Source organism: Muscardinus avellanarius (genome assembly GCF_963383645.1).
Source record: "Muscardinus avellanarius genome assembly, chromosome: 18".
NCBI lineage: Eukaryota > Metazoa > Chordata > Mammalia > Rodentia > Gliridae > Muscardinus > Muscardinus avellanarius.
In genome coordinates, this window is record NC_137804.1 from 43,131,225 (window position 1) to 43,203,313 (window position 72,089).

Here is a 72,089-nt window from a genome sequence, read left to right on the forward strand (position 1 = left end):
GAATACTAGCATGTTGGGGAGTTTAACAACAAAGCTAATGATTAAGATAACTGATAAGTAAAATAAAAAATTAAATGCGAGTAAAATAAAAATAATGTGCGTACGGCGGAGTGTGAAAAACACGAGAGAGGTCCGGTACACGTGGCATGTAAAGTTTTAATGGCACGGCTCTCCCGGGGATCAGGGCGAGGCACTGTGGGGCCCGTGCGCCTGTCCGAAGCTAGAGGACGCGGGCTCTCCTTTTCAAGGTATGCATCTCGCGAGAGGAGGGTTTACTCGCGGGAACGCCCAATTCTCGCGGGGGTTTCAGCCCCTCCCTTGCCCTGCAGAGGTCATGTGACAAAAAGTCACATGAGTTAAGGACCCAACTTAACATCCCGGCCTTTTGATGGTAGGGATAATGGATGACGTTGGACCCTCTAGCTTCTTCCTGCTGTCAAGGGGCGTCGTCAGGGGCCCCAGGCCGGGAGGAGTTGGGAGTTCAGTCCCCCAGAAGGGGGATCAGGTGGGTGCATAGCTGCAGTGCGAATTGGAGGTTACCCTGGACAGCTTAGTGATGTGCGCTTGAGGAGGCTTGAACAGGCAAGGGCTATTAAAGAAAAAAACAAATCATGAGATTGAGCAGGCGACCAAAAAGGAGACTGGCTTACTCAGTACCTGGAGAGCTACCCTGAGCTGGCAAAGAGGATGGAGGTTGAGGGATCCAGGAGCCATCAGTCTTCAGCCAGGCTGAGTAGGGCCAGCGGCGGGGCCTGGTCTGGAAAGGTGCTCCCCCTGTGTTGAGGCACCTGGGGCTCACCCTTTTCCAAGGGCACTGTTCCAGTGGCCCTCCTGGCCACACGCCGAGCAGTCTGATTGGTAGGCGTGGCTTTGCCCCACTTGAGGCAGGCTCCTGGAGGTAGTTGTTGTTGCAGTCCTCCACACCTAGGTGGCGCTCCAGGGGGCTGAGCCGCCACCGCCAGCCGAAGGGCAGCTACTAGGGATCTGCTTTTTGGCAAAGTCGGAGTATACGCTCCATCTCTGCCTGTTTCTCTCTGGAATTAAAACTTAGATGCTATGTTAAGGTTCTGTCAGCTGCGACGGACCTATACTCACAAAGAGCACGTCCCGAGACGGGTGTCCAGCAAGAATGGCAACGCGGACTCCGCACGGGCAGACAGAGAGTGTCGCCCCAGCCCCGGCCTGTCGTTTCCCGCAGCACCTAGGGCGCGCCCGAGCGGGCCACCCAGCAAAAGTGCAGTCTGGCGCAGGCCAAGATGGTGACTGTGACATCACCAGGCAGTGACTACGCGCCATCACAAAATGGCAGCTGGCGGGAAAATAAATGGAAGCTGATGGCGGAGAGCATTTGGAGGGATACCAGACCGCTTATAAAAGTTCCTAACTATTCCTGGGCCACCGCAACCTATTTCCCAACTCGTATCAAGGCAGACAGGCTCTCAGGGCATCTGCTAGTATAAAGATTCGACTCCCCATAATTGGTTCGCGGGCGGAAACGAAGAACAGGAAATGGGCGTCCCCGATTTCCCTGCTCAATCGTTCGGAAACAGAGGTTAAGAGATAGGGAAGAACGTCTTCATTCCTTCTCAAAACCGGAGGATGACCTGGTCATCCACAGGGTGGTCCCAGTGGACCGGGGGACAATGGGTCCAACGTCATCCATTATCCCTACCATCAAAAGGCCGGAATGTTAAGTTGGGTCCTGCACTCATGTGACTTTGTGTCACATGACCTCTGCAGGGCAAGGGAGGGGCTGAAACCCCCGCGAGAATTGGGCGTTCCCGCGAGTAAACCCTCCTCTCGCGAGATGCATACCTTGAAAAGGAGAGCCCGCGTCCTCTAGCTTCGGACAGGCGCACGGGCCCCACAGTGCCTCGCCCTGATCCCCGGGAGAGCCGTGCCATTAAAACTTTACATGCCACGTGTACCGGACCTCTCTCGTGTTTTTCACACTCCGCCGTACGCACATTATTTTTATTTTACTCGCATTTAATTTTTTATTTTACTTATCATTTGGTGCCGAACCGGGAGAACTCTTGGGTCCCTCCCCATTTTTTTCCTTTTTTTTTTTTTTTTTTTTTTTTGTTTTCTCTTTTTATTTTTACTCTCTTTTTGAGCCCCGGACTCTCCGACCCGCCAGCAGCTCGACTGTGAGGTCCCACACCAGCGCTCCGCTTGCAGGCGTTGCTCCCACCACTGCCGCCGCTGCCGCCCCATGCCTGCCTGGACCGTAAGCCTTCTTTCCCAGCCCCGTGCTCTCCGGGAGAGCCGGCGGCCTTCTTCCCGCCCCGGGCTCTGCTGAGAGTCCGCAGCCATCTTTCCAGCCCCGAGCTCTGCTGAGAGCTCACGGCCATCTTTCTGGCCCCGCACTCTGCTGAGAGTCCGCGGCCATCTTTCCAGCCCCGAGCTCTGCTGAGAGCTCGCGGCCATCTTTTCGGCCCCGCACTCTGCTGAGAGTCTGCGGCCATCATTCCAGCCCTACGCTCTGCTGAGAGCCAGTGGCCATCTTTTCCTGCCCACGTGCTCTCTTCTGGAGTGCCGATGGCAATCTTCCACTGCCACTGCGGCCGCAGCCACCACCGCCGGGGCGTGCAGGCTCCGCCGGCCGCCAGGCTGCCAGTTCCACCCGCCCGGAGCCAGGCTCCTTGTGTGATGCTGGCACCTGCTCTGCTCCTGCCTGCCGCTTGGACCTCCTAAAACCGCTGTTCCCGCTTGCCCACGCTGCCTGCCGCTGGAATGGGACCGCGCCGCCCGTGGACTGCGCCACACCGCGCGCCTATGTCTTCTCCGCGCCTGGCGTTGCTTAGACCCGCCTGCTGGGGCCGCCTGCCTCCTCCATCTAGGTGGCCGCCACTCTGCTAAACAGCCCCCAGCCCGCCAAGTCCAGCCCGCGCTCCAACTGGTTCCTCCACTCAGACTCGCGCCCTGGCGCCCTTCACCCTGTGCCTGCCCACCCCTGCTGCCTGGGCCTGGCCATTCCGGTAAGCAGCCACATGGATTACTGGGGGGGGGGGGATCGCCAGCTTTGGCCCGCCATCTTGCACACGTGGAATCACTGGGGGGCCGCCATCTTGGCCCCACCATCTTTAACCCCTCCCACCTCATGGCCTCACTGGAGGCCTCGCCATCCTTAACCCCTCCCACCTCATGGCCTCACTGGAGGCCTCGCCATCCTTAACCCCTCCCACCTCATGGCCTCACTGGAGGCCTCGCCATCCTTAACCCCTCCCACCTCATGGCCTCACTGGAGGCCTCGCCATCCTTAACCCCTCCCACCTCATGGCCTCACTGGAGGCCTCGCCATCCTTAACCCCTCCCACCTCATGGCCTCACTGGAGGCCTCGCCATCTTTAACCCCTCCCACCTCGGCCTCACTGGAGGCCTCGCCATCCTTAACCCCTCCCACCTCATGGCCTCACTGGAGGCCTCGCCATCTTTAACCCCTCCCACCTCATGGCCTCACTGGAGGCCTCGCCATCTTTAACCCCTCCCACCTCATGGCCTCACTGGAGGCCTCGCCATCTTTAACCCCTCCCACCTCATGGCCTCACTGGAGGCCTCGCCATCTTTAACCCCTCCCACCTCATGGCCTCACTGGAGGCCTCACAATCTTTAATCCCTCCCACTTTCCACTCCTAACCAATCCTAGGAGTCGGCGGCCATCTTTCTGGCCCGAGCCAGGCAGCTTGGCACTTGCTCTGCCTGCCAACCGCCTGCGCGGGCCAGGACCTCTGCCTGCCGCTTGGACCTCCTAAAGCACCATTCCAGCTTGGTTCTCTGGTCACCGCCGGGACCTCTGGCCGGTTTGCCCCACCCGCCCCGAGCCAGGCTCACTGGCGGTGCTCCTCGGGGCCCAGCCTCAGCGTCTGGCGTGTGCCTGGAAGCCATTTTGTCTCCACACCGCGGGCCCGGCAAGCCATGCCGCCTGTGCACCCCCACTGATCCCACCTGCGCCAGCCGCCAGTGCCGTCCACACCAGCCACCGGCATCTGCGCGCCCTGGCTCCACCGCGCCCCCAGCAGCTTCTCAGCGCTTCTGTCACAGCCAGCGCTGGCCGACATCACTATACTCCGGTAAACTGCCTCCTTCCCTTGGTTAGCGGGTTCCGGACTTGGGTCTTCCGGTCCACTGGGACCTTAAAATCCAAGCGCTTGGTGACCCATTGTCCCATGGTCCACTGGGACCACGCTGCGGATGACCAGGTCATCCTCCGGTTTTGAGAAGGAATGAAGACGTTCTTCCCTATCTCTTAACCTCTGTTTCCGAACGATTGAGCAGGGAAATCGGGGACGCCCATTTCCTGTTCTTCGTTTCCGCCCGCGAACCAATTATGAGGAGTCGAACCTTTATACTAGCAGATGCCCTGAGAGCCTGTCTGCCTTGATACGAGTTGGGAAATAGGTTGCGGTGGCCCAGGAACAGTTAGGAACTTTTCTAAGTGGTCTGGTATCCCTCCAAATGCTCTCCATCAGCTTCCATTTATTTTCCCGCCAGCTGCCATTTTGTGATGGCGCGTAGTCGCTGCCTGGTGATGTCACAGTCGCCATCTTGGCCTGCGCCAGACTGCAATTTTGCTGGGCGGCCCGCGTGGGCGCGCCCTAGGTGCTGTGGGAAACGCCGGGGCTGGGGCGACACCCTCTGCCCGTGGGGAGTATGCGTTGCCATTCTTGCCAGACACCAGCCCCTGGGTGCTCTTTGTGAGTATAGGTCCGTCACAGCTGACAGAACCTTAACATAGCATCTAAGTTTTAATTCCAGAGAGAAACAGGCGGAAATGGAGCATACACTCCGACTTTGCCAAAAAGCAGATCCCTGGTAGCTGCCCTTTGGCTGGCGGTGGCGGCTCAGCCCCCTGGAGCGCCACCTATGTGTGGAGGACTGCAACAACAACTACCTCCAGGAGCCTGCCTCAAGTGGGGCAAAGCCACGCCTACCAATCAGACTGCTCGGCGTGTGGCCAGGAGGGCCACTGGAACAGTGCCCTTGGAAAAGGGTGAGCCCCAGGTGCCTCAACACAGGGGGAGCACCTTTCCAGACCAGGCCCCGCCGCTGGCCCTACTCAGCCTGGCTGAAGACTGATGGCTCCTGGATCCCTCAACCTCCATCCTCTTTGCCAGCTCAGGGTAGCTCTCCAGGTACTGAGTAAGCCAGTCTCCTTTTTGGTCGCCTGCTCAATCTCATGATTTGTTTTTTTCTTTAATAGCCCTTGCCTGTTCAAGCCTCCTCAAGCGCACATCACTAAGCTGTCCAGGGTAACCTCCAATTCGCACTGCAGCTATGCACCCACCTGCACCCCCTTCTGGGGGACTGAACTCCCGACTCCTCCCGGCCTGGGGCCCCTGACGACGCCCCTTGACAGCAGGAAGAAGCTAGAGGGTCCAACGTCATCCATTATCCCTACCATCAAAAGGCCGGAATGTTAAGTTGGGTCCTGCACTCATGTGACTTTGTGTCACATGACCTCTGCAGGGCAAGGGAGGGGCTGAAACCCCCGCGAGAATTGGGCATTCCCGCGAGTAAACCCTCATCTCGCGAGATGCATGCCTTTAAAAGGAGAGCCCGCGTCCTCAAGCTTCGGACAGGCGCGCGGGCCCCACAGTGCCTCGCCCTGATCCCCGGGAGAGCCGTGCCATTAAAACTTTACATGCCACGTGTACCGGACCTCTCTCGTGTTTTTCACACTCCGCCGTACTCACTTATTTTTATTTTACTCGCATTTAATTTTTTATTTTACTTATCAATAACCCCCCCAAGCCGGGCGTGGTGGCGCAAGCTTGTAATCCCAGCATTCGGGAGGCTGAGACTTGGAGGATCGCGGTTCGCGGACAGCCTCAGCTACTTAGTGAGGCCCTCTGCCACCCAGTGAGACCCTGTTTCAAAATAATGAATAAAAAATAGGGCAGGGGGTGTAGCTCGGAGGTCAAATGCCCCTGGGTTCCATCCCCAGACCCGCAAAAAAAAAAGATAACCCCCAAATGAATGGATTTAACCTCAAATTATATTCCAAAAATGCTTATACATTGAACTTCTACAATTGTAAATTCCAACATTAGAAATGTTTCAACATGGCTGGGTTGGTGGCTCACGCTTTTAATCCTAGCATTTGGGATGCTGAAACCTGCGGGATCGCCTTTGTGGCCAGCCTCATCTACTTAATGAGGGCTTTTGCAACTCAGTGAGAGCAGAATTCAAAATAAAGTATAAGGCCGGGCTTGGTGGCTCACACTTGTAATCCCAGCATTTGGGAGGCTGAGACAAAAGGATCATGCTTTGCCGGCAGCCTCAGCTACTTAGTGAGGCTCTCTGCAACTTAATGAGACCCTGTTTGAAAAATAAAAGTATACTTCACAGTGTCAGGTCTGATTTCTAGGTCTTTGATGCATCTTGAGTTGATTCCTGTGCATGGTGAGATGTAGGGGTTTAGTTCCATCTTTCTACAAATGGATAGCAAGTTCTCCCAGCACCATTTGTTGAAAAGGCTGTCTTTTCTCCAGCATATGAGTTTGGCCCCTTCTTCAAAGATTAATTGACTAAAGATGTTTGGATTTATTTCTGTATCTTCTATTCTAATCCACTGATCAGTATATCTGTTATTGTGCCAGGACCATGCTTTTTTTTTTTTTTTTTACTACTATTGCTCAATAGTATAATTTGAAGTCTGGGATTGTGAGGCCTCCTGCATGTTTCTCATTGCTGAGAACTGCTTTGGCTATTCTGGGTCTTTTCTTTGTCCATATAAAGTTCATGATTGCTTTTTCTAGGTCTATAAAGAATGTCGCTGGTATTTTAATGGGAGTTGCATTGAATCTATAAATCATTTTTGGCAGAATTGCCATTTTTTTTTTTGGTGGTACTGGGGTTCCTGGAAGCCCTTCTACCTCCGGGCTACACTCCCAGACCTATTTTTACATTTTTATTTGGAAACAGGGTCTCCTAAGCCAGCGTGTGCGGCTGGCTTCGAACCTGCGCAATCCTCCTGGTCTGCCTCCCAAGCGCGGGGATTACAAGAGTGTGCCACCACGCCCGGCCAGAATGGCCATTTTGATGATATTTATTTTGCCTATTCATGAGCACGGGGGGTGGGGGGAGGAATCTTTCCATCTCTCAAGGTCTTCTTCAATTTCTTTCTTTAGTGTTTTATAGTTTTTGTTGTAGAGGTCTTTTACATCTTGGGTTAGGTTTATTCCTAGGTATTTTATTGGTTTTGAGGTTACAGTGAATGGAATTGTTTTGTTTCTTTCGTTGTGGATTCATTGTTGGCGTAAAGAAAAGCCTCTGCTTTTTTTAGGTTGATTTTGTATCCTGCGACTTTGCTGAATTTGTCAATCAGCTCCAGAAGTCTTTTGGTTGAGTTCTTTGGGTCTTCCAGATAAAGGATCATGTTATCTGCGAATAAGGATAATGTTAATTCCTCTCTTCCTATGTGAATTCCTTTGATTTCCTTCTCTTGTCTTATTGCTGTGGCCAGAGTCTCAAGGACTATATTGAAAAGGAGTGGTGATAGTGGGCATCCTTGTCTTGTTTCTGATTGTAGAGGAAATTCTTGCAGTTATTCCCCATTTAATATAATGTTGGCTTTGATTTACAGTATATTGCCTTAATGATGTTGAAGTAGGTTCCTTCTATCCCAATTTTCTGCAGTGTTTTAACAGAAATGGGTGTTGGATTTTGTTGAATGCTTTTTCAGCATCTATTGCTATGATGAATAGACACTTCACAAAAGAAGAGATACAAAGGGCCAATAGATACATGAAAAGATGTTGTACATCATTGACCATCAGGGAGATGCAAATCAAAACTACACTGAAATTCCATCTAACCCCAGTCAGAGTGGCAAGCCTAAAGAAATCAAATAAGAACAAATGTTTGTGAGGATGTGGGGGAAAAGGAACTCTTACAGTGTTGGTGGGAGTGCAAACTAGTTCAGCCACTATGGAGATCTGTGTGGAGATTCCTAAGAAAGCTGGCAATAGACCCACCATATCTATGATCCAGCTCTACCACTCCTGGGTATTTTTCCGAAGGGGTTGAATTCAGAGAACTACAGCAACATATGCAGACCTATGTTCATAGTAGCACAATTCATACTAGCCAAAATATGGAACCAACCCAGAGCTCCATCAACAGAGGAATGGATAGCAAAACTTTGGGAAATACACACATAGGAATTCTATTCAGTCATAAAGAAGAACAAAATCATATAATTTGCTAGAAGATGGAAAGTACTAGAGAGCATTATATTAAGTGAGATCAACCATGCACAGAAGGAGAAGGTACATATGTTTCCTCTAATATGCCCAAACAAGAGGACATAGAGGATACCTGTGGGACTCCAGATAATGGAGGGGAAATATCAGCAAAGTTTGTATGGAAAGATAGGAGAGGAGGAAGGCTGAACTTGATTAATGAGGGTCTACATCCGAATATGTGTAAAATTATGAATATGGCATGGTTACCCTGGACAATCATTGGTGGGAGGGGGGAAGGGAAAACAGGGGCGGGGGAGAGGGCACCAAGTATAGTTTAAATGTATACCATTTATGTTCAATAAAATATTTGTATTAAACAATAAATAAAGAAATAAATAGCTGGGCGTGATGTTGCACGCTTGTAATCCCAGCATTCGAGAGGCTGAGACCAGAGGATCACGGTTCACAGACAGCCTCAGCTACTTAGTGAGGCCCTTCGCAACTTAGAGAGACCCTGTCTCAAAATAAAGACTAAAAAACAGTGCAGGGGGTATAGCTCAGAGGTAGAATGGCCCTGGGTTCCATCCCCAGACCCACGCACACAAAAATAAATAAATAAATAAAGTAAATGATGGGTTTTAAAAGAAAAAAATTAAGTAACAAAAAAAAGTATAAGCCGGGAGTGGTGGCGCATGCTTATAATCCCCACGGTTGGGAGGCAGAGACAGGAGGATCTTGCAGGTTCGAAGCCATCCTCACTGGCTTAGAAAACCTGTTTCCAAATGAAAATATAAAAAATAGATCTCTGGGAGTGTAGCCTGGAGGTAGAAGGATTTCCAGGCATACCAGTAGCACCAATAAATAAATAAATAAATAAATAATTAAATAAATGTATAAAAATAGGACAGGGGGTGTAGTGTAGAGGTTACATGCACGTAGGTTCCATCCTCAGACGTGCAAAAAAGAAGAAAGGAAGGAAGGAAGGAAGGAAGGAAGGAAGAAGGAATAAAGAATGGGGTTGGGGGTTCAGCTCAGAGGTAGAATCCATCCCCTGTACCACAGGAAAAAAAAAAAGAAAGGAAAACAAAGAAAGAAATGTTTCAACATTAACATTACAACATGGGGAGCACAAATGTGACACCATCAGTTCAGTTTTTCTTATGATTCATATATGTCAGTGTTTGGGAATAAGGTTGTAGATAATAAAGAATTTTTTTTTTGCATGTCTTGAGCTGGAACTCAGGGACATTTGACCTCTGAGCCATACCCCCAGCCCTTCCTTCCTTCTTTATTCTTTATTCTTCTTTATTTTTTATTCTTTATTTTGAAATAGGGTCTCACTGAGTTGTGAAGGGCCTCACTAAGTAGCTGAGTCTGTCCACGAACAGTAATTCTCCAGTCTCCGCTTCCCAGATGCTGGGATTACAAGCGTGCACCACCACGCCCAGTTTATAAAAAAGATTTTGTGTACACAATGGGACACAACTTTGAGGTATCTTATGCCAACAGTTCAATGTCTAACACAGATTTTGTCTCTCATATTGTTAACATGGAGCACTAGAATGTGTTTCAATATGATTTAAATATTCAGTATAATTAAATAGTTAACTGGGAAAAGAATATTATGAAACAGGAGATGAGCCAGCTGTGGTGGCTCAGGCCTATAAGCCCAACTACGTGGAAGGCTTAGGCAGGAGGAATGTGAGTTTTTGGCCAGCCCAGAAACATTAGGGAGAGAGTGTAAAATTAAAGACTAGGAAGGAGGAGAAGGCCTGTACTGGCAGTATTTAGGGGAATGTGACAGAAATCTCAGATGTGAAACCATATTAGCAACTAGTGAGACTAGAGAGACCCTGTTTCAAAGTTTGAGGGACCCTGCATCAAAATAGAAGGGAATGAGCCAGGCGTGGTAGCCAACGCTTGTAATCCCAGTGCTTGGGAGGCTGAGACAGGAGGTTCGCAGCTTTGAAGCCAGCCTCAGCTACATAGTGAGGCTCTTAGCAACTTAGTGAGACCCTGTTTCCAAATAAAGCATAAGTAGGTCTGGTACTATAACCTGGAGGTAGCAAAGTTTCTGGGTTCCACCCCCAGTACAAAAAAGAAAGAAAGAAAGAAAGAAAGAAAGAAAGAAAGAAAGAAAGAAAGAAAGAAAGAAAGAAAGGAGTGCGGCTGTGGTCTGAGAGGTAGAATTCATCTGGGTGTAATCTTCATTTAGAAGGCTTGCTGTGGTGGTCTATTCCTGTTATACAAGTACTTAAGGAGCTAAAGTAGGAAGATTGCAGGTTAGAGGCACTCAGCCAATTAGTGGGACTCTATTTAAAAATAAAAAGTGTTGGGGTATAGCTTGGAGGTACAAAGCCCATGGTTTTGATGCCCAGTAGTTTATTTTTATTTACTTATTTATTTGGTGGTACTGAGGATGGAACAAAGGGGCCTTCTACCTCCAGGATACACTCCCAGACCTATTTTATATTTTCTTTGGAAACAGGGTCTATTAAGGCAGCTGAGGCTGGCTTTGAACCCATGTGATCCTCCTGTCTCAGCCTCCCAAGCACAAGAATTACAGGCGTGTACCACCATGCCTGGCAATGCCCAGTAGTTTATTATTTTTTCTTTTTTCTTTTTTTTTTTTTTTGCGGATCTGGGGATGGAACCCAGGGGCATTTGACCTCCGAATTATAGCCCCAGCCCTGTTTTTTGTTCTTTATTTTGAAACAGAGTCTCACTAAGTTGCAGAGGGCCTCAATAAGTAGCTGAGGCTGCCTGTGAACCGCGATCCTCTGGTCTCAGCCTCTTGAATGCTGGGATTACAAGCGTGCGCCACCACGCCCAGCTAATGCCCAGTGGTCTAAAAGAAAACAAAGAAAAATTAAAAAAATCAAAAGCTATGGAGGGCCGGGTGTGGTGGCACACACTTGTAATCCCCGTGCTTTGGAGGCTGAGACAGGAGGATCGCACAGGTTCGAAGCCAGCCTCAGCTACTTAGTGAGGCTCTCAGGAATTAGTGAGACCTTGTTTCCAAATTAAAATATATAAAAAAATAGGTCTGGGAGCATAGCCTGGAGGTAAAAAGCCTCTGTTTTCCACCCCCAGCACCACAAAAAACAAAATAAATAAATAAATAAATAAATAATAAATAAATGAAAGAAAACAAAAAAAATTTAAAAATCAAAAGTTATGGAGGAGCCGGGTGTGGTGGCGCACACTTGTAATCCCAACATTTGGGAGGCTGAGACCAATTCGCAGACAGCCTCGGCTACTTAGTGAGGCCCTCTGCAACTCAGTGAGACCCTGTTTCAAAATAAAGAATAAAAAATATGGCAGGCGGTGTGGCTAAGAGGTCAAATGCCCCCGGGTTCCATCCCCAGACCCACAAAAAAAAAAAAAAAAGAAAAGAAAAGAAAAGAAAACTCTGCGCTTTGGAGGCGGAGACAGGATCAAGAGGTTCAAAGTCAGCCTCACTGGCTTAAGAGACCCTGTTTCCAATAAAATATAAAAATAGGTCTGGGAGTGTAGCCCAAAAGTAGAAGGGTTCTATCCACAGTACCACCACACAAAAAAAGAAAAGTTATGGATGTAGGTCAGAAGTAGAGAGAGAGAGAAAGACAGACAAAGAAAGAAGAGAGAAAGAGAAAGTGTGTTTCTCTCTCTCTCTCTCTCTCTCTCTCTCTCTCTCTCTCTCTCTCTGTGTGTGTGTGTGTGTGTGTGTGTGTGTGTGTGTATGTATGTGTGTGTGTGTTACTGAGAATTTAACCCAGGGGCTTTCGACTTCTTGGATTCCTCTTCAGTTCTTTCTATTCCTTATTTGGAAAAAAGATCTCTCAAAATAGCTGATGGTGGTTTTGAACCTTTGGTCCATCTGTGTTGGCCTTTTCAAATACTTGGAGTACAAGTATATGCCACCACTCTGGGCAGGAGAACACTTTTGCAGCATGTAAAAGACACTGGGTTCTATCCTCATACCACAAAAGAAATGAAAAGAAAAAGGACTGAATGATTTATCAAAGAGAGAAAGGCTTGATATGGATACTAGTGCTTTGATAATAGCTCCCAGAGGTATTCTGAAGAGCATTTCAGCAAATCATGTTAAAAAATTTCTAGCTGGGCATAGTGGAATGCGCTTGTAATCCCAATATTCAGGAGACTGCAGCCGGAGGGTCATGGTTGGTGGACAGCCTCAGGTACTACTTACTGAGGCCCTATGCAACTTAGTGAGACCCTGTGTCAAAATAAAGAATAAAAAATAGGGCAGGGGTTCTCGTGTGGAGGTCAAATGCACCTGGGTTACATCCTTAAACCAGCAAAAAAAAAATTAATAAAATTTCTAAACTCACATGTCTCATAGAAAATTCTTTAGTTCTTTTTGGTGTTACTATGGGTGGAACCCAGAGTCTTTCTATCTCCAGGCTATATTCCCAGACCTATTTTATACTTTTTATTTGGAAACAGGATCTCACTAAATTGCTCAAAACCTCACTAAGTAGTTGAGGCTGGCTTGGAACCTGTGCGATCCTCCTTTCTCAGCTTCCCAAGCACTGGGATTACAAGTGTGTGCCACCACACCTGGACCTATACAAAATTCTTAATAGTTGGGCATGGTGGCACATGCTTGTAAACCGTGCGCTTGGAAGGCTGAGACAGGAGGATCGCACAGGGTCGAAGCCAGCCTCAGCTACTTAGTGAGGCTCTCAGCAATTTAGTGAAACCCTGTTTCCAAATAAAATAGAAAATTGCTCTGGGACTATAGCCCAGAGGTAGAAAGCCTCTGGGTTCCACCTCCAGTATCACACACACACACACACATACACACAAAAATCTTAATAAACACATCATTACTAATATACTTCTATTTTTATTTTTTTTCAGAAATGAAATGGTAGAGAGATTCTTTGAATATAAACTTGATAGTGACTGTGGAATAATCATTAGCTGCTCTCCAGATCCTATTGCCAAGCAGAAAACTTGTCCTGGAGTCAAACCAGGTGAAAGGCAGATGTGTGGAGATGTTCTCTTTGGTCATTTATCCTTAAATAAGCCCCACAGCGCTCACTCTGGACAGAAACCATGTGTGCCTTTGAAATATGGAGAGAAACCTGATAAATACAAAGAACAGAGGAAGCCTTCAGCTCTCCCAAGAGCTTTCTAAAGAATAAGGGGAATCACAGTGGAGATCAACACCATGAGTGTGAGCAGTGTGGGAAAACCTTCAGCAGTTCCCATTTCGTTAAAATCCATGGAAGAATTCACAGTGGAGAGAAACCTTATGTATGTGAACAGTGTGGGAAAGCCTACTGTGCTATTTTTCTCAGAAGACATGAAAGGAGTCACAATGGAGAGAACCCCTATGTATGTCAGCAATGTGGGAAAGTGTACACTGAATCATCAAATCTCAGAAAGCATGAAAGCAGTCACACTGGAGAAAAACCCTGTGTGTGCAAGCAATGTGAGAAAGACTTTAGATCTTCCACTGACCTTCGGGCACATGAGTGAATTCACACTGGGGAGAAACCCTATGTATGTGAGCAATGTGGGAAAGCCTTTAGATATTCTAGTCGCCTTCAGGTACATGAGCAAATTCATATGGGTAAGAAATGCTTTGTATGTAAGCAATGTGGGAAAGGCTTTGGATGTCACCATCACCTTCAGGCACATGAGCGAATTCATACGTGTGAGAAACCCTATGTATGTAAGCAATGTGGAAAAGCCTTTAGATATTGCACTAACCTTCAGAAACATAAGTGAATTCATACTGGTGAGAAACCCAATGTATGTAAGCAATGTGGGAAAGGCTTTTGTTCTTCAAGTAACCTTCAGGAACATGAGCGAATTCACACTGGGGAGAAACCCTATGCATGTCAGCAATGTGGGAAAGTGTACACTGAATCATCAAATCTCAGAAAGCATGAAAGCAGTCACACTGGGGAAAAACCCTGTGTGTGCAAGCAATGTGGGAAAGGGTTTCGATTTTCCACTGATCTTCAGATACATGAGCGAATTCACACTGGGGAGAAACCCTATGTATGTGAGCAATGTGGGAAAGCCTTTAGATATTCCAGTCACCTTCAGGTACATGAGCGAATTCATACGGATAAGAAATGCTTTGTATGTAAGCAATGTGGGAAAGGCTTTGGGTGTCACCATCACCTTCAGGCACATGAGCGAGTTCATACGTGTGAGAAACCCTATGTATGTAAGCAATGTGGGAAAGCCTTTAGATCTTCCAGTTACCTTCGGGCTCATGAGCAATTTCACACTGGGGAGAAACCCTATGTATGTAAGCAATGTGGAAAATTCTTTAGATATTGCACTAACCTTCAGAAACATAAGTGAATTCATACTGGTGAGAAACCCAATGTATGTAAGCAATGTGGGAAAGGCTTTTGATCTTCAAGTAACCTTCAGAAACATGAGCGAATTCACACTGGGGAGAAACCCTATGCATGTCAGCAATGTGGGAAAGTGTACACTGAATCATCAAATCTCAGAAAGCATGAAAGCAGTCACACTGGGGGAAAACCCTGTGTGTGCAAGCAATGTGGGAAAGGGTTTCGATTTTCCACTGATCTTCAGATACATGAGCGAATTCACACTGGGGAGAAACCCTATGTATGTGAGCAATGTGGGAAAGCCTTTAGATATTCCAGTCACTTTCAGGTACATGAGCGAATTCATACAGATAAGAAATGCTTTGTATGTAAGCAATGTGGGAAAGGCTTTGGATATCACCATCACCTTCAGGCACATGAGCGAATTCATACGTGTGAGAAACCCTATGTATGTAAGCAATGTGGAAAAGCCTTTAGATATTGCACTAACCTTCAGAAACATAAGTGAATTCATACTGGTGAGAAACCCAATGTATGTAAGCAATGTGGGAAAGGCTTTTGATCTTCAGGTAGCCTTCAGGAACATGAGCGAATTCACACTTGGGAGAAACCCTATGCATGTCAGCAATGTGGGAAAGCCTTTAGATCTTCCAGTCAGTTTCAGGCACATGAGCAAGTTCACACTGGGGAGAAACCCTATGTATGTAAGCAATGTGGGAAAGGCTTTACCTGTTCCAGTTACCTTCAGCAACATGAGCGAACTCATACGGGTGAGAAACCCTATGTATGTAAATAATGTGGGAAACCTTTACTAAATCTTATTCTCTTAGACTACATCATAGGAATCACACTGGGGAGAAGCCCTATGTATGTAAGCAATGTGGGAAAGGCTTTAGATTTCGCTATAACCTTCAGAAGCATTACCGAATTCATACAGGTGAGAAACCCTATGTATGTAAGCAATGTGGGAAAGCCTTTAGATCTTCCGCTCACCTTCGGGCACATGAGTGAATTCACATTGAGGAGAAACCCTATGTGTGTAAGCAATGCTGGAAAGTGTTTAAATTTTCCAAAAGTATTAAGAGACACAAAGGACTCACAGTTCAAAGAAACCTTATGTGTGTAACCTATGTGGGAAAGCTTAAGCTGTTCCTCATTCTCAGAAAACATGAAAGGAGTCACATGGGAGAGAAACTGAGCAAGCAATGTGGGACAGCCTTTAGTTCTTCCAGTCATCCTCCAATGCAGGAGCCTTACATATGTAAGCCATGTGGAATGCCTTTGGGATATCTAGTTCCTTGTACAGACATGAAGGAACTCACACAGGAAAGTAATTCCCAGTAGACACCCTAGGCAGGCTTCCCTGTCGTAGACGAATGTGTGGTTGAGAGTACACCTATGTTGCCGGGCATGGTGGTGCACACTTGTAATCCCCGCGCTTGGGAGGCTGAGACAGGAGGATCTCGCAGGTTGGAAGCCAGCCTCAGCTACTTAGTGAGGCTTTCAGCAACTTAGTGAGAACCTGTTTCCAAATAAAATATTAAACAGGTCTGGGAGGATAGCCCAGAGATAAAAGCCTCTGGGTTCCACCCCCAGTACCACACACACACATACAAAAGTGCACCTGTCAATGTGAATCTTGGGGGATGCCCTTAGCAATCTGTACCAATTCACAGATAGGAAAGAGTGCAGTGTGGGGAGAAATTTTTAATTTTTTTGATAGTGTGAGAGTTTATTTTTTATAGTCTTTTATAATTAATCAGCTCATACATTTTTTCCTCAGTTACCTATAACTTGTTGATTCTAAATAAATGGAAATCTGCTTGCAGTGCTCAGTAGACTCAATTTATTTTTTAACAGGTGCTGGGGTGGAACCCAGGGGCCTTCTACCACTATACTCCCAGCCCTATTTTTATACTTTATTTGGAAACAGGGTCTCACTATATTGCTGAGAGCCTCACTAAGTAGCTGAGGCTGGCTTTGGACCTGTGTGATCCTCCTATCTCAGCCTCCCTAACGTGGGATTACAAGTGTGCACCAACAAACCTGGCTCAGTAGACTCAACTTTTATGTAGTTCTTAAATAATTGTGGTCAGCCAGGCATTTTGGCACAAGTTTATAATCCCAGCATTTGGGAGGCTGAGACAGTAGAATCACAGTTTGCAGACAGCCTCAGCTACATAGTGAGGCCCTTTGCAACTCACTGAGATCCCATTTCAATATAAAAGAATAAGCCTGGTGTGTTGCCACAAGCTTGTAATCCCAGCATTTGGGGGGCTTGAACTAGGATGATCATAGGTTCGAAGCCTGACTCAGCTACTAGGTGAGACCCTGATTCCAAATAAACTATAAAATAGGTCTGGAAGTGTAGCACGGAGGTAGAAGGCTCCTGGGTTCCATCTCCAGTACCACAAAAAAAAAAAAAAAAAGAAAAAGAGAGAGCAAGAATTAAAAAATTGAGTTGGGTTGGGTGTGTACCCCAGTTAGGGAATGCCCTGGGATTCCAATCCACACACCAAAAAAAAAAAAAAAAAAGATTGTGGCTAATGAGCCATTGGGAAATGATTTGCAATTAATCACTGGGTTTTTTTCTACTGAGTTCACGTGGCAGGTCCTTATATTTAATATTTGTTTAACAAAACTAAAATTTTTACATGACTTTTATACATAAATCTTGAGGTCCAGGTCCCTCAAGCTGTTTGACAAGGTCCTAGCAAGTGGAGAACGAGGACTTGATTAATAACAAGGTTAATAATCAAGCCAAACGATCTGGGTGGTTTCAGTGAGACCTGCTGTTCTTTGCTTATGAAGATATTACAGGAAAAAGAGTATTAAGAAACCTGGGAATGAATTATTCCCAGGTTTAATTGGGCCAGCCTATATGATCAACGAGCATCCATGGTTGCCCTTTTGGGGGGCCAGAGCTAATCAATACATAGTCCCCCCACCTATATTTCAACCTATTGAACAAGAGATTCATTGATTAAACCCTGTCAATTGGTTTTGTAGCCTTATAAAAGGATTTTGATTATTGCTGTAATGGACTATTTATTTTTTCTATTTTTTTATGGTACTGGGCATTGAACCCAGGGGCATTCTACGTCCAAGCTACATCCCAGCCTTGTTTTATATTTTTATGTTAAAGCAAGGTTTCACTAAGTCTTGGAGTGCCTCCCTAAATAGCTTAGGCCGGCTGCAACCTTGGATCCTTCTGTGTCAGCCTTCCAAGGACTGGAATTACCAGCGTGCACCACCATGTTCCACAGGAGGCTGTCATTCCGACTCTGAATAGGGATTTACCTGAGCTTTTAAGTGATTATTCCTGGAATTTTGATGGGGTGTGTCCAGACAGAGCCTAAGGAGATGCAGCCTTCTTAGGACTGAGCGGCCTACAGCCTAAGGCAAAACTTTAAGTAAAGTGATTCAGCAGAAAAGGGGCAAAGATGGCGCCTGGAGGAAGCTAGGAAGGCGTGGTTTCCCCATTCATTATGGGTGGGGAGACTGAGCGGTTTTTCCCTTTCTACCTTTAAAGGAGCTTTCCGCACACATGAATGGCTCATGTTCCGGCCTGGAATTGGCTGTAAACTACGTGCTAGTGATCTTTATCCCGGATAGGCTAGGCTATTTCTCATGGAAATTCCCCTCGTGGCTTGGTGCTATATATAGGATTGCTTGGAGAGAAATAAATGAGATCTTGCTTGACTTGACTCCCGGCTGGTGGGTTTGTGTTCGAGTGGTCGGTACTCATCTGTTGCCGAAGGGCTCAGTCCTGTGGGGGGCAAGTCCACTCGCGGTCGGAAACCTCAGAAAGATGGGGCAAAAGGCAGGTGAAATTCTGCAGAATCTTATCTGCAGTGGTTCTTTACCCTCTATGAATTCCTTAAGTTTTTAGGTACGACGCTTTGGAAAAGAACCTGAGATGGACAAAGGCTTCTTGAGCCAATGACACTTTATTACAAAAAACCCCAAAATTTATACCCTTCACCAGTAAAGTTAACAATAAGAGAAGAAGGGGGTGGGTGTAATCACTGTGAAATAATAATGAATGACATGTAAACAAAGGTAATAAAACTAGTCCTTCAGCTGGCTGTTGATCTTCGAGAGATTAACTCCCTCCGGATTCTTTCTCAGGTTTTGCAGATAAGCAGTTCCAAACAGGCATGCCCAAGGCTTGGGGGCTTCTCGGGGAATCTTCTTTAACTTTCTTGGAACTTTCCATCTTTTTTGGGCTCAGTTCATATAGCAAGTGTGGGGAGATGTGGTGATTCAGGTGGATGTGATGGAGTTTCTTCAGGTGTTGGCATCTTATCTTCTAAATCTGAAAGCTTAAGCAAACTCACAACACAGTTTTGCAGACAAAATACCACAAACAACACCACAAAGTTCTTGGTTTTAATTGTCAGATGTATTTCCTTAACTGCTGAGCACTCTTCTTTAGACAACAAGCCTATTAAAAGCCTACTCATCTTTAATAATCCATTTCCCTGTCTCCATGAATGCTCATACTGAGGTAAAAGTCAACAATCTTTCTCCTTGAATCTATTGTATTTGGGCAACTAAGTTGTTTATCAACTAAATTGCTTTACGGTCACACACAAGGTTTTTATCTTCTCTGTCTCTAGGCAGGATCTCAAGGGTAAACAGAGTTACCTTAAACTGAGCTACCTTACCGGAGTTAATAGCTTAACCTAAATTAGTGATTGGAATGAGGGTCGGAGGCCATTTGTGATTGCTGCAGCTGGAGTGCTTATCACAGCATCTGAGTTCTGGCCAGTTTTTATTATTATTGAGCAGAGCCAAGGACATTTAGACAAATTATTAGAGAATTTATTTCCTCAGACTCAATTTCTTTCATAGTCCTGTTCTCACATCACCGGAGCAATTCGTGTAGAGAGTTAAAAGAATACTAGAAGAATAATAGTTATGCAAGAATATCTAAAAGTGGAAAGATGCTTTTGGCCAGCGAGCACACCTACTCTCGGGGCTTATTTCTCACATTGAGATTTTGCCTATTTAACTGCGAAAATGCAGATGCCGAGAGAGCGTGGCTTTTGCTGGTATCTGCACTCATCATCTCTCCGAGCCCCGCCAGCTGTTGGGCTGGATTCCCGACAGTCTGGTGCCCCGTGTGAGGCCCCCCTCTTCACCCCCTAACAAAAAAAATCGCTAGCGAGTCAATCGGTCTTCTGGGTGAGTATCCCCCTGTATATTAATATGGGTATTAATATGGGGAAGTTCAGTTCTAAACCTGACCCTGCCCTAGAATCCATTCGACTCGTTCTCAAGAGCCTAGGACTTAATCTCGCTGATAACCAAGCCACCCAGGCCTGGGGGTACCTTCTAAAAACTGCCCCATAGCTCCCTGAAAGTAATCTTTATGATTGGGATACCTGGAATCAAGTTGAGGTGCTGGTTAGGAGAGCCCAGACAGAGAAAGGGGAGATCCCCCCTTGCAGTTCTCCCCACCGTCTCCGCGCTTAAAAGTTGTTTTCCCCCACGACCCCCAGATAAACTCACTGACCATATCCCCAAGCCAGCAAAAAATGGGGCTGCCAAGCATACAACCCCCCGTCTGGTCCTGAAGCCCCTAAAAAAACCTCCTGATCCCTTTGGGAACGCCAAGAACTCCCCACAGCCCCTTTCCCTGGCCAATTCATTGTCTGTACCCTCCCCTCTGCCGCCATATGTGGGCAAAGCAAGAGCCGGAGGAACCCTAGTGGAAGAGTTGGCCCAGCAGGCTGTGCCTCCCAGGCTGCCTCGTGGCTGCACATCCCTGCCAGCGCCAGCCCCAGCCCCGGCCCCAGCTCAGAACAGGGCTGCGTGCCCTGCCGCCACCCTCACTTGGTGGCTGCTGACCCTGGGCTCCGCTTGTTGGCTGTTGTTTCTGGGCTCAGCCCTGCTCCGAGGGCACGAAGAGGCCTCTGTGATTATTTATCCCACTTTCATAAAAGGAATGGATCCTCAGCCCCCCAAAACCATCTTCCAGCCTGTAAAAGGATCCTCCCAATTCAAAGAACCTTTTTCCATAGCCCTAGCCCTGCAAGGATTTTTTTGTCTATAAATTTATTGGCAGATAGTTTATACGTAGTAAATTTGTTACCTACTTTAATAGATGCTTATATTAAATTAGATGCCAACCCCGCCATCCCCTTAACCTATGGCATGATTACTGGGACGGCCGAGCCACACACCACTGGCCTACAACAGGCAGCCTTGCCCCTCCCATATCAGGATCAGGTTAGGGCTGGTGCACTGGCAGCATGGAGAAAATTAGACCCTGGGTCCACTTAGGCCCCTATTGCGGCAATTACTCAAAAGCCTGGTGAGGATCTACCTACATTTATAGAGAGTGTGTATAACAGCCTTGGGAGGAGGTTTCCAGCCAGTCCACTGGGAGACAAGTTTGTCAGAATGCTAGTGTGGGACGGGATGACAGCCGATCATAAGCTGGCCTGTGCAGGTTTAAGGGACATACTTTAGAGAGATGGATTGTGGCCTTTCGGGATCTTGGCTCTATGAGCCACCAACTTCAAGCCATGACAGCTGCAGTAAAGGAAGGGCAATGGGAGGGCCTACAGACTCTGATACAGACAATGCAGCAGTCAAGGGTTGCCCCCCCCACGTGTTTCAGATGCGGAAAGGAGGGCCATTTCTGCCGAAAATGTGTGTCCCAGGCCACGCCTCCTATGGGAGGAGGAAAGAAAGGGGAAACTCCCTGGACGCCCTGCCCCAGATGCCTTAAGGTATTTCACTGGGCCCGGGACTGCCAGTCCAAATTTAACTTAAAAGGGGGAAACTTTAACCTCCCAAGGGAGCTTCCCCCAGCCCCGTTAAAAAAGGTGAACGGTTCCACCGAGATCCATTGGACGATACCTCTGGTGACCGGGTTAAAACCCAAAATGGTGATCACAAATGGAGATAAAAATTGTAAATGTTTAATTGATACTAGAGCCGATCGAAAGGGAGTCGGGTTCAGATCCCCAAGTCCGGAGTCGCAGCGAGGCATCCAATGCGATAACGCGACCGACCCGGGAGAAGCCGTCGGGAGCCCCGGGGAGAGTTCTCTTTTCTTTGTGAAGGGCAGGGAGCCAGGGAATGGGTTCGTCCCAAGAGAAGGGCCTATGCTTTGGAAAGTGTTGAGGTTCCAGTGGCGTCCTGTGAGCTCTCACTGGCCCTTGAAAATCAGGGGAAAAGGGTGTAAATTTTGCACTGAGCCGTAGCAGGTCTCCAACGTAAACAGCCTCTGGCAAGTTGTTAATGCCTGAGGGTTGGGGTGGAAGATGAAAAGTAAGTATGTAAGGATTGAATCGACAGAGGGCATTTCTGACTCTGCTTGGGGACCAGGCAGGCCAGGGCCAGAAGAGAGGAGGCCGATGAGGAAAGCGCTGCAGTTTTGCTGCCTTGTCTGCCTTGGTGTTTCCTTGGGATCTAGGTGAGCCATGTTTCTGGTGTGATGGGCAGTGCGAAATGCCTATCTGTTTAGAAAGAAAAGAGGCTTTGAGGAGTTTGTGAAACCATCTGAATTAGTGACTGCCGATCCCCTTAGTGGTTAAAAGTCCCTATTCTTTCCATATTGCCAAGTGGGATAATAGAATATGATAGACATAATCGGAGTCAGTATATAAAGAGAGGAGTGGTCGGCCACCAGTTCAAAGGCACAAGTTACCGCAAAAAGTTCTGCCTGCTGTTTGGTTGTAGTAGGTGGGAGAGGCTGTGCTACTATTTCTAATAGGGAGATAATAGCATAACCAGCAGAACATTGTCCATCCCTGACAAAGGAGGAGCCATCAGTGAACCACATGCGGGTAGAACTGGGAAGGGTTCACTCATGGATGTGTGACGGGTGTGGAATAATGGCCTCCAAAGTTTCTGTTATGGTTTCTGGACTGTTATGACTTGGGAAACTATCTCTGGGGACCTTCGTTAGGCTCCCCAAGACTATTCCCCTAGAACCGCAGGTTTTGTCCTGAGCTAAGTACAGATATGCCATAGCCCGGACTCATGCTGAAGATTTAAAGGAGTTTATTAAAAAGAGAAAAATACAGAGAATAGTTACAGCCTCATGTTATCCAGGGTGCTTCGAATGAAATCAGCGAAGATTCCTGGGTACAGAGTATCTTATAGTCAGTCCTTACCCAGACCCGTCCTCTCTAGGGCCAGCCCTTTTGATGTGGGGGGACATTCTTTCCTGCCAGTCTTTCCTGTTTTTAGCACTGACACCCTAAATGTGTTACTTGGTCATCAGATTCTGGTCTTTCTTGAAGGCTTCGGGCATCCTCCCATGATTTTCGAAGTCTGGAATCTCCTGAAGATTTATGGCACCCTTCCACTTCCTTGGGAAATCTTATCTTTATAATGGAAAAGGCCATGAAACTATCTCTATTGTCTTGCTAATCTCCCTTGGTCCCTGGAATCCTGCAGCTTCTTTTTCTGAAGCTCCTGGTTTCTTTACTCCAAAAGATATATTTAAAAATTGAAAATCTTTTCCAGTACTGGTACATTGATACATGTTGAAGCCTCTTCCCAAAAGTGGTACAGTTTCCACACAGTCATGAGAAGGAGGTCCACAGAGACCGGGAGCAGCGTGGCTGGGTGTAGGGCAGAACAGGGCTGAAAGGATATAGAAGGGTCATGAAGGAAAGTTAGCAATAGGGAGAGGACACGCCGGGGGGAGGAGTCTGAGGGGCCTTACAGGTGGGTAGTCCCTTAAGTGATGTGGTGTGGAGACAAAAAGTTGTGCACCAAAAGTTAACTGTGTTGCTTTTGGTAGGAGCACACGAGCTGCCACGAGGGCCCAGAGGCAGGTGCCCAGCCCCGGAGAGTTAGGTCCAGCTGTTTGGAAAGGTAGGAGACAGGAGCAAAGATGGAAGCCTCGAACTGTCCCAGGACTCCTAGTGCCAGGCCTGGATGTGTGTGTGTGTGTGTGTGTGTGTGTGTGTGTGTGTGTGTGGTACTGGGGGTGGAACCCAGAGGTGTTCTACCTCTGGACTGCACTCCCAGACCTATTTTATATTTTATTTAGAAACAGGGTCTTACTAATTGCTGAGAGCCATACTAAGTAGCGGAGGCTGGCCTCGAACCTGTGCGATCCTCCTACCTCAGCCTCCCAAGCTCAGGGATTACAAGCATGTGCCACCATGCCCGGCTCCAGGCATAAATTTTCATGAACCGACAGCATGAATGGTTGTTGCAGGTTAGGAAGATGAAGAGCTGGGGCTCAGGTTAACGCCTGTTGTAAGGTTTGGAAGGATGGATGGATGTCATCAGGGGGACCATGTGAACGCCCCTTTGGAGCCTCATATAGGGGTTTTGCTAAGAGTGAAAAATTAGAGATCCATGCTCAAAAATATCTGGCCTCTGTCAAGAAGGAGAGAATTTCGTCTTGGTTTTGGGGCACGGGAGAGTTTTAATAAGGGCTTTGTGGTCTAATGTGATGGCCTTTGATTGATGGGAAATTTGGACTCCCAAATAGAGTACCTGGCTTTGAGCTAACTGCTCCTTGGTGGAGACACCCTGTACCCGGGGATAGACTTCTTTCCTTCTTCAGTTCCCAGTTTGGGAGCCTTGCTGCAGTCACTTAGCATTCCATCTGAAGCCCTGTCACTGAAGAGGTGCCTGGGTGGGGCTTGCATTCTTGGCCAATCAAGAGCGCAAGGGCGGGCTCTCTAGCTATCCAATCAGGAGCGCAGGGCGGGCTCTTCAAGCTTCCAGAACTTCCACTTGGTGCACCACGTGGCTGCCTATCTGTCTTCCTGCAGAGCAGGCACGTTTTTCTGTCCAGCCCTGGGACCTGCAAAGACCCGAGAGTCTTGGGGGACGCGGCCCGTCGGCGCCATGGTGAGTGAGGCGAGTCCGCGGGCGGCGAGGAGGGCGGCTGGCGGCGGCTGCGGCCGCGGCGCTGAGTCCCGGCGCCCTGGGCCTGGGTGGCCCCTGCAGAGCGGGCGGCGGCGGCGGCTTCCCCTGCGGTGCCTGGGCCTCTCTGCAGCCCCGCGCGGCCCGCGGCCCTGACCGCGCGAGGGTCGCGGGGAGACCCGATTAATATTATATTACGAAACAGGGTCTGTCTGAGTTGCTGAGGGTCTCATTAAAGTTCTGGAGTTGGCTTTGAATTTGGAATCCTCCTTTCAGTCTCCCCAGTACCGTCCAGGGCTGCTGTTTGGCGGGGGGAGGGCGTATTGTAGATTGACTCCAATGGCCTCACTAAGTAGCTGAGGCCGTCCCTGAAATGAGATCCTATGTCTCAGCCTCCCAAATGCTGGGATTACAAGCGTGCGCCACCACGCCAGGCTATTTTTAATTTTTGGAAAAGAGTCTTTGTAAGTTGATGAGGGCCTCACTAAACTGCGGAGGCTGACCTTAAACCTGGATCCCATTGTCTCAGACTCCAAGTACTGGGAATACAGGTGCAGGCCAACGTGCCTGGTTGTTTTCTGCCTTCCTGAGAGGGCTGCCCTTCTCTCTCAGAGCCCTGAAATAGGCCTTTCACATTTTAGGGTTGATGCTTGTGTGTGTGGGTTTGTTTGAGTAGTGGAGATTGAACTCAGTGTGGTTCTTCTCCTAGTCACTTAGTTCTTGGGGTGCCACACCTAACTCACTGTCCAACCAGAGGATTCAGGCCCGGTGTAGCTCTCCAGTGAGGTGCACAGGCCGCAGGGCCTGTGACAACACATTTAAGTGGATTTTACTGTTCAAATCCGCCATACTGGGGACTCCTTTCAGCTGCTGAGATCACTGATCGGTGCTTCAGCCTCCTGGGCGCTGTGACAGACTCTGCCACCATAACTGTAGGCAAAATCCCGAGCCACCCAGAAACAGGAAGTGGTGAAATGTGGGGGAGCCATGTTTTGGGTAAGGAGGGACTGATGAGGTGGTGGGGAGTGGCCTCCTGCCAGCCCTGGAGGCTGCCGTGGGTCCCTGGCGTAGGGGTGCAGCTGGGCCATTGGTGGTGCTGGGCAGCCTTTCTGTGCTTGCAGTGACCCAGGCAACCAAGAGCCCTGTGGCATCTGGGCCTGCAGCCCTGGAATCACGGGTTGTGCCCTGGTGGCAGAGCATTGGGTGCCTGTGTGGTAGGAACTAGGGATTGGGTCTCTATCCCTCCTGCCTCACCAGGCTGACCACATTCTCCAAGTTCTCTGCTGTCTGGAAGCATGGCCTCAGTCCCCAGCCTGTACATAAGCCCTGATCTCCTCAGGATGCCAGTAAATCTGTAAATATCCAGAGTCTGTCCCATATCACCAGCTTACCAAGAAGAGGTACACGCACACCTGTGGCTGGGGTGGGAATGGAGGGAGATTGTTGTCCTCTCAAACAGGAAAGAGGAGAAGATGAAAAAGAGAGATAAAAGAATGTGACTTAGAAAGCAACGTGAGAAGAGGGGATAGTCCCAAATGTAAGGTGTGCAGACTTCTCAGTGTGTGGGCAGAGAGGACTTTGCTTTTGGGGTAGCAGCCAGCTGGAGTAGAGAGAAGAAGGAGAAGGAGAGGAGGATGGGGTTTTGACATCAGACCCCAGACTTGAGAAGGCTTTTCCTGGTCCCAGCTTGTTAGCATGACAATAAAGAAGGGTTGTGTGCTGCCTCAGGCTAAAGGTAAGTCAAAGATTAGAGACCTGGAGGAAGGAAAAAAACAGAAAACTTGCTTAAAGTTTTTTTTTTTTTTTGCTGACAGTTAATTATTTTTTAGGACAAAAGTGGGAATTTGAAATGTGCTTGTCTTGCCTAATGACAATAAGATAAAAACAGGACATTCTTGGGCGGCTGAAACAGGAGGATCGCACAGATTCGAAGCTAGCCTCGGCTACTTAGTGAGGCTCTCAGCAACTTAGTGAGACCCTGTTTCCAGATAAAATACAAAATAGGTCTGGGAGTATAGTCTAAAAGTAGAAAGCCTCTGGCTTCCACCCCCAGTACCAACAAAAAAGAAACCAGAAAAACAAAAACAAACAAACAAAAAAAAAACAGGACATCTTGTAAGTATAATAAGGAATGTGTTGCAAAGAGTTGGATGTTTCTCCAGAGCAATAAAGCACTAGATGTGGGAGTCTATTTTTTGGTAGTACTGGGTATGGAACTCAAGGGAAATCCACCTCTGGGCTACATTCTCAGCTCAGTTTTTTAAATATTTTCTTTGGAAACAGGGTCTCCCTAAGTTGCTGAGGCTGGCTTCCATGATGCGGGATCCTCCTGTCTTGGCCTCCAAGGTACTGGGATTGCAATGGTTCATCACCACACCTGACTTTGTGATGTTTAATCACTGCTATTTACTGAGAATTTGAGTGTTTCTTTAGGTGTGTACTATAATAATGATAAAACAATACTAAAATTATTAATAATAATAATCTGCTCTTTGTGCCAGATTCTGGCAGAGAGAGCCTTAAAACCCTTGGGAATTCCAGGACCAGAATGTCTTTGCTTATGAAAAGCCCCTTTTATATAATATCTGAATTATACTAACAGAGTGACTCAAGGTGCTGCCCTTCTATAATTTCTGGATGGGGTCTGGTGACCAGTCAGAGCAAACACACACTTTGGTTCAGCATCTCCAGCAGGGATAATGGGGTCCATCTAAGCCCTGAACTTGTCAGGACTGTAAACTCTGAGTGGTGTCAGCATTGAATGATGGGACACCCAGTTGGTGTTGGAGAATCGGTTGGTGTGCAGCAAACCCCACATGTTGGGAGTCAGAAGGATACCACAGGTCAGAACTTACACCTGACCGTAGGTGAGTGTTTGGGGAGTGTAAGGTTAATAAGGTCCCAGAATTTGGTTTCCTGGCTGCTCAGGTTTCTTTCCCTCCTCGCTGCTCATGACCCACCTGGCTGCAGCTGCACAGTGAGAGTGGTCTGTATCTAAGCTTAGGAAGTTGTGTGACCTTCTGATGTTCTCTTGAGAGATGTGGGTGAGGCTGCAAGCTTCCATTTGGCTTTCATTGTAGAATCTTCTTTTTATAAAATAGCATTTTCCTTCACCATCTAAGAAAAATTTTCAAGATTTGCATGTGTGGGGCATTGTAGTGTACATTTGTAATCCCAGCATTGGAGAGGCTGAGACCAGAGGATTGTGGTTCGCAGACAGCCTCAGCTTCTTAGTGAAGCCCTTTGCAACTTAGTGAGACCCTATTTCAAAATAAAGAATTTTTTTAAAAAAAGGAGAGCCTCGTGTGGTGTGCACGCTTGTAGTTCGGCATTTGGAGGCTCAGACTGAAGAATCGCAGGTCTTGGACAGCCTCAGCTATTTAGTGGAGTTCTCTGCAACTTTGTGAGAACCTGTTTCAAAATAAATAATAAATAATAGGGCAGGAGGTATATCTCGGAGCTTGAATGCCTTTGGGTTCCATCCTCAGACCCACACAAACACACACACACAAAATAGAGCAGGCAATGTAGATCAAAGATAAATCGCCCTGGGTTCTATCTCCATACCCCGAAAAAAAAAATTGCGTTTAAGACGGTGATTTTGTTGCTTGAATCTGGGTGGATAGAATGATGAGTTCTGATGAAGGATTTTTTTTTTTTTTTTTTTTTTGCCATTGGGGATGGAACACAGAGATCGTCTACCATCCTACCTCTGGGTTACAGTCACATACTTTTTATATTTTAATTTGAAACAGAGTCTCACTAAGGTGCTGCTAGCCTCACTAAATAGCTAAGGCTGGCTTCGAACCCATGCGTACTACTGTTCTAGCCTCCCAAGTACTGACATTACAAGCGTGTGTCACCACACCTGGCTCAAAGACATTTCTTGAAATAAGTTATATGCTTAACAGTAAAGTTCCTTGGGTAAGGCGGCGAGCACCTGTAGTCCCGGGACTTGGGAGGCTGAGACGTAGCATCACAGTTTGTTGGCGAGCCTCAGCAACTGAGGGTCTGTACGAATTGTCAATACCTCCTTGGAAGATAAAAAGTGAAAAGTGTTGGAGGTGAACTTTGAAAGTAGAATGGCTCTGGGTTCAATCTCCAATACAAAAAAAAAGAAAAAAGGAAAAATTAAAATGATTTTATTTAAAAAATATTTATATAATCATCTGTGAGTGAATAAATAGACTTGTCTATCTTTTGAATATATGTACGATCCTGAGAATTGATGTAGGAGTATTTCTACCTCTAGTTACCCTGCTCAGCTTGCCTGCCTTTCTTTCTTTCTTTCTTTCTTTCTTTCTTTCTTTCTTTCTTTCTTTCTTTCTTTCTTTCTTTTCTTGTTTGATTGTTTGTTTGTGGGGCTTTGCATTGACCCAGGACATTGTAAGTCCATGCTCCTTCCCCATCTCTTTAGATTTTTGGAAGCAAGTTCTCATTATATCGCTTAGAGTCTGGAAACACATTGATGATGGCTTCAAACCTGCAGTCCTCCTTTTTTAGCCTTCCATGTGCTGGGACCACAGGTTTGTGTCAGCACACTTGGGTTATTTTAGTGGCTTATTTATTTGTTTATGGGGCTGCAGGTTGAAGCCGGGGCATCCTACCACTGAACTGCACACCCAGTCCTATTTTTATTTGGAAAGGGTCTCACTAAGTTGATGGGAGCCTCACTGGGTTGGTGAGGCTGGCTTTCAGTCTGCAGTTCTCCTGTCTCAGCCTCCCAAGTATTAAGCAAACAGACATGTTCCACCACACCTGGCCAACCTCTTGAGTATTTGGTACCATTTTCCTATTACTGCAAAGAACAGGACCACAGCTCTTCCAGTGTGTAGAGGAGCTTACACCATAAGCAGGGACCAGACATCGACCGCCTTCTGTGTCTGCCTTTTCTTGCTCTGGCTTGCCAACCTGCACTCCTGCCTGATGGCCAGCATGAACTCTGATTTCTGCTTGCTGGGTGTCTGGGGTCTCATGCCTTTGCTCCTGTTCATTATTGCCTACTATGTGAATTCCAAGTCACATTGCCATCTTAGAATGGAGACAAGCACATAGGAGTCATTATGTACCAGAAATAGAAACCATGGCTGGGCGTGGAGGCGCACGCTTGTAATCCCCACACTTGGGAGGATTACAGGAGGATCCACATGTTTGAAGCTAGCCTCAGCTACTTAGTGAGACCCTGTTTCCAAATAAAATATAAAATAGGTCTGTGAGTATAGCCCAGAGGTAGTAAGCCCCTGGATTCCACCCTCAGTACTACCAAAAAAAAAAAAAAACAAAAACAAAAAAAACCAGGATCATTTAAGTAACTGAGTTTGGATAGTCCTTGGTTTACAAGTGCATGTCACCACACACAGCTAGAACTTTATTTGAGAGATGCTACAATGCCCAAAGAAAAGTTGAGATGACCCAGAAATATTGTGGGTGTCGGGGTCCTCCCAGGACCATATACCTTCAGCCTCCCATCAGAATTGCTGCAGGACATGATGTGGGAATGGATGGAGAGTAAGAGTGTGATGAGCAAGGCATGGAGGGAACATTTAGGGAACAGAGCATCATGGGAACTTCGTTTGAAGTTAGTATACATCTGCAGTGATCTGAGTCTCTCCCTTCATGCTAGAAATATGTGACATGTTTTAGGCGTTGGTGGCTTTTGAGGATGTGGCTGTGACCTTCACCCTGGAGGAGTGGGCTTTGCTGGATTCCTCCCAAAAGGAGCTCTACCGACACGTGATGCAGGAAACCTTGAGGAACCTGGCCTGCGTAGGTAAGGGTAGTGTCATTCCCTCCATTAGTCAGTCAGAGTGCACAAGGTTTTTTTTTTTTAATCAGTGCTGTGACATGATTTGAATTTTTTAAATTAAAAATAGCATGAGGAGCCAGGCGTGGTGACGCACGCTTGTAATCCCATCATTTGGTAAGCTGGGGCCGGAGGATCATGGTTTGCAGACAGCCTCAACTACTTAGTGAGGCCCTCTGCAACTCACTGGGACCCGGTGTCAAAATAAAGAATTAAAAATAGGGCAGGGACTGTAGCTCGGAGGTTGAATGCCCCTGGGTTCCATCCCCAGACTCGCAAAAACAAACAAACAAAAAAAAGCGTGAGGATGCAGCTCCGAGGTCGAATGCCACTGTGTTCCATCTCCAGACCTGTCAAAAGAAAGAAAAGAATCTTGAAAGGAAACGTTTTGGGAAATATACCAGGCCTCATCACAATGTTTATATCTTGCATTCAGCCTATACTTTAATAATTCTGCTGGGCGTGGTGGCGCACGATTATAATCCCTGCGCTTGGGAGGCGGAGACAGGAGGATCGCGCTGGTTCAGAGCCAGCTGCGCTGCATTAAGAGACCCTGTTTCCAAATAAAAATATAAAATAGGTCTGGAAGTGTAGCCCGGAGGTAGAAGGGCTTCCAGGAACCCCAGTACCACAATAATAATAATAATAATAATAATAATAATAATAATAATAATAATAATTCTGTCCTTATATTGTAATGATTTATAATTCTCTTTCTGTGTCTACACTTTAGGCCAAGATCAGGAGAAGCAGAACAATACTGATGTTTACCAAACTTTCGGGAGATATCCAAGGTAATTTTTCACTCCCAGAAGAAAGCAGTGAGTCAGGTAGGGTGGTGAGCTTGTAATCCCAGCACTTGGGAGGCTGAGACAAAAGAGTCATAGGTTAAAACAAAGTATAAAATAAAATAAAAAAGGCTGGAGATTTAGCTTGAAGGGAGAGAAAGTAAGCAATGAGTCTTAGAAAAGTAGCTCAGACCATATTTTAAAAATACAGCCGGGCGTGGAGGCCCACACTTGTGATCCCCATGATTATGAGTTTGAGACAAGAGGATCAGCCATGTTCAAAGCCAGCCGTGCTGGCTTAGAGACTGTATTTCCAAATAAAAATATAAAAATAGTAGGTCTGGGCATGTAGCCTGGAGGTAGAAGGGTTTCCAGGAACTCCAGTACCACAAAAAAAAATTAATTAATTAATTAATTTTTATTTATTTGTTTGTTTTGTGTGTGTGTGGTACTGAGGATGGTACTCAGAGGCTTTCTACCTCTGGGCTATACTCCCAGACCTATTTTATATTTTATTTGGAAACAGGGTCTCACCAAGTTACTGAGAGCCTCACTAAGTAGCAGAGGGTGGCTTCGAAACTGTGCGATCCTCCTGTCTCAGCCACCCAAGCGCTGGGATTACAAGTGTGCACCATCACGCCCGTGTAATAAATTAATTTTTAAAAAATTCATATACAAAGCCGGGCATGGTGGTGCACGCGTGTAATCCCGGCGCTTGGGATGTGAAACAGGAGGATCGCACAGGTTCGAAGCCAGCCTTAGTTCTCAGCAACATAGTGAGACCTTGTTTCCAAATAAAATATAAAATAGTTCTGAGAGTATAGCCTGGAGGTAGAAAGTTTCTGGGTTACACCCCCAGTACCACCAAAAAAAAAAAAAAATTCATATACATTGAACTTCTACAATAGGATATTCCAACATTTATATTTCATTTGTTAACAGGGTCTCACTAAGTTGCTGAGAGCCTCACTAAGTAGCTGAGGCTGGGTTCGAACCTGTGCAATCTTCCTGTCTCAGCCTCCCAAGTGCTGGGATTACAGGTGTGAGCCACCATGCCTGGCTCTGTAGAAAATTCTTAATTAACACCGAATTACTAATATACTTCTCTCTCTCTCTCTTTTTCAGAAATCTGGTAACGAGATTCTTTGAATATGAACTTGGTAGTGACTGTGGAATAATCTTTAGCTGCTGTCTAGATCCTATTGTCAAGCAGAAAACTCATCCTGGAGTCAAACCAGGTGAAAGGCAGATGTGTGGAGATGTTCTCTTTGGTCATTTATCCTTAAATAAGCCCCACGGCACTCACTCTGGACAGAAACCATGTGTGCCTTTGAAATATGGAGAGAAACCTGGTCAATACAAAGAACAGGAGGCAGCCTTCAGTTCTCCCAAGAGCTTTTGAAGGATAAAGGGAGTCACAGTGGAGATCAACACAATGAATGTGAGCAGTGTGGGCAAACCTTCAGTAGTTCTCATTACCTTAAAATCCATGGAAGAATTCACAGTGGAGAGAAGCCTTATGTATGTGAACAGTGTGGGAAAGCCTTTAGCATTTCTGGGAACCTTAAGAGACATATGCGAGTTCATACGGGTGAGAAACCCTATGTATGTAAGCAATGTGGGAAAGCCTTTAGTTCTTCCAGTCAATTACAGGTACATGAGCGAATTCACACTGGGGAGAAACCCTATGTATGCAAGCAATGTGGCAAAGCCTTTAGATCTTCCAGGTACCTTCGGGCACATGAGCGAATTCACACTGAAGAGAAACCCTATGTATGTAAGCAATGTGGGAAAGCCTTTAGATCTTCCAGTGAATTTTGGAGACATGAGCGAATTCACACTGGGGAGAAACCTTATGTATGTAAGCAATGTGGGAAAGCCTTTAGATCTTCCAGTCACCTTCGGGCACATGAGCGAATTCACACTGGGGAGAAACCCTATGTATGTAAGCAATGTGGGAAAGCCTTTAGATATTCCAGTCAGTTTCAGGTACATGAGCGAATTCACACTGGGGAGAAACCCTATGTATGTAAGCAATGTGGGAAAGCCTTTAGATATTCCAGTTAGTTTCAGGTACATGAGCGAATTCACACTGGGGAGAAACCCTATGTATGTAAGCAATGTGGGAAAGCCTTTAGATCTTCCACTAACCTTCAGATACATGAGCGAATTCACACTGGGGAGAAACCTTACGTATGTAAGCAATGTGGGAAAGCCTTTAAATCTTCCAGTGAGTTACAGGTACATGAGCGAATTCACACTGGGGAGAAACCCTATGTATGTAAGCAATGTGGGAAAGCCTTTAGATCTTCTAGTGAACTTAAGGTACATGAGCGTATTCACACTGGGGAGAAACCCTATGTATGTAAGCAATGTCAGAAAGCCTTTAGATCTTTCAGTCAATTACAGGTACATGGGCGAATTCACACTGGGGAGAAACGTTATGTATGTAAATCTTCTACTGAACTTCGGGGACATGAGCGAATTCACACTGGGGAGAAACCTTTTGTATGTAAGCAATGTGGGAAAGCCTTTAAATCTTCCACTGAACTTCCGGGACATGAGCGAATTCACACTGGGGAGAAACCCTATGTGTGAAAGCAATGTGGGAAAGCCTTTAAATGTTCCCAAAGTATTAAGAGACATGAAAGGACTCACGCTGGAGAGAAACCTTAAGTATGTAATCTATGTGGAAAATCTTACTCTGATCCTCATTCCCTCAGAAACCATGAAAGGATAGCCGGGCGTGGTGGCGCACGCTTGTAATCCCAGCATTCGGGAGGCTGACACAGGAGGATCGCGGTTCGCAAACAGCCTCAGATACCTAGTGAGGATCTTCGCAACTCAGTGAGACCCGGTTTCAAAATAAAGAATAAAAAATAGGGCAGGGGGTGGAGCTCGGAGGTCGAATGCCCCTGGGTTCCACCGCCAGACCTGCAAAAAAAAAATAAATAAATAAAATAAAATAAAAAATAAAAAGAAATCATGAAAGGAGTCACATGGGAGAGAAACTGAGCAAGCAATGTGGGACAGCCTTTAGTTCTTCCAGTCATCCTCCAATGCAGGAGCCTTACATATGTAAGCCATGTGGAATGCCTTCGGGATATCTAGTTCCTTGTACAGGCATGAAGGAACCCACACAGGAGAGTAATTCCCAATATCCACTCTAGGCAGGCTTCCCTGTTGTAGAGGAATGCGTGGTTGAGAGTGCTCCTGTCAATGTGAAGCTTGGGGGATGCCCTTAGCAATCTGTACCAATTCACAGATAGGAAAGAGCATGGTGTGGGGAGAAACTTTGATTAAAGGATATGTGCAGTCTTTAGTTCATCGCTTAGTAGTACATTAAAATAAACCCTTACTAATGTGAAAAGTACAAGTGAGTTGTCCATTGCAAAAAATAGTTTTCAGATTCTTTGAAAATTTGCCATGTTGTATAATCCTCTAATGTGAAGATTTCAATGCAAATAACTTGTTTGGAATACTCCAGAAGACACAAGGGGAAGGAAATGATCTAGAACTTAGGAATGTATTGTTATCACTTTCTCTCAAAGTATATCTCAGGACTATTCAGAGGAAAAGGATAAGTTTTGTTTTGTCCAGGTGACCTGGTGCTCATCAAATCATCTAAAATCTTTATTCCAAAGCCTATTTCAGGTCTCCACAGTACTAATTTCTGGATTCACGTGGTGCAAAATAAACTTAATACATCCCACTTTTGTGTATTTCAGCTTAAGTCAGCAAAACATGGTTTAATTTCTCATTTAAGTGTTATCTTTTGGGTTTCATGGTTAACCTGTATTGAGTATTATCTCATAGGGTTAAAGCTTGCCAACAGACAGAACCTTACAGACATCTATTGAGGCCCTTTGGATCGTCATGGACGCCCACGACATGGACCCATCTGATTCCCCCATGCCAACTACATGCATGAATGTTACCCTAAAGCTGGGCCCCCCCCAACCTTGCCCCTGTTCAGCTCGAATTAGTTTATGAACGACTCGACGTCCCTATTCCTTTGCTGAAGGGTACATTCATGCAATAGAAATAGGGGAAAAATTAAGTGAATTTGAGCTCATGTTAAATGTTTGTAAAATTGTAAATGTTCAAATGTATTTTCTGTACATAACCTTTGGCCTGACAGGTGTCAGAAAGTTACTAGACAGAGGGGGGAATGTACCAGTATTGCAGACAGCCTAGGAAGATTTGGGAAAGCTCTGATTATTAATATATTCCTTTTAATATATTATTAATATATATTATATGTAATATATAATATATATTAATATATTCCAGATAAAGGATCATGTCATCTGCAAATAAGGATAATGTTAATTCCTCTCTTCCTATGTGCATTCCTTTGACTTCCTTCTCTTGTCTTATTGCTGTGGCAAGAGTCTCAAGGACTATATTGAGAAGGAGTGGTGATAGTGGGCATCCTTGTCTTGTTTCTGATTGTAGAGGAAATTCTTGCAGTTATTCCCCATTTAATATAATGTTGGCTTTGGGTTTACAGTATATTGCCTTCATGATATTGAAGTAGGTTCCTTCTATCCCAATTTTCTGCAGTGTTTTTAACAGAAATGGGTGTTGGATTTTGTCGAATGCTTTTTCAGCATCTATTGCTATGATGAATAGACACTTCACAAAAGAAGAGATACAAAGGGCCAATAGATACATGAAAAGATGTTCTACATCATTGGCCATCAGGGAGATGCAAATCAAAACTACACTGAGATTCCATCTAACCCCAGTCAGAGTGGCAAGCCTAAAGAAATCAAATAACAACAAATGCCGGTGAGGATGTGGGGGAAAAGGAACTCTTACTGTGTTGGTGGGAGTACAAACTAGTTCAGCCAATGTGGAGATCTGTGTGGAGATTCCTAAGAAAGCTGGCAATGGACCCACCATATATATGATCCAGCTCTACCACTCCTGGGTATTTTTCCGAAGGGGTTGAATTCAGAGAACTACAGCAACATATGCATACCTATGTTCATAGCAGCACAATTCATAATAGCCAAAATATGGAACCAATCCAGGTCTCCATCAACAGACGAATGGATAGCAAAATTTTGGGAAATACACACATAGGAATTCTATTCAGCCATAACGAAGAACAAAATCATATCATTTGCTAGAAGATGGAAAGTCCTAGAGAGCATTATATTAAGTGAGACCAACCATGCACAGAAGGAGAAGGTACATATGTTTCCTCTAATATGCCCAAACAAGAGAACATAGAGGATACCAGTGGGACTCCAGATAATGGAGGGGAAATGTCAGCAAAGTTTGAATGGAAAGATAGGAGAGGAGGAAGGCTGAACTTGATTAATGAGGGTCTACATCCGAATATGTGTAAAATTATGAATATGGCATGGTTACCCTTGACAATCATTGGTGGGAGGGGGGAAGGGAAAATGGGGGCGGGAGGAGAGGGCACCAAGTATAGTTTAAATGTATACCACTTATGTTCAATAAAATATTTGTATTAAAAATAAATAAATAAATAAATAAATAAATAAATACCTGGGCATGGTGGTGCACGCTTGTAATCCCAGCATTTGAGAGGCTGAGACCAGAGGATCACGGTTCATGGACAGCCTCAGCTACTTAGTGAGGCCCTTCACAACTTAGAGAGACCCTGTCTCAAAATAAAGACTAAAAAACAGTGCAGGGGGTATAGCTCAGAGGTAGAATGCCCCTGGGTTCCATCCCCAGATCCACATGCACACACAAAAATAAATAAACAAAGTAAATGATGAGTTTTAAAAGAAAAAAAATAAAGTAACAAAACAGTATAAGCCGGGAGTGGTGGCGCATGCTTATAATCCCCACGGTTGGGAGGCAGAGACAGGAGGATCTTGCAGGTTCGAAGCCATCCTCACTGGCTTAGGGACACTGTTTCCAAATGAAAATATAAAAAATAGATCTCTGGGAGTGTAGCCTGGAGGTAGAAGGATTTCCAGGCATACAAGTAGCACCAATAAATAAATAAATAATTAAATAAATGTATAAAAATAGGGAAGGGGGTGTAGTGTAGAGGTTACATGTACATAGGTTCCATCCTCAGACCTGCAAAAAAGAAGAAAGAAAGGAAGGAAGGAAGGAAGGAAGGAAGGAAGGAAGGAAGGAAGGAAGGAAAAATAAAGAATGGGGTTAGGGGTGCAGCTCAGAGGTAGAATACATCCCCTGTACTACAGGGGGGAAAAAGAAAGGAAAACAAAGAAAGAAATGTTTCGACTTTAACATTACAACATCAGGAGCACAAATGTGACACCATCAGTTCGGTTTTTCTTATGATTCATATATGTCAGGGTTTGGGAATAAGGTTGTAGATAATAAAAACGATTTTATTTTTGCATGTCTTGAGCTGGAACTCAGGGACATTTGACCTCTGAGCCATACCCCCAGCCCTATTTTTTATTCTTTATTTTGAAATAGGGCCTCACTGAGTTGTAAAGGGCCTCACTAAGTAGCTGAGTCTGTCCACAAACCACAATCCTCCAGTCTTGGCCTCCCAAATGCTGGGATTACAAGTGTGAACCACCATGCCCAGCTTATAAAAAAGATTTTGTGTACACAATGGGACACAACTTTGAGGTATCTTATGGCAACAGTTCAATGTCTAACACAGATTTTGTCTCTAATATTGTTCACATGGAGCACTAGAATGTGTTTCAATATGATTTAAATATTCGGTATAATTAAATAGTTAACTGGGAAAAGAATATAATGAAACGGGAGATGAGCCAGCTGTGGTGGCTCAGGCCTATAAGCCCAACTACGTGGAAGGCTTAGGTAGGAGGAATGTGAGTTTTTGGCCAGCCCAGAAACATTAGGGAGAGAGTGTAAAATTAAAGACTAGGAAGGTGGAGAAGGCCTGTACTGCCAGTATTTAGGGGTGACAGAAATCTCAGATGTGAAACCAGATTAGCAACTAATGAGACTAGAGAGACCCTGGTTCAAAGTTTGAGAGAGACGGTGTCAAAATAGAAGGGAATGAGCCAGGCGTGGTAGTCAACGCTTGTAAACCCAGTGCTTGGGAGATTGAGACAGGAGGTTCGAAGCCAGCCTCAGCTACCTAGTGAGGCTCTCAGCAACTTAGTGAGACCCTGTTTCCAAATAAAGTATAAGTAGGTCTGGGAGTATAACCTGGAGGTAGCAAAGTTTCTGGGTTCCACTCCCAGTAGAAGAAAGAATGAAAGAAAGAAAGAAAGAAAGAAAGAAAGAAAGAAAGAGGGAGGGAGGGAGGGAGGGAGAAAGGAAGGAAGGAAGGAAGGAAGGAAGGAAGGAAGGAAGGAAGGAGTGGGACTGTGGTCTAACTGGGAGGTAGAATTCATCTGGGTGTAATCTTCATTTAGAAGGCTTGCCGTGGTGGTCTATTCCTGTTATACAAGTACTTAAGGAGCTAAAGTAGGAAGATTGCAGGTTAGAGGCACTCAGCCAATTAGTGGGACTCTATTTAAAAATAAAAAGTGTTGGGGTATAGCTTGGAGGTACAAAGCCCATGGTTTTGATGCCCAGTAGTTTATTCCTTTTTATTTATTTTTTTGGTGGTACTGAGGATGGAACAAAGGGGCCTTCTACCTCCAGGATACACTCCCAGACCTATTTTATATTTTCTTTGGAAACAGGGTCTATTAAGTCAGCTGAGGCTGGCTTCGAACCTGCGTGATCCTCCTGTATCAGCCTCCCAAGCACAAGGATTACAAGCGTGCACCACCACGCCTGGAAATGCCCAGTAGTTTATATTTTTTTCTTTTTTTTTTCTTTTTTTTTGCAGATCTGGAGATGGAACCCAGGGGCGTTTGACCTCTGAGCTATAGCCCCTGCCCTATTTTTTATTCTTTATTTTGAAACAGGGTCTCACTAAGTTGCAGAGGGCCTCACTAAGTAGCTGAGGCTGCCTGTGAACCGTGATCCTCTGGTCTCATCCTCCCAAATACTGGGATTACAAGCGTGCACCACCATGCCCAGCTAATGCCCAGTAGTTTAAAAGAAAACAAAAATTTAAAAAATCAAAAGCTATGAAGAGCTGGGTGTGGTGGCACACACTTGTAATCCCCGTGCTTCAGGGGCTGAGACAGGAGGATCACATAGGTCCGAAGCCAGCCTCAGCTACTTAGTGAGGCTCTCAACAATTTAGTGAGACCCTGTTTCCAAATTAAAAAATAGGTCTGGGAGCATAGCCCGGATGTAAAATGCCTCTGGTTTTCATCCCCAGCACCACAAAAAACTAACTAACTAACCAACTAAATAAATAAATGAAAACAAAATAATTTAAAAATCAAAAGCTATGGAGGAGCCGGGTGTGGTGGCGCACACTTGTAATCCCAGCATTCGGGAGGCTGAGACCGGTTCGCGGACAGCCTCAGCTACTTAGTGAGGCCCTCTGCAACTCAGTGAGACCTGGTTTCAAAATAAAGAATAAAAAATAGGGCAGGGGGTGTGGCTCGGAGGTCAAATGCCCCAGGGTTCCATCCCGCAAAAAACAAAAACAAAAACAAAAAAACCAACAACTCTGCGCTTTGGAGGCGGAGACAGGATGACGCAGGTTCAAAGTCAGCCTCACTGGCTTAAGAGACCCTGTTTCCAATAAAATATAAAAATAGGTCTGGGAGTGTAGCCCGAAAGTAGAAGGGGTCTATCCACAGTACCACCCCAAAAGAAAAGAAAAGAAAAGCTATGGATATAGGTCAGAAGTAGAGAGAGAGAGAAAGACAGACAAAGAAAGAAGAGAGAAAGAAAGAGAAAGATAAAGAGAAGGAGAAAGTGTGTTTCTGTGTGTGTGTGTTACTGAGAATTTAACCCAGGGGCGTTCGACTTGGAAAAAAGATCTCTCAAAATAGCTGATGGTGGTTTTGAACCTTTGATCCATCTGTGTTGGCCTTTTCAAATACTTGGAGTACAAGTATATGCCACCACTCTGGGCAGGAGAACACTTTTGCAGTATGTATAAGGCACTGGGTTCTATCCTCATACCACAAAATAAATGAAAAGAAAAAGGACAGAATGATTATCAAAGAGAGAAAGGCTTGATATGGATACTAGTGCTTTGATAATAGCTCCTAGATGTATTCTGAAGAGCATTTCAGCAAATCATGTTAAAAATTTTCTAGCTGGGCATGGTGGAATATGCTTGTAATCCCAGCATTCAGGAGACTGCAGCCGGAGGGTCATGGTTGGTGGACAGCCTCAGGTACTACTTACTGAGGCCCTCTGCAACTTAGTGAGACCCTGTGTCAAAATAAAGAATAAAAAATAGGGCAGGGTTTGTCGTGTGGAGGTCTAGGGGTGGAACCCAGGGTCTTTCTATCTCCAGGCTATATTCCCAGACCATTTTATACTTTTTATTTGGAAACAGGGTCTCACTAAATTGCTCAAAACCTCACTAAGTAGTTGAGGCTGGCTTGGAACCTGTGCGATCCTCCTTTCTCAGCTTCCCGAGCACTAGGATTACAAGTGTATGCCACCACACCTGGACCTATACAAAATTCTTAATAGCCGGGTGTGGTGGCACATGCTTGTAAACCCTGTGCTTGGGAGGCTGAGACAGGAGGATCGCAGGGGTCGAAGCCAGCCTCAGCTACTTAGGCTCTCAGCAATTTAGTGAAACCCTGTTTCCAAATAAAATAAAAAATTGCTCTGGGAGTATAGCCCAGAGGTAGAAAGCCTCTGGGCTCCACCTCCAGTATCACACACACACACACACACACACACACACACACACACACACACAATCTTAATAAACACATCATTACTAATATACTTCTCTTTTTATTTTTTTTTTCAGAAATCAAATGGTAGAGAGATTCTTTGAATATAAACTTGATAGTGATTGTGGAACAATCATTAGATGCTCTCCAGATCCTATTGCCAAGCAGAAAACTTGTTCTGGAGTCAAACCAGGTGAAAGGCAGATGTGTGGAGATGGTCTCTTTGGTCATTTATCCTTAAATAAGCCCCATGGCGCTCACTCTGAACAGAAACCATGTGTGCCTTTGAAATATGGAGAGAAACCTGGTCTATACAAAGAACAGGAGGAAGCCTTCAGTTCTCCCAAGAGCTTTCTGAAGGATAAAGGGAGTCACCGTGGAGACCAGCACCATGAGTGTGAGCAATGTGGGAAAACCTTCAGTAGTTCCCATTACGTTAAAATCCATGGAAGAATTCACAGTGGAGAGAAGCTTTATGTTTGTAAATGATGTGGGAAAGCCTACTATGCTCTTAATTCTCTCAGAAGACATGAGAAGATTCACTCTGGAGAGTATGTAAGGAATGTGGAAAAGCATACACTTCTTTCAAAATGCATGAAAGGAGTCACACTGGGGAGAAACCCTATGTATGTAAGCAATGTGGGAAAGCCTTTAGATCTTCCAGTCACCTTCGGACACATGAACGAATTCACACTGGGGAGAAAGCCTATGTATGTAAGCAATGTGGGAAAGGCTTTAGACTTCACCATCACCTTCAGACACATGAGCGAATTCATATGGGTGAGAAACCCTATATATGTAAGCAATGTGGGAAAGTGTACGCTTATCCTTCTCTTCTCAAAATCCATCAAAGGAGTCACACTGGAGGGAAACCCTATGTATGTAAGTAATGTGAGAAAGCCTTTAATTATTCCAAAAGTATTAAGAGACATGAAAGGACTCATACTAGAGAGAAACCTTAACTGTGTAATCTATGTGGAAAAGCTTACTCTGATCCTCGTTCTCTCAGAAACCATGAAAGGAGTCACATGGGAGGAAACTGAGAAAGCAGTGTGGGACAGCCTTTAGTTCTTCCAGTCATCCTCCAATGCAGGAGCCTTACATATGTAAGCCATGTGGAATGCCTTCGGGATATCTAGTTCCTTGTACAGACATGAAGGAACCCACACAGAAGAGTAATTCCCAATATACACTCCAGACAGCCTTCCCTGCCATAGAGGAATGCGCCATTGAGAGTGCACCTGTCAGTATAAATCTTGGGGGATGCCCTTAGCAATCTGTACCAATTCACAGATGGGAAAGAACACAGTGTGGGGAGAAACCGTGATTAAAGGAGATGTGCAGAGTCTTTAGTTCAACACTTAGTTGCACAGTAGATTAAAACCTTACTACTGTGAAAACTAGAAGTGAGTATTCTGTTGCAACAAATAGTGTTCAAACTCTTTGAAAATTTGCCATGTAGTGTAATCCTCTAAAGACAAGTTATTTGAAGAGTTCAATGCAAATAACTTGTTTGGAATAATCCAGAAAAAAAACAAGGTGGAAGAAATGATCTAAACTTATGACTATATTGTTTATCAGTGTCTCAGCATAAATCTCAGGACTATGCATTTTTTCTACAGTTAACTGACAAAGGACCTAATTTTTTATTTTTCTTTAATAAATTGTGAGTTTAATATGTAGAATCTTTTATAATTAATCAGGTCATAAATTTTATTTTTCTTTTTAATATAACTTGTTGATCTTAAGTAAATTGAGATTTGCTTGCAGTATTTCAGTAGACTCGATTATTATGTAGTTCTTAATTATTGTGGTTAGCCAGGCATGTTGGCACACATTGTAATCCCAGCATTTGGAGGGCTGAGACAGTAGAATTACAGTTTGCAGACAGCCTCAGGTACATAGTGAGGTTCTTTGCAACTCAGTGAGACCATGTTTTAAAATAAAAGAATAAGCTGGGATGGTGGCGCAAGTTTATAATCCCAGCATTTGGATGCTGAGACAGAAGGATCACAGGTTGTTTGTTTGTTTGTTTGTTTGTTTGTTTGTTTGATGGACCTGGTGTTGGAACCCAGAGGCTTTCTAGCTCCGGTCTATACTCCCAGACCTATTTTATATTTTATTTGGAAACAGGGTCTCACCAAGTTGCTGAGAGCCTCACTAATTAGATGAGGCTAGCTTTGAACCTGTGCGATCCTCTTGTGTCAGCCTCCCCAGGGTGAGATTACAGGCATGCACCACCATGCCTGGCTAGATCACAGGTTTAAAGCCAGCCATATTTACTAGGTGAGGCCCTCTGCAACTTAGTGAGACCCTGTTTCCAAATAAAATATAAAATAGGTCTAGGAGTGTAGCCCGGAGATAGAAAGTTCTGGGTTCCATCTCCAGTAACACATGTCCTTCACCATTGATTTATGGTGGTTACACTCCTTTCTTTTTCTTTACTATCAATCTCACTGGTGAAGGATATAAATTTTCTGGGTTCTTGTAATAAAGTGTCAATCGCTCAAGAAGCTTTTGTCCACGTCAGATTCTTTCACCTTTAGCGCAGTGAAGAGGAACTTAAAAGGAATTTATTTCATAAAAGGGAAAGAATCGCTGCAGTTAAGTGGCTGCAGAACTGCACCCGAATCCTTTGCCCATCTTTCTGAGAAAATTGATCTCGAGCATATTTAGTGCTGGATTTATTATTCCCGACTGAGCAAGTCTGTAGCAATGCTCACATTGACCCTGTTTTGTATTTTGTGCTCTAACTGGATTATTAATCAAGCCAAATGATCTGGGTGGTCTCAGTGAGACATATTGTTCTTTGCATATGAAGATGTTATAAGAAAAAGGGTATTAAACCAGGGAATTGCTCAGAAATTCATAAAATCCCAAATGGAAAGAATCTGTCTAGTAGAAATGGAAACAATTACTGTTGTTTATAGATGCCGAGTCCTTTGAGAAAAAACCTCACCTGATGCCTGCAAACTTAATTGGGCCAGCTTATCTGATCAAAGATCATCCATGGTTGCCACTTGAGAGGGGCCTGAGCTAACCAATACATTGCCCCTCTACTACCCTGTATAGGAATGATACAGGACAGAGAATAGATAGAAAGTTTTTTGGGGTGTTGTGTTTTTTATTTTGGTGGTACTGGGGGTGGAACCCAGTGGCTTTCTACCTCTGGAAAGAGGGTGTCACTAATTTGCTTCAGAGCCTCAATAAGTAGCTGAGCCTGGCTTCTAACTTGTGCGATCCTCCTGTCTCAGCCTCCCAAGTGCCCATGCCCAGCTTAAAAGAACTTCTTGAGGAGATAATTAGATAGATCTTAGAAGAAAATAAAATATATACACTATATCTTGAAATATGAAATATAAAAGTAAAATGCTTTCATCCTTTAAATATTTTTTATAATCTTTTGGTTCTTCTTTATGGAAAAGCCCCATGTTTTTCGTACTTTTGGTTACCCTTAGATTTGAATGTGCCTTGCAGAGTCCATTGTGTTCATTGATTGTCTGAGTCTGGGATCTCTTGAAGTCTTATGGCATCCCACCCACATCCCCTGGGAATTTTGCTTGTCTTAGAAATGTTAAAGACCCTAGGCTCCCTCTTTTTTGCTAATCATCCTTGGTGTCTGGAACTCTGCAGGGTCCCTTCCATGTGTGAGTTCCTGCCCTGACTCCAAGCCCTAGCTTTTTCCCCCCTTTTCTACTTTCTTTACCTTCCTTCCTTCCTTCCTTCCTTCCTACCTTCCTTTCTTTCTTTCTTGGTGGTACTGGGGTTCCTGGAAGACCGTCTACCTCCAGGCTACACTCCCAGAACTATTTATATTTTTATTTGGAAACAGGGTCTCCTAAGCCAGCGAGGCTGGCTTTGAAACTGCACGATCCTCCTGTCTCTGCCTCCCAAGTGCGGGGATTACAAGCCTACGCCACCACGCCCGGCCTCTTTTTCTTTCTTTCTTTCTTTCTTTCTTTCTTTCTTTCTTTCTTTCTTTCTTTCTTTCTTTCTTTCTTTCTTTCTTTCTTTTTCGTACCCAGAGACATTCTACCTCAGAGCTACATGCCCAGCTTTATTTTTTATTCTCTATTTTGAAACAAGGTCTCACTGAGTTGAAAATGGTCTCACTAAGTAGCTGAGGCTGTCTGCAAACAGTGATCCTCTTTTCTCAGCCTCCCAAATGCTGAGATAGGAGCATGCACCTCCACACCCGGCTTCAATCTCTAGCTTTCTAATCCCAAACTTATTTTCAAATATATTTTGAAGCCATTTCCCAATACTGGCACATTGATATCAAAGTTTTTTTTTTTATCTTTTTGGTGGTACAGGGGATGGAACCCTTCTACCTCTTGGCTATACTCACAGACCTATTTTTTAAGTTTTTTATTTGGAAACAGGGTCTTTTATGCTAGCAAGGCTGGCTTTCAACCTGCACGATTCTCCTGTCTCCGCCTCCCAAGCGCGGGTATTGTAAGCTGCCCCACATCGCCCATCCAAAGCTATTTTAAAATACATTTGAAGCCCTTTGCCAATACTGGCATATTAGTAATTAGAATAGAATTGGTATTTGTGGCTAGGTAGCCAGAATGAATTGTGTGGCGTTCATTTGGATAATTATGGGTGTGTTTTCAGACCATGCTATTGGGATGTGTGCTCACTGGGTCAAGTTGAATTGTTCCAGATAAAGCACAAAATGTACCCAGGTAATAGAAAATGTTTTGCCACAAGTTAAAGTTGGTTGTGTCCAGGTGTGCTGAGGACATGTTTTACCCAAAGTTGTTGATACCAAATACTTTATGTAAAAGCATATGAAAATAAAGCATTGATTCCAAGTGTCAGAGTCACGACTCTGAAAATGCTCTCATTCTGTTTTAGCCTCCCAAATGCTGGGATTACAAGCATGCGCCACCAAGCCCAGCTCTAAAGTACATTTCTATCTACACAAATTCTTTTTCTTGCAGTGGATATTGAACTGACTTCTCCCAGCCCTAATTTTAAATTTTCATTTTGAAAAGGGATTTCAAAATCCCTTTTGAAATCCCTTTCAAAGGTTGATGAGTCTCAGTACTTGCCAAGGCGCTCCTTGAACCTGTGACCTTCCTTTCTCAGCTTCCCAAGTACAGGAATTGAAGGCAGATGCCAGCAGGCTTGACTTCATTTGCATGATTTTTTTTTTGGTACAAGGAGTGGAACCCAGGATCATTCTACCTCTGAGAGACACACTCAGTCCTATTTTTTATTCTTTATTTTTAAATAGGTTCTCACTGAGTTGCAAATGGCCTAAGTAGCTGAGGCTGTCTGCGAATTGTGATCCTCCTGTCTCAGCTTCCCAAATTTTGGGATTACCAGCATGCACCACCATGCCTGACTTGAGAATTCTTATCACATGTGTCCATTTGCACACGTGTTGTTCTTGTGTTCCACTGTTGTGTGCTGCAAGTGTAAGGCCTCCCTTCTGAACCAATGGTCTGTTGTCCTTGAAGTGGACTCTAGACCTGCTTTACTTGCAATGCATGCTGGTGTGTCACAGTGTCCAGGACAACTATTTCCTATCCCCACTTTCCTTAATCATTTCCTTTTTTCTCTTTTTAATTCTTTTTAATTTTTTAATTTTACTATATTTTATTATTTTAATGACTATATATATATATTTTTTGGGGGGGTAATACTGGGGGTGGAACCCAGAGGCTTTCTACCTCCGGGCTATACTCCCAGACCTATTTTATATTTTATTTAGTAACAGGGTCTCACTAACTTGCTGAGAGCCTCACTAAGTAGCTGAGGCTGTTTTCAAACCTATGTGACCCTCCTGTCTCAGCCTCCCAAGCGTGGGGATTACAAGCGTGTGCCACTACGCCTGGCTTCTTTTTAATTTTTGAAACAAGTTCTCATTGAGTTGCAAAGTGCCGGTGCCAGCTGGCAAAATTACGGGGCATTCAACCTCCAAGCTACAGCCCCTGCCCTATTTTTTATTTATTTTGAAACCGGGTCTCACTGAGTTGCAGAAGGCCTCACTAAATACCTGAGGCTGTCCGCAACCCGTGATCCTCTGGTCTCAGCCCCCCAAATGCTGGTATTACAAGGGTGTGTCTCCACACCCCTCTAAAGCTTTTTAATATTGAAGAACTCTTAGATGAACAAATATCTTTTTTCATTGGCTGAGAAGAGATCTGAAAGGCAGGCATGATGTGGCACACCTGTAATGCCTGTGTGTGGGAGACTGGAGGATTACAGTTTCAAGGCCAGCCACAGCAAATTAGCAAGGCCTTCAACAACTTACACACTGTTTAAAATATAAAGAAAGCTGGGCGTGGGTATAGTTTAGAGGTAGAGCAACCCTGGGTTCCTTCCCCAGTAATGCCAGGAAAAAGGGAACTACAGATATCCAATCCTAATGCTATGGTAATGTTTGAATTTGCCACATTTTTCCTTTGACATCGTGTCATTATTATCACATTCTTACAATTTAAGGTCTTTCCATCCTGCAAATTGTAGTCTTCATGCTTACATTGCTAATAGTTTTGGATGCCATTTCTATTTCACCCAACATAAGAAAGCATACTTTTTGCTAGGGTGTGTTTTCTCATGCCAGAGACCACAAGGACATAGCTTTTGTCCATTGGGAGGAATCAGTGGTAGTAACAAATGCCCACACAGCATAGGTCATTATAGCTCATCAGTAAGACCCTTGCCTGCAGTGGGTCTCCCTCAGGCAGCTTTGGGGTGTCCTCTTCTCCCTCATCTTGTGCTGCTCTGACTCCTACTCCTTTCCCTCTCTGGAGTGAGGAAGCCACTGTTGTTCCATGCATTCCTCCTCCAGCAGATGTCTGGTCTTTTACAGTGCCTGGCAGCTGCTGCTTTGCTTTCAGCTTCTCTTGCGGTTCTTCTGTGAGGGCAGGTTCTCGGGGCTTAAGATCTGCTTCAATGCAGAGGGCAGTAAGAAAACCCATCCCACAAGCCCAGCCACTGGCCCTTCCCAGCAGACAGCTTTTCCCGTGTGCGTGGGAGTCCCATCCACTCCAGGCCATTCCCATGGGGACCCAGGCCATCACAAGGCTGGGTGTGGACCAGCCTGAACCTGAACCTCTCATGCTGAAGCATTCAACCAGGGTCCTGGACCCTGCAGACTCCATCAAGGCTGGGGAGATGTGCTCTGGAAGTGAGGTCCTGGGGGAGGGAGCAAGATATGCCTTTGTTCAGGGGGGCAGGTTGAACTCACAGATGAGGCTTCCTCATCGAGTCAGTGACAGAGGGCTGAGTACAAGAGAGTTCAGGAAGAGACCTCTGCGCCATGATCAGCCCCAGTTCAGGTTATACAGCAAATCAGAACAAAAGTGGGAGCGGGCAGTCTTCAAGAACATGATTAGTTGCTTTTCATACAATAGGGGCCTTCATCAGAAAGTAAGAGGAAGCCTAAGCAACCTCAGGTTTTGACTGTGCTCTCCAATACCTCTGGGTTCATTCCCCATTAAACACACACACACACACACACACACACACACACACACACACACACGGAGTGGGGGATAAATGATGCGTTTCCATCGTCCTACTGAAGGTCTAGGAGGTCCATGGCATAACACTAGTGCCAATGGAGATCTGACACTGAAGACACAGCCTGCCACAACATGCAGAAAAAAATATTTTCCCTATCTGTGAGCTAATGCAACAGGAAAACGACCAGAACAAGCTCCTCTATACGTGTAGCAGACTTTCCACTAGACCCTCCTAGAGAGTGCCTGATATTGATGTTTACACTGTCCAACTGCAAACTCGTCACTCAGTGACCTGAAATGCTAATGAAGGGTTGAAAACTGCACAAGATTCACCCAAATCAGCATCTATCTATATTGGTCCTCAGTTCAATTTTATCTGTATCATTAATACTATCTATGTTTTTTGTCTTCAGTTTATATTAGTGGTCTTCTATATTAGTCTTCTTTCTATGAACTGACCTGTCCTCACCCCATAAAAATGCCCACACTGGACTGTATGGGTGACTCTGTTCTGCAGAGAATCACCCTGGATTTGCACTAAATCTTTCTCTTTATGCTGCTGAGCTGCAGCCCTTGTCCTTCCCTAACATGATGGTTTAGGAACCTGAGACAGGTGCTAGACTGAGTGCACCTCTTAGAACCCCAAAGGTCCCTTGTGTTCCACCCATCTCAGTACCAGCCTTCACCCCAAGTGGGTCCCACTGAGTGGTGAACCTCTTCAACCAGCAATGTGAGGCTTTCACCAGGCTGCCCTCCAGCTAGTTCTCAGCCTGCCAAGTGTTTGGACCCACTCCCAACTGCCTGGCACAGGTGTCTCCCCCTCCCCCTCCCCCTGTCCTCACAGGAAGCTGCAGCCTTACAGAGCATTTGCCATCCCTCAGCTTCACATTCCACATTGGTCATGACCTGTGGCCTGAGGCTCCCTCTGTGGTCAGCCCCTCCCTTGGATTCATCTCCTCTGGCCAGAAAGGAGTCTCCCACTGCTGCTCCAGAAAGAGCCCCAGATCTTCCAGGAAGATTTCCCTACCAGGAAAGACTTGACTGGGACGCCTCTCATCATCTTCTCTAGCTCTGCCAGTCATTTTCAACTGTGCTTGACTTCCTGAGAGACATCCCGCAGGTTGATCTGATAGTCCCCTTGTGAGAGTATATTTGTGTTTTTTTCTATCAAAGAAGTAGTTTGAACCACCATTTTGCATTCTGGTTTGGACTTATATTTCTTTGCAAAATTAGCATCTCTGAAGAGATTGCAGTTGCTAACCACACCCCCATCTTCCAATGTAGCTGACAGGGAAGAATGTGAAGCTGTCACCGGACCAATAGCAGTTCAGAGTTGCATCAGGGATATTAGTCTCACCTGGTTCCTTGTCAGCTGTGCTCTTTTGCATACCTGCATACCTGGGTACACCTGAGGACCTGGGGATAAGGATTGGGGGCTAATAGGCTAGGTGAAGTGCCCTGGAACTAATTGGCTAGAGTCCCATGGGAGGGGGTCATGTATCCAGGAAATTGGCTCAGGGTCAGCAGGAGGAAATATCCCTTTCACTGATTGGCCAAGGGGCACCAGGAGGGGGCAGGTCTCCCAGGTAAGTGACCAGGTAAGGTTGGAGGGGGATGGGAGCTTAACGAGTCAGACCAGAGCCTGTCAGGAAATTTAGCTCATGGGGGGTTTCTGAAGTAAGAACTTAATTCATCTAACATTCCTCCCTTTTTGTTTTGGTTGTGGAAATGGGGCATCGTTGATCAATCTGGCTGCTTGTTAATGGGAAGAAAGTTTGGTCTCAAAGTGACTAGGAGTCCAACTAGGACTCGAAGGACCCAGGCGCCAAAGGCAAAAGTTTCAAAACGAGTAAATTCGGAAAAGGTACCTTGTAGCCACATATCTTCAAGGATGGCAGCCCAATCAACAATGTAACCAACAGTGGAAGTCCAAGGGAAATGTGTCAATTGAAGCCTTTACTAGCTGGTCAGTGGTGGAGCCCTCAGTCTAAAATCAGACCAGAGGGGCGTGCTGACTGACCGGGGTGGAGGGCTCATGAGGAATAAGCAACAGGTTTACAGAAGCTGAAACTAGTAAGTTAGTGTGTCCAAGGGGTAAGGTGCTGGGTTATGCTCCACCCAAGATCAGAGGGTGGAGGAGAGGGACACAGGAATTTCTGGTAGGAGATAAGCCTTTAGCATAGGGCAGGGGAGTGGTTCTCCAGCTGTAATGAGTTCCTAGAGGTGCAAGGTTAAATTTTAGATTAGCTGCTTGAAACAAGAGGGGGTTGTGTCCGGTAGGCAAAATGGAGTCTCATCTGCTTCCACAGTGGTACTGGGGATGGAACCCTTCTACCTCCGGGCTACCCTCCCAGACATATATATATATATATATATATATATATATATATATATATATATATATATATATATATATATTGGTGGTACTGGGGTTCCTGGAAGCCCTTCTATCTCCGGGCTACACTCCCAGACCTATTTTTACATTTTTATTTGGAAACAGGGTCTCCGAAGCCAGCGCGTGCGGCTGGCTTCGAACCTGCACGATCCTCCTGTCTCTGCCTCCCAAGCGCGGGGATTACAAGCGTGTGCCACCACGCCCGGCCTCTATTTTTTATATTTTATTTGGAAACAGGGTCTCTAAAGCCAACGAGGCTGGCTTGAACCTGTTGGAGCTTCTTGTCTTCATGTCCCAAGTGCAGGGATTACAAGCTGCGCCACCAAGCCCTGCAGTCTAAACTTTAAAGTGCAGTTATTTGGGTATCATCATCATCATTATTATTATTATTATTATTATTATTATTATTATTTACGGGTCTGGGGATGGAACCCAGGGACATTTGATCTCCGAGCTACACCCTCTACCCTGATTTTTATTCTTTATTTTAAAACAGTGTCTCACTATGTTGCAGAGAGCCTCTCAAAGTAGCTGAGGCTGTCTGCGAACTGTGATCATCAGGTCTCAGCCTCCCAAATGCTGGGATTACAATAATGCAGTACCATGCCCGTCGGTATTTGGGATTTAATAGTCAGTATTCAGCTGTGCTAACAGCCAATTCTTAGCTGACCAAGGTCAATCCTGGCTGCAGATCTTGGCTGATAGCTTTAGGGACAGAAAATTTTGTTCTGCCTAAATATTAGTAGTTGTCACAGTTGTTCATTTGAAGCAAACAAGGAAGTGGGACTTTTCTACAGTGGTTAGAGTAAAAGGAACGTGGACCACCGAGGTGTTTCAGGGACACTTTTTTGTTCTGCAATGTTAGTGTAGGTCTAACCGTTAGATTTATATGTTTTTGAAATGCTGAATAGGTATTACGGAAACAGAGGTGAAGGATCAGAAAGGACATAGAAGTGTATGGAGAAGATTATAAGGAGAAGGATCATATTTCTTTGGAGGGGGTGGGGGAGTCAGAGAACAATAAAGCCAGAGTTGAAGAGGGTTTGAAGGTGAGGCAATAGAGGTACTAGGGTTTTGGGGACTCCTTTTTGGAGGAGTCTGTTGTCCAGCGAGTGGTCAGTTTGAGCCTAGAGATATGAATCCAACGAGTCAACTTTCCGGAGGCCCCTCGAAACTTGGCTGCCAAGGGTGTGCACAGCACAACCTGGAGGGGGCCTAGCCACTTAGTTTTAAGGGGGCGTGTTTCTGAGACCTGATGGGGACACAAATAGACCCAAGAATTGGGTGTTAATGGAAATGAAAGGGGAGGTTTATCTGGATCTGGAAGGAGATAGTCCTGATGTTTCCAGAGGTCCTGTCTACTGAAGGAAAGGAGCGGGTGTATCATGTTTTTTGGCCAGGGTCCCACAACTGGAGAGACCAGGCAGGAGTGCTGGATGTCCAAACATGATTTCAAAGGGGGGAAAGGAGAGATGGCTGTTTTGGAACAAGCATGAGTCTAAACAGCTCTAGAGGAAGTAATTGGGTCCAACCTAGGTAGAGGTCTAAAGAGAGTTTAGATAGAACTTCTTTTTCTGAAGCTCCTGGCTTATTTCCACCAAAACATATATTTGAAAAATTGAAAATCTTTTCCAGTACTGGTACATGAATACATGTTGAAGCCTCTTCCCCAAACTGGTACAGATTCCACACAATCTTGAGAAGGGGGATTCACAGAGACCGGGAGCAACGTTGCCGGGTGTAGGGCAGAACAGGGCTGAAAGGATATAGAAGGGTCATGATGGAAAGTTAGCAATAGGGAGAGGACACGGCCAGGGGGAGGAGTCTGAGGGGACTTACAGGTGGGTAGTCCCTTAAGTGATGTGGTGAGGAGACAGAAAGTTGTGCACCAAAAGTTAACTGTGTTGCTTTAGGTAGGAGCACACGAGCTGCCGCGAGGGCCCAGAGGCAGGGTGCCCAGCCCCGGACAGTTAGGTCCAGCTCTTTGGAACGGTAGGAGACAGGAGCAAAGATGGAAGCCTCGAACTGTTCCAGGACTCCTAGTGCCAGGCCTGGATTTTGTGTGTGTGTGTGTGTGTGTGTGTGTGTGTGTGTGGTACTGGGGGTGGAACCCAGAGGCGTTCTACCTCTGGACTGCACTCCCAGACCTATTTTATATTTTATTTAGAAACAGGGTCTCACTAATTGCTGAGAGCCGCACTAAGTGGCTTCAACCTGTGTGATCCTCCTACCTCAGCCTCCCAAACTCAGGAGCTGGCGCGACCACGCCTGGCTCCAGGCATAAATTTTCATGAACGGACAGCATGAATGGTTGTTGCAGGTTAGGAAGATGAAGAGCTGTGGCCCAGGTTAACGCCTGTTGTAAGGTTTGGAAGGATGGATGGATGTCATCAGGGGGACCATGTGTAAACCCCTTTGGAACCTCAATAGGGGATTTGCTTAGAGTGAAAAATTAGAGATCCATGCTCAAAAATATCTGGCCTCTCTCAAGAAGGAGAGAATTTCGTCTTGGTTTTGGGGCACGGGAGAGTTTTAATAAGGGCTTTGTGGTCTAATGTGATGGCCTTTGATTGATGGGAAATTTGGACTCCCAAATAGAGTATCTGGCTTTGAGCTAACTGCTCCTTGGTGGAGACACCCTGTACCCGGGGATAGACTTCTTTCCTTCTTCAGTTCCCAATTTGGGAGCCTTGCTGCAGTCACTTAGCATTCCATCTGAAGCCCTGTCACTGAAGAGGTGCCTCGGTGGGGCTTGCATTCTTGGCCAATCAAGAGCGCAAGGGCGGGCTCTCTAGCTCTCCAATCAGGAGCGCAGGGCGGGCTCTTCAAGCTTCCAGAACTTCCGCTTGGTGCACCACGTGCCTTCCTGTCTGTCTTCCTGCGGAGCAAGCAGGTTGTTCGGTCCAGCCCCGGGACCTCCAAAGGCCTTGGGGGACGCGGCCCGTCGGCGCCATGGTGAGTGAGGCGAGTCCGCGGGCGGCGATGAGGGCGGCTGGCGGCGGCGGCGGCTTCCCCTGCGGTGCCGGGGCCTCTCTGCAGCTCGGCACGGCCCGTGGCCCTGACCGCGCGGTGGCCACCAGGGTCGCGGGGAGACCCGATTAAAATTATATATTACGAAACAGGGTCTTTCTGAGTTGCTGAGGGTCCCATTAAAGTTCTGGAGTTGGCTTTGAATTTGGAATCCTCCTTTCAGTCTCCCCAATACCGTCCAGGGCTGCTGATGTTTGGCGGGGGGAGGGCGTATTGTAGATTGACTCCAATGGCCACACTAAGTAGCTGAGGCCGTCCCTGAAATGAGATCCTATGTCTCAGCCTCCCAAATGCTGGGATTACAAGCGTGCGCCACCACGCCAGGCTATTTTTAATTTTTGGAACAGAGTCTTAGTAAGTTGATGAGGGCCTCACTAAACTGCGGAGGCTGACCTTAAACCTGGATCCCATTGTCTCAGACTCCAAGTACTGGGAATACAGGTGCAGGCCAACGTGCCTGGTTGTTTTCTGCCTTCCTGAGAGGGCTGCCCTTCTCTCTCAGAGCCTCCCAAGCACGGGGATTACAAGTGTGCACCATCATGCCCAGCTAATAAATTGATTTTTAAAAAATTCATATACAAAACCGGACGTGGTGGCGAACGCTTGTAATCCCGGCGCTTGGTAGGTGAAATAGGAGGATTCCACAGGTTCGAAACCAGCCTCAGTTCTCAGCAACTTAGTGAGACCCTGTTTCCAAATAAAATACAAAATAGGTCTGAGAGTATAGCCTGGAGGTAGAAAGTTTCTGGGTTCCACCCCCAGTATCACAAAAAAAAAAAAATTCATATACATTGAACTTCTACAATTGGATATTCCAACATTTATATTTCATTTGTTAACAGGGTCTCACTAAGTTGCTGAGAGCCTCACTAAGTAGCTGAGGCTGGGTTCAAACCTGTGCAATCTACTTGTCTCAGCCTCCCAAGTGCTGGGATTACAGGTGTGAGCCACCATGCCTGGCTCTGTAGAAAATTCTTAATTAACACTGAATTACTAATATACTTCTCTCTCTCTCTCTTTTTCAGAAATCTGGTAGCGAGATTCTTTGAATATGAACTTGGTAGTGACTGTGGAATAATCTTTAGCTGCTGTCTAGATCCTATTGTCAAGCAGAAAATTCATCCTGGATTCAAACCAGGTGAAAGGCAGATGTGTGGAGATGTTCTCTGTGGTCATTTAACCTTAAATAAGCCCTACAGCACTCACTCTGGACAGAAACCATGTGTTCCTTTGAAATATGGAGAGAAACCTGGTCAATACAAAGAACAGGAGGAAGCCTTCAGTTCTTCCAAGAGCTTTCTGAAGGATAAAGGGAGTCACAGTGGAGATCAACACAATGAATGTGAGCAGTGTGGGCAAACCTTCAGTAGTTCTCATTACCTTAAAATCCATGGAAGAATTCACAGTGGAGAGAAGCCTTATGTATGTGAACAGTGTGGGAAAGCCTTTAGATCTTCCAGTCAATTACAGGTACATGTGCGAATTCACACTGGGGAGAAACCCTATGTATGTAAGCAATGTGGGAAAGCCTTTAGATCTTCCAGTCAATTACAGGTACATGAGCGAATTCACACTGGGGAGAAACCCTATGTATGTAAGCAATGTGGGAAAGCCTTTAGATCTTCCAGTCAATTACAGGTACATGAGCGAATTCACACTGGGGAGAAACCCTATGTATGTAAGCAATGTGGGAAAACCTTTAGATCTTCCAGTTACCTTCGGGCACATGAGCAAATTCACACTGGGGAGAAACCCTATGTATGTAAGCAATGTGGGAAAGCCTTTAGATCTTCCACTGAACTTCCTGTACATGAGCGAATTCACACTGAAGAGAAACCCTATGTATGTGAGCAATGTGGGAAAGCCTTCAGATCTTCCAGTGAGTTTCAGGTACATGAGCGTATTCACACTGGGGAGAAACCCTATGTATGTAAGCAATGTGGGAAAGCCTTTAGATCCTCCAGTTCCCTTCGGGCACATGAGCGAATTCACATGGAAGAGAAACCCTATGTATGTAAGCAATGTGGGAAAGCCTTTATATCTTCCAGTGTATTTAAGAAACATGAGCGAATTCACACTGAAGAGAAACCCTATGTATGTAAGCAATGTGGGAAAGCCTTTAGATTTTCTAATGTCCTTAAGATACATGAGCGAATTCATACTGGGGAGAAACCCTATGTATGTAAGCAATGTGGGAAAGCCTTTAGATCTTTCAGTAACCTTCAGATACATGAGAGAATTCACACTGGGGAGAAACCTTATGTATGTAAGCAATGTGGGAAATCCTTTAAATCTTCTACTGAACTTCGGGGACATGAGCGAATTCACACTGGGGAAAAACCCTATGTATGTAAGCAATGTGGGAAAGCCTTTAGATCTTCTAGTGAACTTAAGGTACATGAGCGTATTCACACTGGGGAGAAACCCTATGTATGTAAGCAATGTGGGAAAGCCTTTAGATCTTCTAGTGAACTTAAGGTACATGAGCGTATTCACACTGGGGAGAAACCCTATGTATATAAGCAATGTGGGAAAGCCTTTAGATCTTCTAGTGAACTTAAGGTACATGAGCGTATTCACACTGGGGAGAAACCCTGTGTATGTAAGCAATGTGGGAAAGCCTTTAGATCTTCTAGTGAACTTAAGGTAAATGAGCGTATTCAGACTGGCGAGAAACACTATGTGTGAAAACAATGTGGGAAAACCTTTAGATCCTCCAGTGAGTTTCAGGTACATGAGCATATTCACACTGGGGAAAAACCCTATGTATGTAAGCAATGTCAGAAAGCCTTTAGATCTTTCAGTCAATTACAGGTACATGGGTGAATTCACACTGGGGAGAAACCCTATGTATGTAAGCAATGTGGGAAAGCCTTTAGATCTTCCAGTCCCTTTCAGCGACATGAGCGAAATCACACTGCAGAGAAACCCTATTTATGTGAGCAATGTGGCAAAGCCTTTAGATCTTCCACTGAACTTTGGGTACATGAGCGAATTCACACTGGGGAGAAACCCTATGTGTGAAAGCAATGTGGGAAAGCCTTTAGATATTCCACTGAACTTTGGGTACATGAGTGAATTCACACTGGGGAGAAACCCTATGTATGTGAGCAATGCTGGAAAGCGTTCATTAGGCCTTCTTCTCTCTGAACACATCATAGAGGAGTCACACTGGAGAGAAACCCTATGTATGTGAGCAATGTGAAAAAGCCTTTAAATGTTCCCAAGGTATTAAGAGACATGAAAGGACTCATGCTGGAGAGAAACCTTAAGTATGTAATCTATGTGGAAAAGCTTACTCTGATCCTCATTCCCTCAGAAACCATGAAAGGAGTCACATGGGAGAGAAACTGAGCAAGCAATGTGGGACAGGCTTTAGTTCTTCCAGTCATCCTCCAATGCAGGAGCCTTACATAAGTAAGCCATGTGGAATGCCTTCAGGATATCTAGTTCCTTGTACAGACATGAAGGGACCCACACAGGAGAGTAATTCCCAATATACACTCTAGGCAGGCTTCACTGTCGTAGAGGAATGCGTGGTTGAGAGTGCTCCTGTCCATGTGAAGCTTGGGGGATGCCCTTAGCAATCTGTACCAATTCACAGATAGGAAAGAGCATGGTGTGGGGAGAAACCTTGATTAAAGGAGATGTGCATTCCTTAGTTCAATGATTAGTTGCACATTAGAATAAACCCTTACTAATGTGAAAAGTACAAGTGAGTTGTCCATTGCAAAAAATAGCTTTCAGATTCTTTGAAAATTTGCCATGTAGTATAATCCTCTAATGTGAAGATTTCAAGGCAAATAACTTGTTTGGAATACTCCAGAAGACACAGAGGAAGGAAATGATCTAGAACTTAGGAATTTATTGTTATCACTTTCTCTCAAAGTAAATCTCAGGACTATGCATTGTCTATTTTTACAATTAACTGACAAAGGACCTATTTTTTGTTTTACTTTAATAAATAGTGTGTGAGTTTAATTTGTATGGTCTTTTATAATTAATCAGCTCATACATTTTTTCTGCATTCACCTTTAAATTGTTGATTCTAAGTAAACTGAAACATGCTTGCAGTTTTCAGTGGAATCAATTTTTTAAAGAGGTGCTGGGGTGGGACCCAGAGGACTTCCATCTCTGAACTATACTCTCAGACCTATTTTTTTTCTTCTTTATTATTATTTCTTTATTGAACATAAGTGGTATACATTTAAACTATACTTGGTGCCCTCCCCCCCCCGCCCCTGTTTTCCCTTCCCCCCTCATACCAAGGATTGTCAAGGGTAATCATGCCATATTCATAATTTTACACATATTCGGGTGTAGACCCTCATTAATCAAGTTCAGTCTTCCTCCTCCCCTATCTTTCCATTCAAGCTTTGCGGATATTTCCCCTCTATTATCTGGAATACCACTGGTATCCTCTACGTTCCCTAGTTTGGGCATATTCGAGGGAACATATGTACCTTCTCCTTCTGTGTTTGGCTGATCTCACTTAACATAATGCTCTCCAGGACTTTCCATCTTCTTGCAAATGATATGGTTTTGTTCTTTTTTATGGCTGAATAGAATTCCATTGTGTGTATTTCCCAGAGTTTTGCAATCCATTCATCTGTTGATGGAGACCTGCATTGGTTCCATATTTTGGCTATTACAAATTGTGCTGCTATGAACATAGGTATGCATATGTTGCTATAGTTCTCTGAATTCAACCCTTTTGGAAAAATACCCTTATAGATATATAAATAAAATTTAAAACCTGGCTTTTATGTTTGATCTAACAAAAATGAGATACATATCCTATTGTGTCTCTAAAATAAAGGCTCCCATTAATCAGCTTTAAGTTTGACCTTTGGAATGTCTCAACAACAGAAATAAGGAGACAAATGCAGACACAGGGACAAGCCCATGTAATAGCCCTGCATTTGGTAATAAGTCTTTGCCCCCTCAGAGATACCAATGGCTTCCTATACAGAGAGGAAAGGAGCTAAAGGCCTTATACTTGCCGGCATGGCAAAGGTGCTTGGGTGTCGTGTCAAAGACTGCCCAAAGAGTCTGTCTGCATCTGGGTGTGCCACCTCTAAAAAGCATGCCGTCCTCACCTCTGAAGGGAAGTGAGGTCGGCTGCACTCTTTGTGGCTACCCTCAAAGACTGAGGACTAAGGATGCCCAAGGCTTAGCAAGGCCCCCCTGATCAGCCCTCTGACCAGCTTGGAGAAAGCCTGGGTAGCTATTGAGGTGGTAGGCAAAATATTGTTTTTTTTTTTAATACAGGGCTTAGTCCTCTGCTTGCTTTGTCTCTTCTGATTTGTATCTAGGGTTGACAACACCCCAAGGCCAAAGAAATTTGTAATGTCTTACAAATTCTCTCTTACCCAGAGACCAAGTGGGATCTGAAACAATAGATCCATCACTCAGTCCCCAGTATCTCCCCCCTACATCAGGACAATGCTTTAAAATGCTCTTAACTACATAAGGTTTAAAGTAACTCCTAAGTCTTTTAAATGTTTTTTTTTTTAATTGCTGGTATGTGAACAACATTAAATGGTATGCTCATTTGGGGTTTGTTTATAGATAACAACAAAAGGACAGATGTAGGAAGTCTATAGATGTATTTCTTTGTATGTTGGTAAATCCAGAGAAAGGAGAGGGTGTGAAACTAAAAAAAAGCATTTTGTACGTTTTATCCTAAGATTGTCCCAAATGGGGAAAAAAAGTACTAGGATAAAAGAGAAAATCAGGAGGATTGTGATTAAATTGCAGAGAGTTTGTGATATGCTTATTTGCATATGTAATAAAGATAGATTATTAAAAGGAAATTGATTCTGTAGCCGGTCTCAGGGCAAGGGCAGAGGCAGGGATTTTGATTCTGGATGCCCAAAACTAACATTAGGGCGACCCCTCATGGTGCAAACCCCTCATGACCTTTGAAGCTTATTAACATCCAAGAGACATTGGTGGCTGTCAGATAGCCATATTCTTAAATACCAGGCTATCTTTATGGAGAGGTCAAGCATAGCACTGAAGAAATGTGCTACTCTTAACCCCTCCACCATTCTGCCTGAGGATTCCAAGGGCCTGGTCCATTCCTGTGAAAAAACATTAGCCCATCTCTGGGCTCCTAGACCAGATCTGTCAGACAGGCCTCTTCTAAACCCTGATGAGAAATTATTTACTGATGTCAGTGCTTTTGTAAAGGAACGAGTACGGTATACAGGCTAAAGGGGACTGCTTACATCATCAGGATGCCCCATTAGACATAAGTCCCAAATTCTAGACTTACTAGGGACAGTCCAAAAACCCAAGCAAGTGGCTATCTTACATTGTCAGGCTTATCAGCAGGAAACAGATCTTATTTCTCAGGGTAATAACTTAGCCAATAGAGCAACATGGGAGGCTGCCAGCCATCCATGTCAGACACTCTGCCCTGTCCTGTGGGACAGGTATGGCTGCCCGATGTGAGACCAGTGTATTCCCAAGAGGAAAGCACAAATGCTCAGCATCAAGGACAATAAACTCTGGGTTCCCCAGAACAGTCAAGGAAAGATACTTAAAACTCTCCATCAGATGCACCATTTGGGAAGAAATAATTTCTTAAAACTGGTTTCAAGGTTGGTTACCGGACAAAAGTTACAGGAGACTAAGTCATACCATAGAGGGATTTGAAATTTGCTTTAGAAATTAATTCCAAAAGCTTCTTAAATCCATCAGGCAAGCAATCTAGAGACATATCCAGGTGAAGATTGGCAGCTTGGTTTCACTCATGCCAAGGGAAACTGTTAGATCTTTTCTGACTGGGACATAGTCCTAGATACCAATGTTACCCTATTGCCAGGGTACCGGCAAGTTTTAAGTAAACTTCAAACAGTGCCAGAGGAAAAGGATAAATTCTGTTTTGTCCAGGTGACCTGGTTCTCATCAAATCATCTAAGATCTTTATTCCAAAGCCTATTTCAGGTCTCCACAGTACTAATTTCTGGATTCACGTGGTGCAAAATAAACATAATACATCCCACTTTTGTGTATTTCAGCTTAAGTCAGCAAAACATGGTTTAATTTCTCATTTAAGTGTTATCTTTTGGGTTTCATGGTTAAAGCTTGCCAACAGACAGAACCTGAGAGACATCTATCCAGGCCCTTTGGATCGTCATGGACGCACACGACATGGACCCATCTGATTCCCCCATGCCAACTACATGCATGAATGTTACCCCAAAGCTGGGCCCCCCCCAACTTTGCCCCTGTTCAGCTCAAAGTAGTTTATGAACGACTCGACGTCCCTATTCCTTTGCTGAAGGGTACATTCATGCAATAGAAATAGGGGAAATTTAATGGAATTTGAGCTCATATTAAATGGTTGTAAAATTGTAAATGTTAAAATGTATTTTCTGTACTTAACTTTGGCCTGACAGGTGTCAGAAAGTTACTAGACAGAGGGGGGAATGTACAAGTATTGGGAACAGCCTAGAGATTTGGGAAAGCTCTGATTATTAATATATTTATTTTTTAAAAATTTTTTTAATTTTTTAATTTTTTTTAGTAATTAACATCAATAATTCAATTTTAACAGGAGGAGATTATTCAGACAGAAAGTATATAATAAAACACTGGTTTGAACTAAACTTTAAACCAAATACATATAAAAGACATAGAAAGCATTATGTCACTAAACAGCAGAATACACATTCTTATACACATTAGGTCATTTTTCAGATCATGTGTTAGGCCACAAAATAAGTCATGACAAATTTAAGAATATCAAAATTACATAGAATGTCTTTTCCAAATATAATAATATGAATCTAGAACTTAATAACAGGAAAACTCACAAATAAGTGGAAACTAAACAACATGTGACTGAGCAACCAAATGGTCAAAGAAAAAAAAAATAAAAAGTTTGAATGGAAAGATAGGGGAGGAGAAAGACTGACCTTGATTAATGAGGGTCTACACCCAAATATGGGCAAAATTATGAATATGGCATGGTTTCCCTGGTGGGAGGGGGGAAGGGAAAACGGGCAGGGGAGGGAGCACCAAGTATAGTTTAAATGTATACCATATGTTTAATAAAAAATTTAAAAAAACAACTCAATCATTGGTCTTTTCTATTATTTTTCTAGTGTCTTTATTTCTAGTGTATTTATTTTTGCTTTTTTGTTAATTTATTTCTTCTAACTTTGTGCTTGTTTATATTTTTTTACTTCTCTGGGGTATAACAGGTAATATATTTAACATCTTTCTCTTTTTGTAATGTAGATCTTCATCATTACAAAGTTCTCTCATGGAATTATTTTACTGTGTCCTACATGCTTTTGGTACATTGTATTTTGGTTTCATTTGTCTCAACATATTTTTTCCTTTGCCTTTTTTATTTTTTTTTCTTTGACCATTTGGTTGCTCAGTCACATGTTGTTTAGTTACCTTGATCTTATAAAACTGGCTCAACCAGTTTCCAAGCTGCATCCCTCAGAGCTGACTGAAAATTATACTGCCACCCTCATGGGACACCAGTATGATCATGTTGTCCATGAATGGGGCTCAGAGTCATCAGATCTTTGAATATTAATATATTTCAAAAGAAAATAATTGATATATTTCAAAATAGTTGTGTCAAAATGGCGGAAGACATGGGTAAAGAAAGGACTTGATTTCTGCCTAAAATAGGCAGCTATTCCAATGTCAATTAACCTACCTCAAAGTAATTAACCAGTCAATAGGAAAAGAGAACTAGGCCTTTAGAAAGATCTACATGATGATCTAGGGAGGATGGAGCAGGGTTTGACCTCTCCCTTCAGGAAAGGAGACACTTCACCACACCTTGCTAGGGGAGGTACCTTACAGGGACCTTTACTACTTCAGTCACACAAACAAGATGGAGGTCATGGGTATAAAAGGCCGAGTCCACATGTAATTCCTTTGGTATACTCATTTGAGTCATCCCCTCATGCCATTTTGGCATGGGGCTGTATTTCTATTTTCTGTATTTCTATCTTTCTAATAAACATCTTTAAATCTTCAGCAAAGGTCCAAGCTATGCATATTTATTCTTAGCTTAGGACAGGAATCCACGGTTTTTTCTTCTGTTTGGGCTCGTTTGGGGTTTTGTTATGGGTTGGGGGTAAGTGTGTCCGGGACCCTAGCAGGGGTTCCCAGGGAATGGCTTCCCAAAACCATAGTCTCCCAATCTGTAACAGTCCATAGCTGTCCAAAGGGCTTGTGTCAGCAAGTTCTCATTACATCGCTTAGAGTCTGGCAACACATTGATGATGTCCTCAAACCTGCGGTCCTCCTTTTTTAGCCTTCCATGTGCTGGGACCACAAGTTTGTGTCACCACGCTAGGGTTATTTTGTGGCATGTTTATTTCGTTTATGGGATTGTGGATTAAAGTCAGGATGTCCTACCTCTGAACTATACCCCCAGTCCTTTTTTTTTTTTTTTTTGGTGGTGGTGGTGGTACTGGGGATGGAACCCTTCTGAAACGGGGGTTTCTTGCGAGAGAAGTACGGCAAGTTCTTGTCTACGGAGAGCGAAGAATGACACCCGCAGACCTCAGGAAGGGGAGTAAAAGGTTTATTGGAAGCAGCAGGGAATGGGGCAAGGGTGGCCAAACACCCCCAAAGGGGCTGGAACTCTGGGTGCAGCAGCTGCCTTCAGGACAATACTTGATAGTAGCCCAAGCCGAATTGCCTTCAGGTGCAGGCTGCTTCCTTCCGGAGTCCATGCGATCTGCCAGAAGGGAATAGAGAAAAGTGGCCAAACACCCCATAGGGGCTGTCGGAACTCCGGGGTCCAGTAGCTGCCTTCAGGGTCACTACCCGAGTGTTGCCCGAGCCAAGTGCCCATCAGTTGCAAACTACTTTCTCCCAGAGTCCACGTGATCTGCCAGAAAAGAGGTGCAGGTCACCCCTAGGGACCTGGCCAGCCATGATGTCCAGCAGAGGCCTTCAGGTCACTACTCGAGAGTCGCCCGAGCCACGTGCCCTCAGATGCACTCTGCCTTCTCTCAGGGCCAACACGACCTGACCTGCGAGAGAGAGAACAGCTCCCCAAAAGGGGATTGGGGTCCTGAGCGGGAGTCCCCCACTTTTGCCATCTGACTGGCCGATGTCTGACCGCTTGCAAGTCCGTTTGTGGTTAGGGTGACTCCAAGGAGAATTTGCATAGGACATTTGCAAATTCTTTGAAGGGTCTTCTTTCAGGAATGCCAGACTTGCTTGGTGGGTTTGTTGATTAGGAAACTCAGGATGGCTTTGTGAAGCTCAGGCCTTCTTATCTCCTGAGCCTTTGGAATTTCAGGCATTTGTCGCCCCTCAGGAAACTCAGGAAATTAACTTTTTTCTACCAAGGCCTTTTCCCTATCTCCTATTTCCTTTCTACCTCCTCACTTCTACCTCCGGGCTATGGGCTACACTCCCAGACCTATTTTACATTTTATTTGGAAACATGGTCTCTTAAGCCAGGGAAGCTGGCTTCGAACCTGCATCATCCTCCTATCTCTGCCTCCCAAGCGCAGGGATTACAAGCGTGCACCACCACACACAGCGCCATTCCTGTTTTTATTTAGAAAGGGTCTCCCTAAGTTGATGGGAGCCTCACTGGGTTGGTGAGGCTGGCTGTCAGTCTGCAATCCTCCTGTCTCAGTCTCCCAAGTATTAAGAATATACACGTGTGCCACAACACCTGGCTAAACTCTTGAGTACTTGGTGCCCTTTTACTATTAGTGCAAAAAACAGACCCACACTTCTTCAAGGGAGCAGAGCAGCTTGCACCATAAGCAGGGCATCGAGATATCGACCGCCTTCCATGTCGCCTTTTCTTGCTCTGACTTGCCAACCTGCTCTCCTGCCTCATGGCAAGTATGAACTCTGATCTCTGCTTTCCAGGTGTCTGCGCTCTCATGAGCTTTTCTGCTGATAGTTATTGTCTAATATGTGAATTCCAAGTCACATTGCCATCTTACAATGGAGACAAGCACATAGGAGTCATTATGTTCCAGAAATAGAAACCAAGCGCATGCTACAGCTGAGCTATACCCCCAGCCCTTTTCTTTCTTTTTTTTTTTTTTTTTTGGTGGTACCTGGGGTTCCTGGTAGCCCCTCTACCTCCAGGATACACTCCCACAGACTACACTCCCAGACCTATTTTTTTACTTTTTATGTGGAAAGAGTCTCTTAAGCCAGGAAGGCTGGCTCCAAACCAGCGCAATCCTCCTGTCTCTGCCTCCCAAGAGCGGGGATTACAAGTGTGCACCACAATGCCCAGCTCATTTTTTCTTTTGAAACAGGGTCTCTCTTTAAGTTACTGAGGCTGGACAGTCCTGGGTTTACAAGTGTATGTCACCACACACAGCTAGGACTTTATTTGAGAGATGCTACGGTGCCCACAGAAAAGTTGAGATGACCCAGAAATACTGTGGGTGTCGGGGTCCTCCTAGGACCATACACCTTCAGCCTCCCATCAGAATTGCTGCAGGACATGATGTGGGAATGGATGGAGAGTAAGAGTGTGATGAGCAAGGCATGGAGGGAATATTTAGGGAACAGAGCATCATGGGAACTTCCTTTGAAGTTAGTATAGATCTGCAGTGATCTGAGTCTCACCCTTCATGCTAGAAATATGTGCCATGTTTTAGGCATAGGTGGCTTTTGAGGATGTGGCTGTGACCTTCACCCTGGAGGAGTGGGCTTTGCTGGATCCCTCCCAAAAGGAGCTCTACCAACATGTGATGCAGGAAACCTTGAGGAACCTGACCTGCGTAGGTAAGGGTGGTGTCATTCCCTCCATTAGTCAGTCAGAGTGCACATGGTTCTTGGTCATCAGTGCTGTGGCATGATTTGAAATATTGAAAAGCGAGGGACGTGGTAGGGCACACTTGTAGTCCAGTAGCTGGCAGACTTGAGACAGGAGGATTGTGTAGGTTCTAAACCAGCCTCAGCTACTTAGTGAGGTTTCCAGCAACTTAGTGAGACCCTCTTTTCAAAGGAAATAAAAAAAAAAATAGTTTGGAAGCGTAGCCTGGGGTAGAAAACCCCTGGGTTCCATTTCCAGTACCACAAAAAATAAAACAAATTGAACAGAAATGTTTGCGAAGTAGACCAGACCCCATCCTATTATTTATATCTTGTGTTCAGCCCAGAACTTAATAATTTCTTGTGATAGTGTAAGAATTAATAATTCTCTTTTTGGGTTTACTCTTTAGGCCAAGATCAGGAGGAGCAGAATATTACTGATGATTGCCAAACTTTCAGGAGAAATCAAAGGTAATTTTTCACTCCCAGAAGAAAGCAATGAATCAGGGTGATGAGCTTGTAATCCCAGCTCTGTGAGGCTGAGACAGAAGGGCCATAGGCTAAAACAAAGTGTAAAATAAAATAAAAAGGGCTGGAGGTTTACCTTGGAAGAGAGGGAAAGTAAGCAACGAGTCCAAGAATACTAGCATGTCGGGGAGTTTAACAACAAAGCTAATGATTAAGATAACCCCCACATGAATGGATTTAACCTCAAATTATATTCCAAAAATGCTCATACATTGAACTTCTACAATTGTAAATTCTAACATTAGAAATGTTTCAACATGGCTGGGTTGGTGGCTCACACTTTTAATCCTAGCATTTTGGATGCTGAAACCTGTGGGATCGCCTTTGTGGCCAGCCTCATCTACTTAATGAGGGCTTTTGCAACTCAGTGAGAGCAGGATTCAAAATAAAGTATAAGGCCGGGTTTGGTAGCTCACACTTGTAATCCCAGCATTTGGGAGGCTGAGACAAAAGGATCATGCTTTGCCGGCAGCCTCAGCTACTTAGTGAAGCTCTCTGCAACTTAATGAGACCCTGTTTGAAAAATAAAAGTATACTTCACAGTGTCAGTTCTGATTTTTAAGTCTTTGATCCATCTTGAGTTGATTCCTGTGCATGGTGAGATACAGGGGTTTAGTTCCATCTTTCTACAAATGGATAGCCAGTTCTCCCAGCACCATTTGTTGAAAAGGCTGTCTTTTCTCCAGCATATGAGTTTGGCCCCTTTGTCAAAGATTAATTGACTAAAGATGTTTGGATTTATTTCTGTATCTTCTATTCTATTCCACTGATCAGTATATCTGTTATTGTGCCAGGACCATGCTTTTTTTACTACTATTGCTCAATAGTATAATTTGAAGTGTGGGATTGTGATGCCTCCTGCATGTTTCTCATTGCTGAGAACTGCTTTGGCTATTCTGGGTCTTTTCTTTGTCCATATAAAGTTCATGTTTGCTTTTTCTAGGTCTATAAAGAATGTCGCTGGTATTTTAATGGGAGTTGCATTGAATCTATAAATCACTTTTGGCAGAATGGCCATTTTGATGATATTTATTTTGCCTATTCATGAGCATAAGAGATTTTTCCATCTTTCAAGGTCTTCTTCAATTTCTTTCTTTAGTGTTTTATAGTTTTTGTTGTAGAGGCCTTTTACACCTTGGGTTAGGTTTATTCCTAGGTATTTTATTGGTTTTGAGGTTACAGTGAATGGAATTGTTTTGTTTCTTTCGTTGTGGATTCATTGTTGGTGTAAAGAAAAGCCTCTGCTTTCTTTAGGTTGATTTTGTATCCTGCGACTTTGCTGAATTTGTCAATCAGCTCCAGAAGTCTTTTGGTTGAGTTCTTTGGGTCTTCCAGATAAAGGATCATGTCATCTGCGAATAAGGATAATGTTAATTCCTCTCTTCCTATGTGAATTCCTTTGATTTCCTTCTCTTGTCTTATTGCTGTGGCAAGAGTCTCAAGGACTATATTGAAAAGGAGTGGTGATAGTGGGCATCCTTGTCTTGTTTCTGATTGTAGAGGAAATTCTTGCAGTTATTCACCATTTAATATAATGTTGGCTTTGGGTTTACAGTATATTGCCTTAATGATGTTGAAGTATATTGCCTTAAGATGTTCCTTCTATCCCAATTTTCTGCAGTGTTTTTAACAGAAATGGGTGTTGGATTTTGTCGAATGCTTTTTCAGCATCTATTGCTATGATGAATAGACACTTCACAAAAGAAGAGATACAAAGGGCCAATAGATACATGAAAAGATGTTCTACATCATTGGCCATCAGGGAGATGCAAATCAAAACTACACTGAAATTCCATCTAACCCCAGTCAGAGTGGCAAGCCTAAAGAAATCAAATGACAACATATGCTGGTGAGGATGTGGGGAAAGAGGAACTCTTACAGTGTTGGTGGGAGTGCAAACTCGTTCAGCCACTATGGAGATCTGTGTGGAGATTCCTAAGAAAGCTGGCAATAGACCCACCATATATATGATCCAGCTCTACCACTCCTGGGTATTTTTCCAAAGGGGTTGAATTCAGAGAACTACAGCAACATATGCAGACCTATGTTCATAGCAGCACAATTCGTATTAGCCAAAATAGGGAACCAACCCAGAGCTCCATCAACAGAGGAATGGATAGCAAAACTTTGGGAAATACACACATAGGAATTCTATTCAGCCATAACGAAGAACAAAATCATATCATTTGCTAGAAGATGGAAAGTCCTAGAGAGCATTATATTAAGTGAGACCAACCATGCACAGAAGGAGAAGGTACATATGTTTCCTCTAATATGCCCAAACAAGAGAACATAGAGGATACCAGTGGGACTCCAGATAATGGAGTGGAAATATCAGCAAAGTTTGAATGGAAAGATAGGAGAGGAGGAAGGCTGAACTTGATTAATGAGGGTCTACATCCGAATATGTGTAAAATTATGAATATGGCATGGTTACCCTGGACAATCATTGGTGGGAGGGGGGAAGGGAAAACAGGAGTGGGGGGAGAGGGCACCAAGTATAGTTTAAATGTATACCATTTATGTTCAATAAAATATTTGTATTAAACAATAAATAAAGAAATAAATAGCTGGGCGTGATGTTGCACACTTGTAATCCCAGCATTCGAGAGGCTGAGACCAGAGGATCACGGTTCAGAGACAGCCTCAGGTACTTAGAGAGACCCTGTCTCAAAATAAAGACTAAAAAACAGTGCAGGGGGTATAGCTCAGAGGTAGAATGGCCCTGGGTTCCATCCCCAGACCCACGCACACAAAAATAAATGAATAAAGTAAATGATGAGTTTTAAAAGAAAAAAATAAAGTAACAAAAAAAAGTATAAGCCGGGAGTGGTGGCGCATGCTTATAATCCCCACGGTTGGGAGGCAGAGACAGGAGGATCTTGCGGGTTCAAAGCCATCCTCACTGGCTTAGAGACCCTGTTTCCAAATGAAAATATAAAAAATAGATCCCTGGGAGTGTAGCCTGGAGGTAGAAGGATTTTCAGGCATACTAGTAGCACCAATAATTAATTAATTAATTAATTAATTAGATAAATGTATAAAAATAGGGCAGGGGGTGTAGTGTAGAGGTTACATGCACATAGGTTCCATCCTCAGACGTGCAAAAAAGAAGAAAGGAAAGAAGGAAGGAAAGAAGGAAGGAAGGAAGAAGGAATAAAGAATGGCATTGGGGGTGCAGCTCAGAGGTAGAATCCATCCCCTGTACCACAGGAAAAAAAAAAAGAAAGAAAAACAAAGAAAGAAATGTTTCAACATTAACATTACAACATGGGGAGCACAAATGTGACACCATCAGTTCAGTTTTTCTTATGATTCATATATGTCAGCGTTTGGGAATAAGGTTGTAGATAATAAAGAAATTTTTTTTGCATGTCTTGAGCTGGAACTCAGGGACATTTTACCTCTGAGCCATACCCCCAGCCCTTCCTTCCTTCTTTATTCTTTATTCTTCTTTATTTTTTTATTCTTTATTTTGAAATAGGGTCTCACTGAGTTGTGAAGGGCCTCACTAAGTAGCTGAGTCTGTCCACGAACCATAATTCTCCAGTCTCCACTTCCCAGATGCTGGGATTACAAGCGTGCGCCACCACGCCCAGTTTATAAAAAAGATTTTGTGTACACAATGGGACACAACTTTGAGGTATCTTATGCCAACAGTTCAATGTCTAACACAGATTTTGTCTCTCATATTGTTCACATGGAGCACTAGAATGTGTTTCAATATGATTTAAATATTCAGTATAATTAAATAGTTAACTGGGAAAAGAATATTATAAAACGGGAGATGAGCCAGCTGTGGTGGCTCAGGCCTATAAGCCCAACTACGTGGAAGGCTTAGGCAGGAGGAATGTGAGTTTTTGGCCAGCCCAGAAACATTAGGGAGAGAGTGTAAAATTAAAGACTAGGAAGATGGAGAAGGCCTGTACTGGCAGTATTTAGGGGAATGTGACAGAAATCTCAGATGTGAAACCAGATTAGCAACTAGTGAGACTTAGAGAGACCCTGGTTCAAAGTTTGAGAGACACGCTGTCAAAATAGAAGGGAATGAGCCAGGCGTGGTAGTCAACGCTTGTAAACCTAGTGCTTGGGAGATTGAGACAGGAGGTTCGAAGCCAGCCTCAGCTACCTAGTGCGGCTCTCAGCAACTTAATGAGACCCTGTTTCCAAATAAAGTATAAGTAGGTCTGGGAGTATAACCTAGAGCTAGCAAAGTTTCTGGGTTCCACTACAATACAAGAAAGAATGAAAGAAAGAAAGAAAGAAAGAAAGAAAGAAAGAAAGAAAGAAAGAAAGAGAGGGCAGAAGGAAGGAAGGATGGAAGGAAGGAAGGAAGGAAGGAAGAAAGGAGTGGGGCTGTGGTCTAATTGAGAGGTAGAATTCATCTGGGTGTAATCTTCATTTAGAAGGCTTGCCGTGGTGGTCTATTCCTGTTATACAAGTACTTAAGGAGCTAAAGTAGGAAGATTGCAGGTTAGAGGCACTCAGCCAATTAGTGGGACTCTATTTAAAAATAAAAAGTGTTGGGGTATAGCTTGGAGGTACAAAGCCCATGGTTTTGATGCCCAGTAGTTTATTCCTTTTTATTTATTTTTTTGGTGGTACTGAGGATGGAACAAAGGGGCCTTCTACCTCCAGGATACACTCCCAGACCTATTTTATATTTTCTTTGGAAACAGGGTCTATTAAGGCAGCTGAGGCTGGCTTCGAACCTGCGTGATCCTCCTGTCTTAGCCTCCCAAGCACAAGGATTACAAGCGTGCACCACCATGCCTGGCAATGCCCAGTAGTTTATTATTTTTTCTTTTTTCTTTTTTTTTTTTTTTTTGCGGATCTGGGGATGGAACCCAGGGGCATTTGGCCTCCGAGCAATAGCCCCTGCCCTATTTTTTATTCTTTATTTTGAAACAGGGTCTCACTAAGTTGCAGAGGGCCTCACTACGTAGCTGAGGCTGCCTGCGAACCGCGATCCTCTGGTCTCAGCCTCCCAAATACTGGGATTACAAGCATGTGCCACCACGCCCAGCTAATGCTTAGTAGTTTAAAAGAAAACAAAGAAAAATTTAAAAAATCAAAAGCTATGAAAAGCCGGGTGTGGTGGCACACACTTGTAATCCCCATGCTTCGGGGGCTGAGAAAGGAGAATCACATAGGTTCGAAGCCAGCCTCAGCTACTTAGTGAGGCTCTCAGCAATTTAGTGAGACCCTGTTTCCAAATTAAAAAATGTTAAAAAAAATAGGTCTGGGAGCATAGCCTGGAGGTAAAAAGGCTCTGGTTTTCATCCCCAGCACCACAAAAAACTAACTATCTAACTAACTAACTAAATAAATAAATAAATGAAAACAAAAAAAATTAAAACTCAAAAGCTATGGAGGAGCCGGGTGTGGTGGCACACACTTGTAATCCCAGCATTCGGGAGGCTGAGACCAGTTCGCGGACAGCCTCAGCTACTTAGTGAGGCCCTCTGCAACTCAGTGAGACCCTGTTTCAAAATAAAGAATAAAAAATAGGGCAGGGGGTGTGGCTCGGAGGTCAAATGCCCCAGGGTCCATCCCCAGACCCACAAAAAACAAAACAAAACAAAACAAAACAAAAAACAACCCAACAACTCCGCGCTTTGGAGGCGGAGATAGGATCCCGCAGGTTCAAAGTCAGCCTCACTGGCTTAAGAGACCCTGTTTCCAATAAAATATAAAAATAGGTCTGGGAGTGTAGCCCAAAAGTAGAAGGGGTCTATCCCCAGTACCACCCCAAAAAAAAGAAGGAAAAAAAAAGCTATGGATATAGGTCAGAAGTAGAGAGAGAGAAAGACAGACAAAGAAAGAAGAGGGAAAGAAAGAGAAAGAGAAAGTGTTTTTCTGTGTGTGTGTGTTACTGAGAATTTAACCCAGGGGCGTTAGACTTGGAAAAAAGTTCTCTCAAAATAGCTGGAGACTTCCGGGAAGATGGCGACGGAGCAAAACGGGGCTTATGAGCCCCGCTAACAACCAATCTCTATTACCACAAAATCAGCGCCTTTCATAGCCAGAAAACACCATCAGCAGAGAAACAAAAAATGTAATTTTAAGGGACAGAGAAAAAGAGGGCTGGAAAAACGAGACACCAGAAACCAGACCACAGTGCTGCAGCCAGAGCCGCGGCGTGAAGCGGCGCGCGCCATTTTGCCTTGCAGCACCAGGCTCCAGAGAGGAAG